Source organism: Podarcis pityusensis (genome assembly GCF_964106645.2).
Source record: "Podarcis pityusensis genome assembly, chromosome: 2".
Classification (NCBI taxonomy): domain Eukaryota; kingdom Metazoa; phylum Chordata; class Lepidosauria; order Squamata; family Lacertidae; genus Podarcis; species Podarcis pityusensis.
The window spans coordinates 83873107-83942709 of NC_138029.1; the positions used below are offsets into that span (position 1 = coordinate 83873107).

The 69603-nt window shown below is 40.4% G+C and overlaps 2 protein-coding genes and 1 long non-coding RNA gene across 8 annotated transcripts in view; 1 reads left to right on the forward strand and 2 right to left on the reverse strand.

Annotated features, from left to right (window-relative positions):
• Window positions 1-17457: 17457 nt before the first annotated feature.
• LOC308472206 lies at window positions 17458-20560 on the reverse strand. Its single transcript, XR_013983349.1, has 2 exons — window positions 19744-20560; window positions 17458-17535 (listed from the first exon to the last, which is right to left on the reverse strand). It is a non-coding gene; the product is annotated as an uncharacterized lncRNA (long non-coding RNA).
• Window positions 20561-20813: 253 nt separating this feature from the next.
• Window positions 20814-60462, forward strand: CCDC66 (coiled-coil domain containing 66). 6 transcript variants are annotated; one of them, XM_080996730.1, is made up of 19 exons: window positions 20815-20976; window positions 23786-23850; window positions 24798-24823; window positions 25296-25737; window positions 26920-27085; window positions 28545-28648; window positions 30114-30232; window positions 30643-30816; window positions 31681-31812; window positions 33227-33465; window positions 34443-34527; window positions 35438-35599; window positions 36447-36594; window positions 37853-38005; window positions 39134-39612; window positions 41081-41118; window positions 48018-48292; window positions 48671-48792; window positions 60112-60462. In XM_080996730.1, exons 1-19 carry the CDS (start codon window positions 20966-20968, stop codon window positions 60196-60198), a joined length of 3027 nt encoding a protein of 1008 aa, XP_080852856.1. In that variant the 5' UTR covers window positions 20815-20965; the 3' UTR covers window positions 60199-60462. The 6 variants fall into 6 exon arrangements, 5 of the variants coding, with proteins under 5 accessions (XP_080852859.1, XP_080852860.1, XP_080852856.1 ...); XM_080996731.1 differs by having other exon boundaries at window positions 20816-20976; window positions 28548-28648; XM_080996732.1 differs by lacking the exon at window positions 30643-30816.
• Window positions 60463-63327: 2865 nt separating this feature from the next.
• Window positions 63328-69603, reverse strand: part of TASOR (transcription activation suppressor) — a 44900-nt gene continuing 38624 nt past the window's right edge. The window contains exons 19-25 of the mRNA XM_080996981.1: window positions 69013-69597; window positions 68054-68176; window positions 67661-67820; window positions 65943-66051; window positions 65234-65412; window positions 65007-65144; window positions 63328-64413 (exon numbers count right to left, since the gene is read on the reverse strand). Of these exons, the coding sequence (XP_080853107.1) occupies window positions 63854-64413; window positions 65007-65144; window positions 65234-65412; window positions 65943-66051; window positions 67661-67820; window positions 68054-68176; window positions 69013-69597 (1854 nt within the window). The 3' untranslated portion in view covers window positions 63328-63853. The remainder of the gene's footprint in view (window positions 64414-65006; window positions 65145-65233; window positions 65413-65942; window positions 66052-67660; window positions 67821-68053; window positions 68177-69012; window positions 69598-69603) is intronic.

Consider the following 69603-nt stretch of genomic DNA (forward strand, 5'->3'; position numbering starts at 1 on the left):
GCGTTACTGCCTCCAATTGTGGATACAAAGCATAGCCATCATGGCTAGCCATCGTTGATAGCCTTGTCCCTCATGACTTTGTCCAATTCATGTTTCAAGTCACTCATATTGGTGGCCTTTATGGTGTCCTATGGGAGCAAGTCCTGCAGATACTGCGAGAAGCACTTTCTTTTGCCTGTCCTAAATCTCCCAATGTTCAGCTTCATTGGAGTGTCTATGAGTTCTAGTTTCATAAGGCAGGAAGAGCTTTCCTCTATCCACTTTCTCCAAGCCATGCATAACTTGGTAAACTTTCATTGTGTCACCTCCTACTCGCCTTTTCTCAAAACTAAAGCATCCCAAAAGCTACAACCTTTCCTCACAGGAGAGTCATTTCATCCCCTTGATCATTTTGGTTACCCTTTTCTGAACCTTTTCCAACTCTACAATATCCTTTTTGAGGTGAGGCAACCAGAACTGTACTCAGTATTCCAAATGAGGTTGCACTATAGTATGTATATTATCAGCAGATTTATTTTTGATTCATTTCCTAATGACCCTGGCATGGGGGCTGCCTTTTTCACTTTTGCCACGCACACTGGTTCAACAACTTCATCATACTATCCACAATGATCCTAAGGTTTCATTCTTGGTCAGTCACCACCAGTTCAGACCCTATTAGCTTATATGTGAAATTAAGATTATTATTATTTACCCAACAGGCATCGTTTTACACTTGTTTACACTGAATTGCATTCACCATTTTACCACCCATGCACCCCCTAGATCTCTTCTAGGGGTTCACCCAACTGTGGAAGATATTGTTTTTGTTTGTTACTACGTTGTGTATTTTGGGGGTTTTATATTGTAAACCTCCCTGTGATCCTTGGATGAAGGGCAGCATGGAAATTTTATTATTACATTAATCATAATAATTTGGGGAGGGGACAGGGCACACAGGGGGAGGAGATGGGGACGGTCCAGTTGTGTCCCATTAGCACAGGGATTTCTGCTTGCACATTACTATCCAATGTCTTTAGTAGGTACCAAAAATGAAAAAAACAGTGGAGACATTGTTTGTCTGATACGTAACAAATATGTTGTCACACTGCTTGCAGTAGATACTGTATTAAAAGTTTGCTCTTCCGTGCTACACTAATTTAAAAAACTTCCCTTTTTTTCTACATTCAATCGTACTGTTTTATGGCAGGTGATGGTCTTTGGCTAAACAAAAAAGCTTAGTGGTTTACGTTGAATCATAAAAACAGCAGAGATGTGCAGAAAAAATGTTCACTGAGAAAGACAGCTATATTGGTCCAAATTGACCTTTTATACAATATATAAAGATGTGTAGATATAGACAATGGAAGTGAAGGCTGGTTCTTGAATCATTTCCCTTTTACTGCCCATTTGGAGCAGAGATGAAATGCAGACATACCAAAGGCTCAGCACACCAGGAGGCATGTCAGCTGTAAAAACTTTGCAGTGATCCAAGGGAAATAATAGTAGCTATACAACCGTGGCATTCTCAATCCCAAAAATTTTTCGAGATTGGGTCTGCAATGCCCCACACACTTATATGTCCCATTGAACCCAATAAGACTTGTTCTGAGTAGACATGTATTGGGTTGCATGGTCAGTCACTTGCAGATTGACAACTGGAGAGCCAGTGTGTTGTAACGGTTACAATGTCATGACCTGGGAGACCAGGGTTCAAATGCTCAGCTGGCCATTAAACTTGCTGGGTGACTTTGGGCCAGTCATTGACTCCCAGCCTAACCTAAATGATATTGGTGACTGAAAAAGCATGTTGATGAGGAATTATTGCAGGGGGTGGGAGAGAGATCCTTACAGAATATTGAGTTTCTCATAGATATAAAGTTTCTTATTTATTTATTGCATTTATATCCCACGTTTTTCTCCAAAGAGCTGAAGGTGACATACATGGCTATCACCCTTCTAATTTAATCTCTAGCTATGATTACTAGAAATAAAATATATGTTTGTACTCCAATTTATGTCAAATATTCCAGGAAGATGCATTTGGTTGAATTAAAAACCTCCCATGTCTTTCAGAATACACTGCTACAGACGCTTCAGGTTACAGACGCTTCAGGTTACAGACTCCGCTAAACCAGAAATAGTACCTCGGGTTAAGAACTTTGCTTCAGGAAGAGAACAGAAATCGCGCAGTGGTGGTGCGGCAGCAGCAGGGGGAGGCCCCATTAGCTAAAGTGATACCTCAGGTTAAGAACAGTTTCAGGTTAAGAACGGACCTCCAGAACGAATTAAGTTCTTAACCCGAGGTACCACTGTATTCAAAGCTCCCCAACTGAATAAGAACTGTTTGCAACTGAAGTCCCTACTAAGGAACCCAACAGGACTTTGCTGAGGGTTACTATGGACATGCTACTGAAAACAACCGAAAGCTTTTAACTCCCATTGATTTCTGTATTTGGAAATGTGGCCTGAACAAACACCCACTTCATTCACATCACTGCTACTTTCAGTAGAGATGGGGCTCTGTCCTCCTGCAAATGGGGCTTTGGGAATTCATGCCGGCAATCAGCCAGTCCCAGCAGGTCAACCTACTCACTAAGATCTCTTATCCTAGACCTAGCCTCTGGTCAATGAAAGCAGCAGAGCAATTAATTGTTGTCCTTTGTGTTCTACTTTTCTCACTGAACACCCAAATCTCTTCAAAGGGCAGTGGAAAGAAGAACAGGGACTAATCACCTGACTTCACATTATGCTTGCTATGTGACAGCAGCCTTATTATTATTATTATTATTATTATTATTATTATTAGGCTGGGGATTGGGGAGAGGTTTCCTTGTGACATTATGGAACAAGGCTCTCTTCCTCCACCAATTGTTGGAAACGACAGGAGGGGAGAACGCTCTGGTGCTCATCCTGCTTGTGAATTTCCCACAGGCACTTGGTTAGCTATTGTGAGAACAGGATGCTGGACTAGGTGTGCCATGGGCCTGATCCAGCAGGCTTTTCCTATGTTCTTAAGGGTCAGGGATCAGCCTTATTGTCCATCTTCTTTGGCCCCTCAGCAGAGGCCCAGTGCCAACATTAATAGTGCAACCTGAATTTGATGGCATGTGACTGAATCCCACCTAAAAACAGTGACAGCCTGGAAGTGTCCTGAGTGAGCAATGAAGGGGAAGTAGCCTCTGCTTACCTCTGCTGCTGGGCCACAGTAATGATTGTTCCAGAGAAAGAGGGCAAGCACATAGACAATGGTGAGGTATGCCATATTTCAAAAAGTGAAAACCAGGACACCCTGAAAATTGTTGAGTTTTTTTATGAAGACCCCAAAAACAGATTACTTGCCAAAGATCCAGGACAAACCGCTTCTGGAAAATCCAGACGTAAGGCAGCCCTAGGTATGTCTGGACTGAACACAGTGAGGGCCCCACTGTTCTTCACCTACCCCAACATGGTGCCCTCAATATGTTTTGGACTTCAGCTTCCATCATCCCTGACCATTGTCCATGCTGACTGGGACTGGTGGGAGTTGTACCCCAAAACCTCTGGAGGCTACTGCCTGAGAGGAAACCACCCAAAATCCTATACGTGGTTTGAATCATTGGACTTGATTCTTCTTACTCATATAAGAATTTTTGCATCATAATCTTCTTGCTGTTGTGGTTCTCCTAATTCTAGTGTTCTGGAACTGGAGACAAATAATCCTTACTTTGCACACAAAAGGATGCAAGTGTCCCAAAATATAATTTAAGGCACAGCCTGTACATTCTTACTCATGCTGGGAATTTTGGGGGGCTTTACTCCCCCCAAAGTAGTCACCTGCAAATCCTTAACAGTCTTGGATATGTAAACAGGTTTTTCGGTGACTGAACAAATATGATTATACCCAGTGAATATTTATGTTTAGTTAGAGATACTTGGAATCTACAAGGGAGAAAGTAGGGTTTAAGAAATGTGTCTTAGTTCATTCCTATGTTTCTGTTTGCCTCAGCAAAACTTAGTAAATGCTAAGTGCAGAGGATTGCAAGGATACACATTTTGAAGAATATAGATTTTTATGCAATCTTCTACTACATAGTTGCTCTCTGGGAGCTTTGAGCATTGCCATTGATTTCACATGAAGGTAAGAAAGGCGTGTCTCCTTAAAAACAAAGCAAATTTTGTCATAGATATACATTCTTAACTGTGTGCAGCGCATTAGCAGAGAAAGCCATCATGAGGAAAAGCTCAGTGGCCTGGCTTGAGCCATAGCAGCACAATGTCTTGCCATGCATGTCAACACAATTTCGGTCCCATCTTGCAGTCAAACAGATAAACATATTTCCCTTTCAAGGCCAACAACATTTCTGAAAGCCATAGCTCAACATCTCTCTCTCTCTCTCTCTCTCTTCTCCCCTAACAAAGCTCCTTTGTCCATTCAAAAGGAATATCCTGAATAACTAGTGTTCCTATATATTTCTACTCAAGCTTATCTAATTCAACAGCACCAAGCTTCAGGGCTGTCAGAAGAAGCAAAAAAACACATAACTTTCATGGAAGAAGCAAAAACAAAGCTTTTTATTCAGCAGCAGAGCTATATCAAAGTGTGCCACTAATCTGAACCACAGCCTGATTATTTTCCTAATTTCACGAGGAAGAAGAAGAAGAAGAAGAAGAAGAAGAAGAAGAAGCCCTTCAATTATCACCTAATATGACTACTTCTGTACAGTTTGAAAAGGATTAAGTGAATTTTAATCTTTGGGAATTCAAAAGCAGAGATAAAAACAACCACCACCCAAAACCACCGTCACATGCTGCAAACAGCATTTGCTGGGCTTTTCTTGTTAAGATTATTTTTTAGATAAATTCAAGCCCAAATCCAAAATGGATTAAATAGCAAAGAGTTTTTTAAAAATAAAAATAAACTTGATTTGTTTATTTTTGAAGGTTTGTTGCAAGACACTAGAGGAATTATTACATGTGAATAAACCGCTAGTTTCCTATTATTATTATTATTATTATTATTATTATTATTATTACTACTACTACTACTACTACTACTACTACTACTAAGCAGTGACCTCATCTTCCACACTAACCACACATGACTTAGGGAGATGGGCAAATCTGTTAATTTTGGTTTCTTTTTTTCCCCATGTTCAGTTCCCTACACTTCCACCTCAGTTTGCAAAAAAAGAAAAGCAAAAAGCCCTCATGCAAATTGTTCAGTATTTTACTGCAAATTGCTCCTAATATACACATTTTAAGTATACAGTTTTCCCTAGTGTAAAGTTGTACCCAATGAACTTGTCTTATTAGTGCAAGCACTTCCACCAGCTCCGCAGGACTCCCTCTCACTCTCTGCTTCCTGTGTGTCTCCCAAAAATTGTTCTAGGGCATGGGTAGGCAAACTAAGGCCCGGGGGCCAGATCTGGCCCAATCGCCTTCTAAATCCGGCCTGTGGATGGTGCGGGAATCAGTGTGTTTTTACATGAGTAGAATGTGTGCTTTTATTTAAAATGCATCTCTGGGTTATTTGTGGAGCATAGCAATTTGTACATTCCCCCCCCCCCCAATATAGTCCAAACCCCCACAAGGTCTGAGGGACAGTGGACCGGCCCCCTGCTGACAAACCCCTGTTATGGGTTCCCTCAGCCCTACAGAACAGATGGGGGTGGTGCAGAGAGATGATAGGAAGTTGAAGTCCCACTGCGAAATTTTGGCACTAATGAGATGACTTCATTGAATGCAACTTGCATGCATATTTGCCAAACAATTTTCACTAATATCATATATAATACAGAATAACATGCTTTTTTTTTTTTTGCATGGACGACTTGAACTGCATCACAAGATTTAAAGAAGCACAGACGTTAACGGGTGGCTGCGTTTTGGTTCGCATGTTGTTTCAGAAAGTGTGAATTAGGTAAATTGACTTTAAATGCAAACTGAATCACAGTTCTCCCCCTCCTACTTTGGTGTCCAACCACTGCAATAGACACAAACAGAGGGTGGATAACCTTTGCTCCTCTTCCACAACCATAATCTAAGTTGCTCTCAAAGCTGCTATTAGCTATAGAAGGGGAAACATATTATGAGTTTAAGAGCTGAGGTCTATTAAGTTTCTCCCTCTCTGGTAAATAGCATTTTTGGAGGTAGGTGATTAAAGTCAGGGAATCAGCCTGAGGCAAAGGATTAGCTGCCTTTTCCTCCATGCCACCAAAGTGCATCTGTGGCTTCCTATTGTAATAGAAGATGTTGGGCGTTTCGACATTATCCATTGTTTGATCCTAGCTCTCTTTTATAAGAAAAGGAGACGAGATGGCTACACACCTCACTGCACTTCATTAAAATTCCCTTGGCTAATATTCTGGAGGTCTGTATCTGAGATGTTGAATGTATTCACTTCTCTGCTAAGAAACTGCAACAAAGTACATAAAAGAGTGATGCAAACATAATTACTGTCATTCATTAAATAAAGCTATCATTTTGGTATTATAGTCATGCAGCTGGTTAAATCTGGATGCTTCGTTAGTTTTTCCTAGCACATCATGTTCATTGTAATATCTCTCAACTTTGGTGAATGTAAGTGCTCTTTCTGCATTATGCGCATTCTTTCAGGAATAAAGAATAGAGTTGGATATTACCTCTAATCTTTGCAGCAGTCCATGGAGCAAAGAGGAGGATTTGGAAGATAATGTTTTAAATATAGGAATAGTTGCCTCTCTTTGACTTTTTTTTTTTTTAAAAACCACCACGGCCACCACCTTCGTTGAACTCTGCTCTCTGCTGGTGACATTTTGAAGTGCAGCAAATAATATTGCTGTACTACTGCACCAAGCCCTTTTAAAGCAACTGCCTTATTTAAGAGCTTGTCTGAGGGATTTTATTCAAGTGTTCAGTTTAATATCACAGTATACACATACACACCTTCATTCTCACCTCAAGGCTCATTTTTCACAACTTTGATTTCAACTTTATTATGGTTTGGGTGATCATTTGAGGCAGTGTCTGTGGGTTAAACCACAGAGCCTAGGACTTGCCGATCACAAGGTTGGTGGTTCGAATCCCCGCGACGGGGTGAGCTCCCGTTGCTCGGCCCCTGCTCCTGCCAACCTAACAGTTCAAAAGCACGTCAAAGTGCAAGTAGATAAATAGGTACTGCTCCAGCGGGAAGGTAAACGGCGTTTCCGTGCGCTGCTCTGGTTCGCCAGAAGCGGCTTAGTCATGCTGGCCACATGACCCGGAAGCTGTACGCCGGCTCCCTCGGCCAATAAAGCGAGATGAGCGTCGCAACCCCAGAGTCGTTCGCGACTGGACCTAATGGTCAGGGGTCCCTTTACCTTTACCTTTATCTTTAGCCTGTGGCTGAGGGTTCTAGAGTATAGAACCTAGATAGTGAAGAACGCAGATCCAGTTCTACCATTAAACGGGGGGGGGGGGGTAGGAAGCAGATTTGAGGGGGGCAAGGCAGGGAGCCGTGCTAATTTCCTGAGCTGTGGCCAAAGCTTTCATCATCCCTGTTCTAGAGAAGGGGGGAAGAACCTCTGATCCTCCCAACTTTGGTGAAATACATCATCATCCCTAGCCACTCGAGGGCCACAGATTCCGCATCCCTGGCACAAAGGCTTGAGCACTTACTCAGGGAAACTGTGGGGAAAGGGGGGGGAGGTGGTGTCAAGGGATAGTTTCTCAAGCGGCCGGAAGAATTGAATTTCCACCAGAAGATTTATCTCAAATCAATACCCTTTTTCCTGGGAGGTGTTTCTGCTTGACTTCAGCAATAACCTTTGTTGCTATATAGTTTGTTTGCTCAGTTCTTTAATTGTCAAGAGTGCTAGTTAGATAATGTGATCTCATACTGGGATTTGATTGCAGAAAGCTGATTGTTCCTTTCTATTATCTTTTTAGTGGGAAGCAATTAAGAGAATAAAAATGTGCCTTTATATTCCTTGACTTTTGAGGTGAGCCAGGAGCAGCACATTGAAATGAAATTGGAATTGGATTCAGTTCAATAATAGCAAACAGTACAAGGCAGTTTCCTATGTTCCTGAGTTCCTAGGCCTTTGGTGGCATGGCTGGGGGGTTCTGTAAAAAAAAAAAAAAGCCAGTTAGTCAACTTCTGGAATGGGGAAGCGGCCCATGCAATAAGCACAATTGTTCCTGGGTGCCTCTGCTGCTAGCTGTAGCCCAGCTGGACCCTTAGTTTACCCTGGAGCTAAGGGCAATGAAATGACAGGGCTTAAGCAGTAATGGCGGAAAACACATGATGAATCCAGCCGCACATAAGTAAGAGCTCATATTGGAGCCTATTCTGTGTCGCTGGTGGTTGCCTAGAAATAATGCTTCTCCTTCATTGCATCTGTGTGATGGCATCCAGCAAAGCTGCTCAGTGTCTGAGTTATTAGATAACTATTTGCCAGGGTTGGCTTGTAGGCAGTGACCGACATGTTGAGCCAAGGAAAGTCAGGGCTGAAGGTCACATAAGGAACCGGAGTCAAGGAACAGCCAAGACCAGAATCAAGGAGTAGCTGGCAACAGAGCTGTGTGATGAAGCCAGAAGTAAGGACTGAAGGGGAAACTTTGAGGCAGGACCCATGATGTCAGGGCTGAAGGATAACTAAAAGATACACAGGAAATGCACCAAAACATACAAAGGTGTTGATGCTCAGGTGACAGGAAACACTCTGATAGTCTTTCCTGTCCAGGGCCCAATGGTCAGCCTGAGTGGGGCCTGAGGGTAACTTATGGCTTGTGCAGATGCTGCAACCTCTTTTCCATGCTTCACCACTCAGGGCAGTCACAGACAGATCCAAACACGGAGCCCCAGTTCCTATAGTTACCAAACTTTTATTTCACCCATTCTGTCGCTCTTCCCCATCCCACTTCTCCATGACTGGAACCTGAATGCTGTAGTTCTTATTTCTAAGAATTACAGACCAACAAAACAATTTGATTAATTGACATTCTGGTAGGATTTTACACGATGCATTTACTGCTAAACTAGATGAGTGGGTAGAGACTGAAAGTGTTTTCTCTGAAGAGGTGCCATTAATCAGACTGAGTTACCACACAATGGGCTACTGTTTTGCTATTGGTCACTTACAGTGTAATTCTTAGCTTTAGTAAACAAATCTACAAGCATGCTGTTCAGAGTCTTTGAGGATTTAAAGATAGCCTTTGAATGCATTTATAATTAATAGAAGAAACTGCAGAAGGAATTTTCTAAGACCACAAATTGCAATTAACATTAATAATGTTTTTGTACTGAGATATTGGCTAGAGGAAAAGAACTACATGCACAGGTCTGTTTACAGATAGTATCTTACACAAGCTGTAGCTCGTTTTCTGGTGTAATTTCCTTATAAATTTCCTTACAAAACAAACAGTTCCTGTATGTAGATGCAGATATGGCCCCTTTGCCCCATATTCAAGTCACTTGTTAACTGCCCTGGGCCACTTTGTGGCAAAATTAATGACAAAATGACAAAAAATACATGTGTTCCATTTCTGTGACTTCACTAGAGGCAGAAAAGGAAATAATCTGGCTTGTACGAAGAATCAAGAAGCAGACCCTTTGGAGGGGAAGGTGGAGAGGCTCCCTTGGCTTAGTATCCTAGGGCTAATGATGACCCAATTCGCTGAGTGAGGTGTGTGAGGTGGGAGTGGTGTCTGCACTTCTCAGGTAAGTCCCACCAGTCTCCTGACCATCTCTGTTGAATTGCCCTCCTCTCTCTTGACAAAGCCTTGCCCCTTCCTGACTCTGTCCATGTTATGACCCTCCAGTCAGATCACTGCCACCATGGTGGCAAGGCAGTGGCCCATAGTGAGGTTGGTTTCCTCATTTTGTCCAGACTGGCTCCTCACAGCCCTCAACCCCCCAACTCTGAGCTAGATCCAGGGTCACTCGCAGCATACATGGTGAACTGATTTAAATAAAATTAAGCAAATGAAAAATGATCTTATCCAGGGCTGGTATTTTTCAGCATAGGCAGCTGGAAAAGCCATTTGACTGAAACCTTTTATTTTTAAAAAATGAAGCAGTCAATTTATGGTATTATTAACATTTTGGTGGGATCACAGGGGGTAGGCAGGTTGCACTGATCTTATGCCTCATATAAATAAGTTATATTCACTATGTTGTGCGTTGCTGAAATACAGGACTTTCAAAGAGTAACTAATCTACGCTTTTTTCTTATTTTAGATTTTAGAAAGTTTACAGTAGAAGACTCCTGGGGCATTCCTTCAGCTCTGTTGAGAACCACAACCGGAATGTTCCCAACAGAGATGAGAATCTATCTGTGTTTATTCCATTATTGCCTTCACATAATCTATATAGCAGAAGACAGTCTCCCAAGGTTATCCTTATGTGAGGAAATCCAGCTAAATTCTACCAAATCAATTACTTGGCATCAGAAAATGGCTCATTTGATCCAGTTACATGGCTTTGCTATGAATCATTTTATAGGTTACAAGTCATCAGCGCCCATACTGAAATTTAAACATCTCTCTCTCTCTCTGTCTCTCTGTCTCCTGATTAACTAATATTAAAATAGCATCTTGACATGCAGTGAAAAAATTCCATCATGTTTTATTAGGAAATACTAAAATATTTATTTGGTTTAATTATTTACTTGTGTTCTATCTTGTATTTTATTCTGTGAACCGCCCTGAGATCTCTTAATGAAGGGCAGTACATAAATTTTATAAATACTAATAATAATCTGTCTAAATCTGTCTCAAAGAGATCTTGAACAGCAACTTTGTTGATATTTATTTAAACATCAAGATAGGAATCTCCTGAACATCAAGATACACTGCTCAATATGGCCTCAACGCATCTTGCAATTTTCATTACTGCATTACTGCATGCAAAGGGCAGAGGAATCTGCAAGCAAGAAGGGTGAAGAACAAGAACATAGAATATAGAGGGGAAACAGGGGGACATGTGTGTGCACAGTCAGTTTTGAGAAATAGCATCAAATGAGGATGCATATGAGGAACTGCTTTGAAGTTTCGTTCTTATGATCAAGTAGTATACAAATTTTATGAATTAAGTATAGATGTTGTAGAAACCACAGCAGTTCCAGCATGCTTTTTCCCCTCCCCCCATGTGAATACCAAGATGCCAACAGAAGTATACGTCACAGTGCCCAGAACATTCATGAATCTGTGAGTTTCCCATAAACCCCATCACACAGCAGCCAACTTTCCCTCAATGATGGGAAGAATCAGCGGCCTCATTATACAGTGGTACCTTGGTTTTTGAGCACCTTGGTACTTGTACGTTTTGGCTCCTGAACACCAAAAACCCAAAGGTGTTCCAGTTTTCCAACGTTTTTGGAAGCTGAATGTCCGACTCGGCTTCCACTTGAATGCAGGATGTTTCTGCAGCCAATCAGAAGCCACGCTTTGGTTTTCGAATGGTTTCAGGAGGCGAACGGACTCCCGGAATGGATTAAGTTTGAGAACCAAGGTTCCACTGTAGTCCTTTTGCTGATTATTACACTGTTTCACTGATAAAAATCCCCCACATCGTTTCTCTAACAAAAGCAAACAATTTAACAAAAAAAAAAACCATTGGGAACTTTAAACTGGTTCCAAGTTGGTTGTAGCAGTCATGTATGGGACATGAAAAAAAGGACAACATACACAAACAATTGATTTTAGTGAATGATTAGAACAAAAATAGGTCTGCTAATATCCTTTGGTCTCCCCTACAACAACAGATTTCTACAAATCTGTAATTAAGGGTCAGAAGAGGTACAGAAATGATAAACCCTTGATTAGTTTTTCTCTGCCTAGTTCTACTAATAATGATCACTATGCACCACCCTTGGAAAGCAAAACATTTCTTTTGTATTGGTTAAACAGATGTGTGGGTCCTTCCTGTGAAGAATGAAGCACGCAATCTTGAATTGAAATCAGACTTAGTACCCTCCATTGATTCTGAATGAGGCATGTACTTGCATGTGTTCCAATTTTCTCCCCCGGAGTTTCAAAAAAGTAAAATTGGTTCCAAAACTGTCCATCTCTGGCATGGAATCTGAAGGGAATGGCTATCTGTTTGTTTCAGTTTTCTGTATAAAACTAAAATACATAGGAGGAAATGTTCTGATCAGCAAAAGTCAAGTGGCAGCATATGGAATGCACTATGGATATCATGGTGGAAGTATGAAAATATCATCTAATAATTTGCCACCCCCTGCTGAAAAACCAAATATGAAAAGCTTTTGTCATGTTTCATGAATAGGCTAGTTTAACGTGTACATGCACAGAATCAGATTGCAGACAGCTAGGGCATTTGGCCACGTTGCTGGCCTTGTATCTGGGCAGAAGGATTGGAATACAGAAACCCAGTTCAGCTATTGACATTTCTCTAGCTACTGTGATATCAAAACCGACCGGAGAAAAAGCCACACTGGCTGATTCTGCATGCAAAAACCATTTAGTATCAAGCTCTGGTTTGGGATGGAGCCAGGTTTGAGAAGCTGCGGCAGCAATATTAGCCTTCAGCTCCATAGCTCCTTCTGCAGAATCAAGTCAGGAAGACACTTTCCTGGCCATGTCTGTAGACAGAAGGGTAAAGTGCTGTCACATTATTTTCTGCTCTTTCTCCTAATCAGATTAACATGAGATCAGCCAAGAAGCAGAACAATGTGGTCCCAATCCCCAGAAAATGAGTTGCACCTGAGTCCCATTTAAACCATCAGGGGCTTAAATTGGTCACAACTAACTTAAGTTCCATTCAGGTGCAATTAACTTTCATTGGATCTGAGACAATGAGCACAGTGAGAGCAGAGTATATTTCTAAAACTGTACTTTCAGTTAGAGTCAGGAGATCTTCTGTTATATCCTTGAATTAATGTGGAAAGATGCCAGATAGCAGAAAGCAATTGCTCTGCTTTTTGCTCAATAACGTTCTCTGTATTTGATATTTGCAAATTACTGTCCTTTGAATTTATTGCTTTGTGTCCGGTGGGCTCACATGTGTAATTTTAATATGTCACCTAAAAGCTAACTCCAGCATTCCAAACCAGAATATAAACCGGTGCCAGGAAGATGGGAAACTGTTTGTTGTCGTCATCTGCAATTATAGCTGAGTTTTAACTGAATGAAGGATCTCAGAGCAAATTTGTATTGATGTCAAATGTTTGTTTACTGCATTTATATACCACCTTTCTGCCCAAGCACCCAAGGCTGTTTACAATTTTAAAGTACTAAAACCAATTATATGAAATGTAAAGTTGGCCTGTGGGTGGAGCAGTCTGGCTGGAACAGGTTGTGATGTTGTCTTTGTCTGCTTTCCTCACTCTCTTGTTCCTAGTTAGTTAGTTAGTTAGTTATTTCATAAAGCTTATACATCACTTTTTTATTTTTATTTTTTACAATCTCAAATCCATTGACAAAGAGAATAAAACAATTAAATTATTGGTAAAAACCATTAAAAACAAGTATTTAAAACATTCAAAAAAAGTAAAATCAGTATGAACCAAAAATAAAGTACACATCAACCATCCACATATCTGGGTAAACTTGTCTAAACAAAAAAGTTTATGTTGTTGTTGTTGTTTAGTTGTGTCTGACTCTTTGTGACCCCATGGGGGGGGGAGTTTCTAGCAGTTGCCAAAAAGACTGCCATGAAGACGCCTGCCTGGTGGCAATTGGCAGAAGGTTCTAAGGTTCAGGTGCTGCCACACTAAAAGTTGATTCCTTACAAACGCAGAAGATGTATTATGTGGCACCTATAACAGTGCCAGATTTATTATGTGGCAGCTGAAAAAGCCAATGCAATTCTGGGCTGCATCAATAGGAGTATAGCATCTAGATCAAGGGAAGTAATAGTGCCACTGTATTCTGCTCTGGTCAGACCTCACCTGGAGTACTGTGTCCAGTTCTGGGCACCACAGTTCAAGAAGGACACTGACAAACTGGAACGTGTCCAGAGGAGGGCAACCAAAATGGTCAAAGGCCTGGAAATGATGCCTTATGAGGAACGGCTAAGGGAGCTGGGCATGTTTAGCCTGGAAAAGAGGAGGTTAAGGGGTGATATGATAGCCATGTTCAAATATATAAAAGGATGTCACATAGAGGAGGGAGAAAGGTTGTTTTCTGCTGCTCCAGAGAAGCGGACACGGAGCAATGGATCCAAACTACAAGAAAGAAGATTCCACCTAAACATTAGGAAGAACTTCCTGACAGTAAGAGCTGTTTGACAGTGGAATTTGCTGCCAAGGAGTGTGGTGGAGTCTCCTTCTTTGGAGGTCTTTAAGCAGAGGCTTGACAACCATATGTCAGGAGTGCTCTGATGGTGTTTCCTGCTTGGCAGGGGGTTGGACTCGATGGTCCTTGTGGTCTCTTCCAACTCTATGATTCTATGATTCTATGACTGAAGTGGTTGAGTGGACATATATGGGGTAAGGCAACCTCACAGGGCAGAAAAGTATCCATTGGCCTGGGGTGGGTTGAAACAGGAGCAAACCTTGATATTGTATTTGGCTCCCCCACTCATTCTCTTCTTCCTTCCCACAAGTCTGGTACTACATGAAGTTGTCTGGTGCCAAAGTGTGGGATAACCAGCCTCATATAACCAACATGCTTAAGTCTAATTAATGCATGAAGGGGTTAAGACCATAGAGTAAGCCAGGCAGACTCGGCCCTCCTGACCACTGGTCCTGTTAGCTAGGGATGATGGTAGTTGTAGTCCCAAAACATCTGGAGGGCCGAGTTTGCCTATGCCTGGAGTAAGCTATCCTGCCAGGCTTAGCTCACCTTGGGAGAGACTAGATAATCAAGCCTTTGTTCTCCTCCCGCCTAACAAAGAAGTTTAAGCTTTTTTTAAAAAATGAAGCAGTCAATTTATGGTATTAACATTTTGGTGGGATCACAGGGGTAGGCAGGTTGCACTGCTCTTATGCCTCTTATATATGTGTGGCTGTTACAGGTCACTCTTGAGTTTCTATACCAATAATTTAGGAACTTTCACCACTGTAACTAAGTCAAGTTTTACAGCCTTTACAACTGCTTCTGAATGCTGCATAGAAAAGCACATGAATTTGAAGAGTGTGTAAGTAAACTATTTTTCACTTACCAAACGTGTGGTCTTTTTCTATGCATGGGAAGAGAGGAACCTTGGAAAGAACTTAGGCATATTTTAAAGGTCTAACAGCCTATATTTCTACACTTTACTTGCTTCTGCCATGTATTTTGTGATTTTAAATCTTTGGTGGGGTTCTCTCACCAAAGAGTACTTGCCCCCAACTTGGATATTGGGAAGCAGGAATTCTCATTTTATACCCATTTTTATCTTGAACCAACACAAATCAGACCCTCCTCCCTTCACACTCTAAGATTCCCTCTCTTTATTCCAAGTTTTCAGTGACTCCACCATTTCTCATAAGGCTTGGATTCTAGACCCTTGATCATTAATCTGTTTGGATCTGAATTTTACGTTCCAGAATATCAAGTTTTACTAGAACATTGTGAGATTACTAATACTCATCTTCAGATTAATTGAAGAAACTTTCTTTTCATTTTTTACATTTCTGTTCTGGTGGCCAACACCATTTCCTTTGTGGCCAAAACTGAGTCACAGGAATGGAAATTTCTTGGAGCTAGCCATGTCAGCACTTAATCAGCTTCTTGTGCAGAGGATGTTTCAGGAGAGATTATAAGGGCAATTTAGTTTTGACTTCTTCACTTCTCACTACTAGATTTCCATTTCCCAGTATGTAATCGGGCAGGATTGCCAAGAAAAATATCAAACAACAAAATGTGCAAGACAAGGCCTTTAATGGAATGAGGACCTACTGCGGTGTTCACAACTGTCAAAGCTGGCACTGCAACGTTTGCATTTCTTTCAGAGGCTGATAGATTTCTCCCAAAATATTCTTGCAGCTCAAAAAGTGACAACAGGAATTCATTATGGCTTCGTGAACTTGTAAGACTCTGGCACGTATATAGATAGACTCAACACTGCTGGCTCTTCCATGCAGCACCTGCTTGTTTCAAAGAGGCTTACTTGAAATATTGTGCTCATAACCTAGGCTAAAATAGATTTTTATACTGAGAGATACTCTTTTATAATATTGTTGTGAGTTTTGCATCTATATGATGCCTAAATCCCTTCTAATTTTAACAATCGTTAAAATCTAATGGAAGATTCCATTGTTGAACTAGTCAGGCAAATTTCTTTGTGAGATGATGGTCATAGTTGCTACTTAAGTACCACCTAAGTACTGTTGTAAGTGTAACAAAAGAAGTCGCTTTGTGCCAGAGGGCAAATGGGTAGATCCACACCTGGCTGGTAGTTAGAAGACAAAAGCAAAATGTGTGTTAGCTGAACTGGAAGCAGGCTGCAAGCAGAAGCCAGAGCGTGAGAGCCATGTTTGATTCCAAGGCTGTGACTATGGCAGAAGCAAAACCTTTTGAGGTGTTAACGCTATGAGACCCTCCATCTTTGGCTCAGGTTTATATATACGTAAATAAACTAAATAATAATAATAAATAATATTTTTTATTATTTATACCTTGCTCATCTGGTTGGGTTTCCCCAGGCACTCCAGGTGGCTTACAGAATATATAAAACACAATAAAGCATAAAACATTAAAAACATATATCATAAAGACACCATAGTCTCCGCTGTCCCTCATTCCAAGGGAATTGGAACCCTAGGTAAGCACCTAGAACCCCTGAAATCTCTCACCACTCGGAGATTGGGGTGGTGTGTGTAACAATATTAACTTTGTCTTGCAGTATGCTTTTGGTGTGGTGCAGAGGCCATATACAGAAGACCCTTGTTGTAAAGACTCATGCCATTCTATCCCTCCCCCCCAGGGCTCCTCCAGAGTAGAATTTTGCTGCCTTTGTGAAATGGAAATCTATTTTATCTTGCATGCTACAATTATTATTTCTGTGTGAAGCTTTATTCTCTCTTGTTTAATTTTGAGCCATTGAATTTCGTCAGTTTATATACGCTTTATAAAAAAGTTGTATATCTTTATGTGTTTTCCTGATTCTATTCTCTATTTATTTATTGACAGTATGGTTATTTGCAGTTGTTCTTGTCTTTTGAATGGTTAAATTTATTGCTGTTCGTTTGATATGTAGTGAGTTGTTAGACGCACATTCTTCTGGCATACAAGTAAAGAGATGCCAACGGTGTGTATTATTACATTTTACCCTAGTGGAATACAAACTGTGCTGTTTTATATGGAAAACAGACTAGCTTGCTAGGTGGGTGTTTCAATTCCCCCCCCAAAAAAACATTTGGATTTTGAGCCCACTCATAATAATAGATGTTTGTATGGATTTACATGAGTCTATTGCAGTGAACAATATGTAAAGTATTTCCTACAGGCTCAGAGTGGAGGTTTCACTTCCAAAAAGAATACCACATAGGAGTGTTTAAATAATATCCCTTTATGAAATTACTTTCATCTTAGTCAGTTGGAGCTATTAACTCATACTAAAAATATTTTGAAAAACATTTTAAAATGTCAGTGCTTTCATATGATTTTATTATTCTATTATTATCCTCCTTCCAATGTGCAGAATATCCTTGAATCTTCTGCCACCTGCTGATTGAAACAAAGATAGCAAGAGATTAAGCATCTGTACGTGAACCTGACCTTTTAAAAATAGCCCTTGGACTCACATTTTCGTTATAGTTTTCAGATACATAATATATTTATGTGCTCTTCTTAAAGTAATGTGCAATCTGTATACAAGCAAACTGATCGATTAAAATGTGGATTCCATTAAGTGTTCACCTTAGTAGTTACCTTCTAACTTCTAGTTCCATTATTAACTTTAACAAAAGGTTCAGTCAGTTTTAACAGATTCAGATAGATTTCATGAGGATTAAAGCCATCAATGTTTTACATTGCAGTCCGAAGAACTTTTACGCAGCACTACTTCTTAGAGTTCAATGGGACCTACTCTCTAGTTTGAGTGCTGAGAACTGCAGGCTTATTTTTGCAATGTAACACCTATGGAACTGAGCAACTGTTGGTGGATGGCCTTGCTCCAAGGTGAGAGACTTGGAGTGGCTGACAGCGGGGGTGTGGGGAGGCAAATGTGAGTCAATATGGCTTCTAAAGGACAGGGAGAGTGCTGGGGAGCTGCATTTTGGGGTGAGAGCATGAATGCAGCTCGCAAATGTATAAAGTGTGGCTTGTCTTAATCTGCTCACTGCTCTGGGGGCCTTTGGGCCATAAAGGGATATAGAAATAAACCAATGAATGAAGAAATGAAATATTTCAGAAATAAAATCTAAATAAAAGGGGGGGGGGATTTTACACTTGACAATGTACAGAGAAGCAAGCAAACAAAAAGAATGGAAGAAGATGATTCTAGGAAAGCAGGACATTACAATAATACATAGACTACTAATTGAAGTATCAGCAGGCATCTGGAAATTGTCACCTCTCTGGTGTATTTCTAACTTGTTCCCAGAATTTTATTGGGATCAGATGGCTTTGGAGAGACATCCAACTCTAAGCCTTGCAAGCACCTGTTGGAACTCACAGAGGGAGCAGCACACAAGGCTATGAAGCTGCTCTTTGGCTTGCAAACTCATCCCTCAAGGGTCTCATTAACTGTTTTTACTTCAGTCGCCAAGGGACTTGTATCTTTTGTTCTCAGTCATAGCCTTCCTCTCCTTCACTCTTTGGAGCTCATTTGCAGCTTGGATCTAAAGAAAAGTCAATCTGCCTCAAAAATCTGTTTAACCATGTTGGCTGTGAGTCCTGGAAGACCTGCTCCTTGCCTTGCAGGCCTTTTCCCACCTGGTCTGAAAGGCACTGGTGGAGGAAGAGGGGAGCGGGGAGAGCACACTGTACCTGGCAGCGTGATCCCGGTGGGTTGCCATTGTGGCTGGCCCCACCTGCACTGGGTGCTACGTCCCCACAGGCGGCGTGCCACGCCCCTAGGAAATGCTCCATGCCCCTGGGACGTGCGCCAGCCATGCCCCCGCCTGCTCTCCGCCCACCCCTGGTGACGGAGCATGAAGCTCCGCCATTGCTGAAAGGGCAGGTCCCTGACTGACTCCAGCTACAAAAGCTGAGGCTGTGACGCCAGAGACCATCTTGTTTTAATTGTGCCTTTTACAAATTGGATTGTTAGGTTTTTGTTTTTCTTTGAAGCTGGTTTTAATGTGTGTTTGTTTATATATTACAAATTGCTTTGAATTGCCTTGGTTTTAAAACAGCAACCAATAAATTTTAAAATAATAAATAAAACAAGGAGCACAGTGAAACAGGAGCTAGCACCCGTTTCCTTCGCTTCCATCCCCTGATATAGCAGCATGTAGAGCTACCAGGTGACAGTTGATGGTGGGAGAAGCCTGGCTAGAGTATGGTGGGCCTGTATCCTTCCTCTTCCTTCCTCTGATGCATCTTGATATAATGCTTGCTAATGGAAGGTAGCGCTGTGGTCTAAACCACTGAGCCTCTTGGGCTTGCCGATCAGAAGATCGACGGTTCAAATCCCCGTGACGGGGTGAGCTCCTGTTGCTCGATCCCAGCTCCTGCCTCCCTAGCAGTTCGAAAGCACGCCAAAAAGTGCAAGTAGATAAATAGGTACCGCTCCAGCAGGAAGGTAAACAGCGTTTCTGTGCGCTGTTCTGGTTTCGGTGTTCCATTGCGCCAGAAGCGGCTTAGTCATGCTGGCCACATGACCCGGAAAACTCTGTGGACAAATGCAGGCTCCCTCGGCCTGTAAAGCGAGATGAGTGCCACAACCACAGAGTTGTCTGCAACTGGACTTAACTGTCAGGGGTCCTTTACCTTCAATGGAAGGAAGCACCTGGTTTCATAGCAGAGCTGGTGGTGGCTTCAGGCCCTGGTGGTGGTTGGAAAAAAAGATATAATACTGTGATGAAAAAAGTAAGCATGGATACTGTTCAAACCTCTGAGTGTGCTACAGGTAGCAGGATTTGTTTACTTTTGCCAATTTACAGAATCAACTAACCATTTCTATGTATTCTTATTTTTAATAAATTGCTATTTTTTTCTGCATAATTTCTGCATATACCTTTGCTCAAATTTCCCATAGCCTCTTTCAGCAGTCCCAATTACTTGTTTGTGGGAACTTGGGAGTACACTTGTAGAAAAAGCATTTTGCATCTTTTCTAAACATATTTTATAATAGGTGCTACTTCCACAGTGCATTTTGAATTCCAAGTAGTGATGTAAGGTGTGTGGGGGGGAACCTTTAGGGGTGACAACAAAGATTTGATTTTGCCGATTTATTTTATCAGACAAGCTGTGCTGAACCACTTAACTGTTTAACATGCACACAAGTGCCCAAAACAGCCATGACAATAATGATAGTAGTAGTAGTAGTAATTTTTTGTGTCAGGCTAGGCTTCGTTCCTGATTCTATTATTTCTGTCCTCGGCACCACTGGCAACTAAACACTTTCAAGACGTTGCCTAGAACCAGAAGAGACGTGATTTGTCGTGATTTATTTATTTATATGCATCTGAGGGAGAGACTGGTCGCAAGCAACCCTCAGGAGCACAGCATGACTCGCCCAGAGGGGCGAAATGGTGCCAGGTCACCTTTGGGAGGAACGTTCGGCAACTCCAAGGAGGTGGGGGGGGAGACGCGCGCGCCTCCTAACGGCTTCTTGCTCTCCGCCTCCCGTTGCGCGCGCCACTCGAGAGCGGGAAGGAAAGCGGGCGGGAAGGAGGAAAAGGAGGGGAGGGGAAGCCCTCAAGATTCGGCCGGACTCCAACTCCCACAATGCCTCGCAGCCAGGCAGCGCGACCCGCTGAGTGTGAGCACAGCTCATTGGCGAGAAGTCCGCAGCGGCCCTGGCCCTATCAGCTCCCCTCTCATTGTGCGGTAGCAGCAACCGACGTACACACATTAAGCAGGGATCAGCCCAGGCTCAGTGTCCCCGAGGGGCTGCTCTGTGCGCTTCCTCCTCCTCCTCCTGCCGCCCTGCTGCTGCTGAGTCCCTCCTGGGTTTCTGTGCCTGCCGTACAGAGTGGAGGAAAGAGCCATGAATCTGGGGTAAGAAGAGCCCTCTTCTCCCTGCGCTGGGTGGGTGGGTGGGTCGGTGGCTGGCAGGCAGGCAGTCGCGTGTGTCATGTACGTTGCTCCCTCCTTGTGGTCACCACGGAGAGGCTTCCTTTTGAACCTTTCGAGGGGGGGCACGAGACACAAGCCCCGGACCCCAGAACCTGAAGCCTCCCACCCATGAAATAACCGACAGGGTTATTGCGCCGCCAGTTACTGTGTGTCACAGTCTGTGCACACCTGGACAAAGGATGGGTGCTGTGGGAGCTTCAAGACCTGCTTCGTGTCCGGGTTGCCTTACAACTCCCCCAGCACACGCGATTCTCTCTCTCTTACACACACACACACACACACACACACCAGCGCGCATCTTAGAAAGCGTTACCCTCTAAAAACCTTCCAATAAATTTTGGTGACACAGTTTACTAGTGGTACCTCGGGTTACATACGCTTCAGGTTACAGACTCCGCTAACCCAAAAAATTACCTCGGGTTAAGAAGTTTGCTTCAGGATGAGAACAGAAATCGGGCTCTGGCAGCGCGGCGACAGCGGGAGGCCCCATTAGCTAAAGTGGTGCTTCAGGTTAAGAACAGTTTCAGGTTAAGAACGGACCTACGGAACGAATTAAGTACTTAACCCGAGGTACCACTGTACTCATTTGCTATAAAAATGAGCTAGGAGGTTTCTGCACATATGTGCACTCCCACAAGATGTAGTGATGGCCATCAGGTCAGGTGGCTTTCAAAGGGGATTAGACAAATTAACGGAGGATAAAGCTGCCAATGGTTTCTAGCCATGATGGCGGTATTTTACCTCCACTGTAGGAGGCAACTCGCCTCTGAATTCCAGTTTTTGTGAATTGCAAGTGGGGATAAATCCTATATCCTTCTAAATGTGTTTGGGGGGGGAAGGTGGTTATTGTTTTGTTTTGTTTCTTTTTCTGTTTATATTTATTTTTTGTTCTTATCTTGTATTTTTATACTGTGAACTACCCTGAGTTCTTCAGGTGAATGGTGGTATACTACAACTAATAATAATAATGTGCTCAGGTTCTGCTTGCAAACTTCCCATGTTTGTCCAAGGTGAAATACATGGGACTTTGATCTGATCCAGCAGGCTTTTTTAATGTTTACACTACCCCCAATCTAACACAGCTAGATTTCCCAGAGGCCATTAAAATAAATCTATTTAGATTTGCCTAACACCCGTGTTGGATTTAGGCTGTTATGTGTAAGGTTGCCAGCTTGGGAACTGGTGAGCAGCAGTTAATGGAGGAAAACCTTCAGTCATTGATGGCCCAAGCTGTTCCCACCTGTCCCACACCTGACATCACACCTAACATCAGGTGTGGGGCAGGTAATACTACAGCAGCAGGGAACAACCAGGAGCATTAGAGTGTGCTCATAATAGTTCCTCCTTTTAAATATGGCACAAAATGCAGATCATTGAATAATCAGCTCCACTTGGCGCTCCCAACTGATGCAGGTTCCAAAGTGGAGCAAGCAGCAGTTGCAAGTGAGACTTGCAGTCATCCCTAACTTCATATTCAATGCTGACTACAAGCCTGCAGCTGACCAGAGTTACCAAGTGGAGGTCATTGCTGCTGCAAGTGGTGCTTGGATCTTCCTTTGCCAGCACAGTTTGAATCCAAGGAAGAAATAAAAGAATAGGGAGCACACTCCCATTATTTCCTTTGACGTTACATCATCTGACTTCATGGTGATGTTGGGTGATTTACCGGTTAGTGGCTCTGCCCATCTGTCAAAATGCTCCATGAGGTGGGGGTGGGGAGTTCAGGTTGCAGCCCCTTTTTTCTGTTCTAATCTGGTTTCATGCCTGGTTTAGGGATGGTCACCCTGGTGGATGAGTTATGCTGGGAAATGGATTGGAGCTACAACCAGTGGGTTTCTTTACCACTGAACATGATGTCCTTTATTTCCAGTATTTCTAAGCAGCCTTTCAAGACTAGCACTACCAAGCTGGCTTACATGTAACTTATATACTTTTTCTAATAATTAAAACATAAAAACATGTTGCAGAATTTAAATACAGTAAGCCTGCAATTTAAGTGGGATTATGTTCCATGGATTGTGCCTAAAGCCAAAATAATGTATAGTCAATACACATTGGGTTCATTGGCAGTTGGGATTCCCAAAGTTTTTTCCCCCCTGACACCCACCCCCTTTCTGCTCCCTATTTATTTATTTCCACTGCATGCATAAAGTTGAATGTGCACAACTTAAATGTGTGTAACTTGTGGTTTTACTGTATACAATTAAATGTGTGTAAATTGTGGATTTACTGTATACAATTCAGTACATGCCCAGTAAATCCTCTGGAAACAGACTTCGGAACAAAACTTTTCAATTAAAAGTGAAGGAAAACAGATGAGCTGTCCCAAAAACATGTGCCAGGAAGGGAATATCATAGAGCCCCCTCTGTAATAGCCCAATCTCTAGTTCTCACCCTCTGACCCAGTTGACTTGGCTGGGCCTAGAATGCATGATGTTACAGTGGCTACAGTAGTCTCAGAAGGTGGTGCTGTGTTGGAGAGGGTGTCCTGTTCTACTCAATGTGTCCACATTTGCTTATAAGTTGCATCAAGTTTCCATCTTCTCCTTTTTGCTCTTTAATGGCAGTGTTTCGTTTGATGGCAGTGTTTAGTTTATATCTTTACTGTTGTGACAATATTTAAATTGGAAATGGGTATCATTGGTTCATGATTACTGTTTAAAAATTATGCTCTGTCTTTCCCCATCAAAATTGCAGTTATAGACACATTTTACTTTCTTTTATATTACAGGGATGGTTTAAAGCTTGAAACTGAAATACTGGATGGAAAACCTAGACTGATAGTGGCGCCTTGTGGTATGATTACTTTTATGTATAATGGTCAATATTAAGATTTACAACAGTCTTTGTATAGACAAAATGAGTTTCATAACAGACTTTTAAATACATGCGTGAGATGTGTTCTATTCAAACCACAAACTACTGTGGTTTGATTACAGCAGCACATAGGCATTGTGAAGACACTGGCCACAATTCACAGAACACAACGGGTGTAGTTCTCAGGGAGTGACTATAGTTCAGTGATAGAGTATCTGCTTTCCCAGGTTCAATCCCTAGCATTTCCAGTTAAAAGAATTGTATAGCAGGCTTTATGCCTGAAACTGAAGAGCAGTGCCTGTCAAGAGTAGACAACTCTGGCCTAGGTGGACTAACAGCCACACTTGGTATTGTTGGCATCCATTTGTCTCAGGAGACAATGGAGGGATGCACCTTTGGGGGGTGAAGTAAAACCGTTGCAAGATTGCAATGCGTGCTGCGGCTGTAGAGACCAGTATTCACCAGTATTTGGATTTATTTATTTTTTAAAATGTAGGTCGCTTTGTGATTAAAAAAAAAATGAGAGACAGATAACTATAATAAATAATTAATTTGGGTGTACAGGAATTTTACAAAAATGTTAAGACTACAGTCCTTCATAGTTACTTGAGAATAAGCTCCTGAGTTAACCAATTCTGGCTTATTTTCTTGGTTTCTTAGCAGGCATTAAGCCAGATTTCTCTGGGTCGGACATGACTGGGACTCTGGTTTAATGTAACTTAATGCTTAAGTTAGTGCACGAAAGGAAGAGGAGGAGGGCACAAATGAGCAATGGAGGAGCACTTCATCTAGTGCTTGTTCTCTTTGCACATAAAGGGTTTAGCCACACTGCCACTGATATTTTTTCCAGCTGATACCATTTCCCCTGTTATAAGCTGATATTGCCCTAGACCTTGTTCTCATTCTTATGTATTTTTCTTTCACAGTGAGTAAATCCAAACCAAGTGTAAAGGTAAGTTTTCTTAAAAGTGTACTTTTTATTTTGCGTAAGCTGATTTTGCATTCCCTATGTGAAGTCAGTCTTCAGTGCCATATCGCAAACTGCTTTTGACAGCCCCTCCAGTTGCGTGAATTGGATGGCTTTTTGAAAACCCCTAATTTAAAGCCCTCTTGGGCATGCAGAATTACTTGTAAGTTTTGTTGGATGAATTACTTGTAAGTTTTGGAGTTCGCATGCTAGCATTTGTTTTAGTATTGAGATGAGAAAATAATCTGTTTTTCTGCTTGAAATTTCTGCTTGAACCTCTTGTGTTTCTCCAGTACAGCCTTCTTTGAAATAGGCTGTAATTCTAAAATTATTTTTTCAAGAGCGGACCTACTTCCTTGGCTGGAACAACTAAAAACCATTTCATCAGCATGGCTTAGGAAAACAGCTTCAGTTTTTGGAGGGTATTCTAATAAGCTCATTATTGTTGTCTTAACAGATGTGTAATAAAAACAAAACATTTAAACATACATTGAGAACAAAACAGAATGGGCATATTCTGAAATCATTGCACACTTCCTGTGAAAAGAATGAATGTTTTACGAAACAGAAAGTGGGATCAAGACTGTCCCTGACAAAAGATGGGAAAAATAGTGAAACGTTGATATCTACTAAGGATTCATCCAAAGAACCTTGCAATAAAGACAGCACCTTTATCATTCAAAAAGAGAACACAACTGCAAAGCCAAGTAACACCAGAATTTCAATTAAGAAACCTCCGGAATCAAACAAGAAACTCAAAAAGCATCCTGTTTCCGTTGAGGAGCTAAGGGACAATTTGGTATGTTTAACACAACAGCAGCTTGAACAGATTTTGATGGCTGTAAAAGAAGCAACTACAGGAACCTCTCAGCTTCAGGATGAAAAGAAGGAAAAAAGAAGTAAGATATTTAATTTCTACACAGTACCAAATTATTTTCTGATTACTTTAAAATAAGCCTAATGCTTGGAAAGTAATGAGATGCTTACATCAAAATAAAACGATCAAATAAACCACTGTTGGATCAAAACCTGGAAAATTATGAAGGGCTTTTCAGTGGTTCTCATAGCCTTGTTATTTATTTAGTGAAATATATGGTCCATTGTTTGGGCTTAGGAAAGAAGTCATGTTTCATTTAAATTTAGATTTTAATGCAGTTTGATTCTTGTTGTGATATCCTCCTAAAGGTCTGATATGGAATACTGTAGTATCTAATTTGTACTGTACTTATTCACAATATAGTAGACTGGTTTTCAGAAGTTATTTGCATTTATCTGAGTTCATTTTGGTGTAAACCTTTAAAAATATTGCTCTTGTTTCTGTGAATCTCTAAATGCTATAAAATAGGTCTTTCCCAACCAAGTTAAATCATGTAAGTTCTTAGTAGCAACTAATATACCTTGTGCTTCCTTACCAGATTCTGACTGACATAAAACTTGGCTAGGTTGGAGAAAGGTCTGAAAATGCATTCTTACAATACAGTCAAATTACTGTCTAATCAGCTGTATGTCCCATATGTTAAGTGGGACTTATTCCCAAGTAAGTGGCTCTAGGTTTGCAACTAGCCACTCATAGAGCTTAATGGTACTTTACACTTGTGATTAAAATAGTATCTAGTTTATATTTGTGCCTGCTTTCAACTTCAGAGCTGGTCCATATTTTGCAGGCTTTCCTGCAATAATCTACATCATTAAATGGGAAGATTTAGGTCCCTGCTTCTGTTTTTATGTGCCATTCACAGTAGATGGCAATGTAATATGCTTGAATTTTTCCATTTAAATTCAGAGTTTAAAAAGTAACTGTGAGTTGGTTCACAGGCATAAGTATGCTGAATATTCCAAAAACACATTAATGCACCAGTGTTTCATTTACAAGTAAATATGGTTAGAAGTCCTGGCATCACAGTTTCATCAGAAAAGGGATTTAGGGATATCTCCCTTAAGTAAAAACAGCAACATTGGATGTAACCCTAAATGTAATTTAGCTGACTTTGAATGGTTTCTGAAAGGGTTGAACATAGGCTAGGAAATAAGGACAAAATCTACCGCAGCATTAATTTTCAATGGTACTTTTTCTTTTCCAGTAACAAGCAGTGGAGATAGCAACATTCCTGCTGATCAGACCACAGAAGAAAACATAATGGGATTACTCCAAAAGGCTGGTGAAGTTCCATCTGTTCCAAGTGAACATAGTTTCATTTCAAACAAAAACCAAGGACTATCCAAGCAGGCTGAACAGAAAGCTATCGCGTATGTAGGTCTTTTAAACTCAAATTCAGATTATTTGAATTTTTTTAAATAATATGAATGCTTTGAAAAAGACTGCTTCATGATGTACAGTGGATAGACCCTTTTACATAGCATAATACCGTATTGGCCCAAATATAAGACACACTTTCCCCCCAAATTCTGACCATGAAAAGTTTAAGTGCGGCTTATATTCACAACTTTATGGTATGCAGCCAGGAGTGCGAGGCCAACAGCGCCAGGAGCGCGCGTTGTCCTGCATTCTCTCCCCCAAGGTCAGGAAGGGAGAGAGAGAGGAAGGGGAAAGGCCACCGGCAACGTAGCCCGGCTCCCCCCCTACCCAGTATGCAGCCAGGAGCAGCGAGGAATGGAGCGGCTTATAGTCTGGTATTTTTTCTTTTTTTCTTTCTTTTTCTTTTTCCCCCTTTTTTTCTTTCCCCCCCTTTTTTTCTTTCTTTCTTTTTTCTTTTTCTTTTTTTCTATTTTTTCTTTTTTTCCTTTCCCCCCTCCAATTTTAAAGGTGCAGCTTATATTCAGGCCAGTACGGTATATAGCGCCCAGCCCTATAGAATGATATAGGAATACTTGCATGAAAACCTATGGGGCTTTGTCATCTAACTCGTGCTAACAGAAGTCAGTGCAAGGATGCCCACTAGTGCAATCTCCTCCCCAGATCTACTGAGGAAGGTTGGGCAAACACCCTAAACAGCATGCAGGGAGAGAAGAGGGGAGAGCATTCTGTCGGGCAAGCAGAAATGCTTGCGCTGATAGAATGATCTCCTTAGCGCTACGTTGAACACAATCCTATATCTCCAACTATACATCCTGGTCACTTGAACACTACATATGATCAGATGCTCTTGGATGCAGTTATTGAGGATATTATGCAAATGAACATAGACACTAGTTTCATTTGGTCCTTTATTTTTTAGTCAAATATTTACAGTGCGATGCCAATCATTTGTACATGGACATAAGTCCTGTTGGATTCAGTAGGGCTTATTCAGAATTAGTGGGGTTAGGAATGCAGCCTTAGTCTGTTTCTTCAGTGGGGAGTTACTAGGCAAGTAGCTAGTCAAAAGATACTGTATTTGATATACCCTGTACCAAGTTGGAAGTGCTGTAAGGATTATATCAACATGAGCCTGTCTGGAGTCTCCCATCTCTGATTCTATCATTCTCAAATGGTTGGATTCAGACTTCACCTTCCAGAAGGGCTTTTCATGCAGTGGAGAGATTATACAGGGGTAATTAACTTTAACCATTTCCCTTCTCCTCAACATCCTGGGACAGCGTGGGAGATGGTGCTAAGTACTGCTAAGCAGGCTGAGGCTGGTGGGAAGAATCAGTTAAAGTAGCCTCATCCCCACTTCCAGCTGGAGAGCAAAATCTAGAGTCAACCCAATATGATTAGCAGTTACTTTAATAACTGAGCTTTAAAACCTCTTTTGATTTTCTTCAGCAGGAATTCGTGGAGACCAGCTGATATATTTAGTGCTTTGGGAGAAAGAGAAAGGGACAAAACCTTATTAGATGCGAAGAAGTCTCAGTGGAAGAAGGAACTAGGTACAGTGTAATTAACTGCATTTCTATAGTGTGCAATTAATTGTTAAACAGCCACCTCATTTTACAAATAGATATTGTTGCTGTAGTTAGCTGTATACAAGGGGGTGGAATATGATCAATCTGCAAGCCAAGCTTTATAGGATAGTGGTGTTTTTTGTGGTGCTATTAATACGATATTTAAAGTAAAGGAGCTTGACGTTTAAACATTTTCATTTCTCCCCACTTAGTTGTATGTGTCAAGCAAATAAAAATAACTGTTACCTAAAATATATGCAATTTTTATAAGCCTTCATACTAATGTAACTACAAGACTGAACCACAGTGACTGTTTAAATTTCCACTTAGGGCCATATTGGATGTGATGCCATTCAGTCAGTTAGTGTGAATGGTTTATTTAGAAGTAAATTGCAAGTTCCAAAGGCAATTTTAGTAAAGGTAAAGGTACCCCTGACCACTAGGTCCAGTCGCGGATGACCCTGGGATTGCGGCGCCCATCTTGCTCTATAGGCCGAGGTAGCCGGTGTTTGTCCGCAGACAGCTTCCGGGTCATGTGGCCAGCATGACTAAGCTGCTTCTGGCAAACCAGAGCAGCGCATGAAAACGCTGTTTACCTTCCCACCGGAGTGGTACCTATTTATCTACTTGCACTTTGACATGCTTTCGAACTGCTAGGTGGGCAGGAGCTGAGACCGAGCAATGGGAGCTCACCCCACCGCGGGGATTCGAATCGCCAACCTTCCAATCAGCAAGCCCTAGGCTCTGTGGTTTAGACCACACCGCCACCTGCATCCCCATAAGGCAATTTTACACAGTGCAAATGGAAGGTGTGGAAGGACCAAACTGGAATGGGGCTTCAGTAGGCTTCCAATGGTTAAAGCCTGTATAAATATGGATTGGGGCCCCAGCATGCAGTTCACTTGTCAAACTGAGTAAATGGTTGCTTCTCTGGTTATGGGTAGATTCTTCATTGTTCTCCATATGTAAGATGAAGATAAAAAATATTGACCTCTGCAGAGTGGTTCTAAGTATTAACAAGGGGGGGAAATGAAATACATATTGGTGCATTTTCCAGGCAGTAATTCTTATTGATTTCTTCTAAGATATGTGTTCTTTGAATCACAGCCTAAAAGTGCTATATAAATTGTACTGCTCTGAAATTTAGAAGACAGGGCATTTTTATCTCCTTCTAAACAAAGCAATCTTGGGAGGGGGTGGCATTAAAACATTAAAATATAAATCAGTGATTTTTAGAACTTACTTAATTCTAAGCTTTTTGGGGGGGGGCAAACATTTTTTACTTCAGTTTTTACTTACTGCATTCTCTGCCATCATTTCCCACTGGTGAGAGTTTCTGAACTTAGGACTGATCCTGGTCCAGGCTTATTCCTGGCAGATCCACTGTGGATATTGTGACATCCAGAATGAGCCAATGAGACACTACACTGATGATTTCTCTCATTTAAAGATGAACAGATAGCTTTCAAGAAGAAACTGAAAGAAACTTTGGAAACAGAGTCCAAATATCACCTGAGGCAGAAAATGGATACAGTAAGCTGTTGCTTCGACAAGGGGCAAATGACTCAGGTAGAAATAAACAAACCATTTTGTTCAATGCAATAAATGTTGCTTATATTTTTGCCAATATTGTAATTCCATCCTGTGCTGTTATCTAAAATATATGCCTGCCTTTTTGTGTTTAGTTGTACACACTGATACATCTTTAGAGAATAGGCAAATAATTTGGAGGTTCCATGTCCTACTGCAAATATCTTTGCAGGCCCATCTTAAATAAATGTCTTTCCCTTTATGAAGTTCTCTCGCAAAGGCATTTAGAATTAATTGTAATTCCTAATGCATAGTGGTGGTGATGGGTGTGTGCGTATTTTTTAACTGGACAAAATTGGACAATATATAATTGCATGAAACATGTTTACATTTTAACACCAATGGAAAAAAGCAGTTCATTTGAAGTCACCAAGATACTTTGTTTGTAGATGGCATTTTCAGATGACTTCAGTGCTGCAACGGAAGATACCCACATTTGTAGAACTTTGACCACTGAGGCTAGTGAAACTTCACCCAGTGTTTCAAGTGGCCAAACTGGACAGTTTTCTAGTTTCAGTTCTCCTGATTTACCAGCCGCTATTCGAACAGCATTTGTGTTAGGGGTAAGAATTTTTTTGCATGCAGTGTTTCACATTTTTAAACCTTAAATTTTGGACAGTGCATTTCTCTGCTTTTGGAATGTGGCTTTCATGAGCTTGGCTGAGTAGACATCATTCAGAGGACACTGGTAGAATTATTTAACCTTCTTAGGATTGGAAGTAGAATCCAACATGTCAGATCAGACTTGAGGGGTTGCCTGCCGTCCTTTTGTCATAGGCTATTCTCAGTTGGGAAATGTTATCTCTCTAGTGTGGTAGAATGTTAGATGTGTGGAGGCTGAAATTGACTTCATTTTAATAACTATCAAGACAGTACTAATATTATTTTACTCAAAAGTATATTTAAGAAAGATGTCATTTATTCTAGTTACATAAAAGGACATGAAATGCTATGCTGGGATCCAGTCTATAAAACCAGCTTGCCTAAACTTTTATAAGGAAATTGTCATGGGACAACTGTGTTCCCTTTACTTTGTCTGCATTTCCAAAAAAGAAGATAACACACTCACCAAATACTACTTTTAAAATTTATTGTGAGCCAGGAAATTGCTCATGGATTTTAGCTGTTAAGAAGACAGAATCACATGTGATGTGCAACCAGTAACTACAGCCCATAGAAATCTGGTCTCCCTCTAGTGTTGAGGTCCCCATATGCACTATAAATAGCACCAATAGCAGAACTTATACAGCTGTTAAAAACTGCATGGCAATGATGTGATCAAGACCCAGTTTTAAAATAGTTGCTCTGATTATTCAAACACATGCATGTACAGAGTGTCCCACTTTTATAGTGTAAAGCCCAAATACTAATCAAATGGATTAATCTGAGAGTAAATGGAAGCAAAAGATGTTGCCTTTTTCTTTTAGGAAGCGACACCAGTAGAGCATCCTTTTAGTGCTGTAAAACGTGAGCAGCAGAAGAAGTGGCTTGAAGAACTTGATAAACAAAAAGAAGCTGACAGACTACGAAAACTTGAAGAAAAGTGTAATTTATCCAAGGTAGCTGTGGTCTATGAAGGGTAATAATTTGAAATGAGAAATGGTTTATGTTGTCCATGTCTTTCACTCTGGCCTAGTTAATAAAATTACCCAGAGAACGGAGAATTCCATAAGATGTGTAAAGCCCTTGTGCTACATGATATCAGAGCTGGGAGAGCAAGGGAAGGAGTAGCATGTACCCATTTCTTTAATATCTCTGCTATTTATTTATTTAGTTAGTTATTTGTATCTAGCACCCTCAGCAAGGAGCTGGAGAAATATGCTGTTGGATGATTGTGTATGCCAGGCATAGGCAAACTCCGGCCCTCCAGATGTTTGGGACTACAATTCCCATCATCCCTGACCACTGGTACTGTTAGCTAGGGATGATGGGAATTGTAGTCCCAAACATCTGCCCATGCCTGGTGTATGCTGTGAGTGCAAAACTATGCACATTTAAAAGTCCTACAGAAAGGGACCTAGTGCCAAGTAACTTGCAGCCCAATGCTCAGCAAGTTTTTAGAAATGTTTTTAGAAATTACAATGGGAGAGCACAAGGGCAATGCTAAATAGTGTTGAGTATTCATAACCCTATTAGTCTCTGTGGGATTTGCTTCTAAGCATTCAGTAGTTTACTGTTGAGGGCATAAACCTAATCCTAGCTCTGCTGGGAGGAGTGAGTTAGGATATGACAGATTAGTGGTTTAGCCGGCTGGTTCCTGCTCACCTGAGCTACGCTGCTGTAAGTTCCCTGTCCTAGCTCAGAAGGGACCCAACCAGCTAATCTGAGCCTGGTGGAATTTAAGATGGTGTAAGACCTGAAAAATGGGCATTTTGGGGGAGGAGCAGGAAGGAGGACTCACACTGGAGTTGAGCACCAGCTCGGTCAGGTGACCTGGCAACCTGGAAGAACATATACAGTGGTACCTCAGGTCACATATGCTTCAGGTTACATACGCTTCAGGTTACAGACTCCGCTAACCCAGAAATAGTGCTTCAGGCTAAGAACTTTGCTTCAGGATGAAAACAGAAATCGTGCTCTGGCGGCGCGGCGGCAGCAGGAGGCCCCATTAGCCAAAATGGTTCTTCAGGTTAAGAACAGTTTCAGGTTAAGTACGGACCTCCAGAACGAATTAAGTACTTAACCTGAGGTACCACTGTACTGGCAAAACGAGTGATGTAAGTCAAACTCTGTTTTAAAAGGTTTGTTTTCCCTCTGAGATGTGGTCAGTTCAGATGTGAGTACTTCACACTGTCTTAACTTAAGCAGGTTTCCCAAATTTTAGATAGTTCCTTTAAAATAGTAACAATAATAATTCAACATGCATACTTTTACAGAATGTAATTCATACTGTTTGCTGCTTTGAGGGCCTTCTGGCAGAAAACTTGAGATGTGCATAAAAATGATATATATATTTCCTTCAATTTTCTTTAGGGTGAAGAGCATGACAAGTGGACAATGCATTTTGATTCTTTCAGGAATCATGCTAATTCATTTTCACAATACCCTTTAAATACAACGTATAAAAAGCAGCCTGAAATTTTTCAACTTTTACCTGAACCCCAGCACCAGACTGCTTTTACACCTACAACTTCATGCCATCTCACGCCTTCAGAAGTGGAGATTTCAGGAAAGGCAATTGGAAACATTTCAGAGCCAAATCAGAAAGCCAGGTGAATGCCCCCCTTGGGTTTCCCAAATTGATGCCAACATTTAATTAGTATAATAAATTATAATGCTGTTTGCTCTTTGGAAATCGTTCAGTACATTTGTTTTGGTTTTAGTTAGCATTCTCTATTTATGTGCTAAACTCTAGAATAATTTTCTTCAGAGGAGTTTTATTTCATTAAAAGTCAGTAAATAAAAATTTACATTAAATATTGTCACTGTAATAACAGGTGTGCAGAAATGTTCTGGGTGGGTTTTTACACTGTACAATGTGTTGATATTGTTATAGGCCAGAGTTTGTGGGTGTAAGTTACCTACAATTCTTGGATTTATTATAAATTAGAATTAATCTAGGTTTGACTAAACTTTGCCAGACACGGAGACCCCTAGATTCAGCTTATGCTAATGATCCAGGCCATCTTGGCAGAGCTAGCTGAGTGTGGGTCATTGGAGGCACAAGGACCAATGACGGCCAGTCTTTAGCCCATTAACTCTCTGGGCAGGACAGAAAATGGAAAAAGCCCTCCCTGAGGTGAAAAATAGTAAGCAGAGACAAAAGACAAGTGTTTCAGGATACAGGGGCAGAATTGCAGTGGGCGATGAAGTAAGCAAAGAGGGAAAAGGGTTAGTTTTGCAAGCTGAAGAGGGAGCACATAGCATGAGGTGAGCAATCTGTTTTATGCTGCAGAGAGGGGCAAACACAATGTGTGTGGTCCCTTGGAATCAGAGACTGCAGTAATAGAAGGAACAGGGCCCTCTTGGGCTGTGAATGCTCTGCACTCTCTTCATCCAGGCTCACGTATATATGTCCAAATGAACCAAATATCATAAAGACACCACAGTCTCTACTGTGCCTCATTGTCCAAAAGGAAGCACAGACTCTGGGTAAGAGCCTGCACTGCTGTGAAGACTGGGGTGTTGTGTAGCAATGTATTTACTTAAATTACAATGTTTGTGTCTCTAAATGCTTTTCTGTGGACAGTTTCCTTCGCTCAATGACTGCCCTCCTGGATCCTGCTCAAATTGAGGAGAGAGGAAGGAGACGGCAAAAACAATTAGAACATCAGGTAGATCACTAACTTCTAATATAGGGTTTTGTGTGTGTTTAATTTCCTGTTTTTTCTATTAAGTGGAAGAAAACATTAAAACTTGACCAAAAACATAAACTGAACAAGCAGTGGGAGGAAGTGTAATGATGTAGTTGGGCTTGATTGTAGTTAGAACCATGACAGACAGCTTCTTTTCTTTTATCTGATTAAACAAATCTGGTGGTGATTTTAGTATTATTGCTGTTGAGTTTATTTTTAGAAAGAAAAGCTTGAGGTGTCTATCATTAAAAAAACTTCTTAAACAATCAACTGACAAAACATTAAAAATAATTAAAAGCACTTTAACATATTAAAGAAAAGAACAGCAAAGGAAATTAAACTAGTTGAATGGAATTTTCATTTTTCTTAGAGGAAATCATTTTCAATATTTGAAACATTGTTTTATTTATTTCTTTATAGCATTTCTATCTTACCATTCATCCCAAGGTGCAGAACAAGTTACAACATAGTGTAAAATATACAATAATATTGAAATATATAACTTACTAAGTTTGAAAATTCATCCATTTCAAAATGCCTCTCATATATGAAAATAAGACAAGGATATATTTTTCCTGTGTTACCCTTAAGCCTTCTATTTAGCCACATGTCAAAACACTACAATATAGGTTCAAAAATGTTTCTCTGATTTTTGAAGCTGAAAAAGTTTTAAAAGCCCCTAGTCCTAGATAAACATAGTACTTTTAGTCATAATCCAGATGTAGGAATTTAAAAAAAAAACTTATGGGAATGATACAATAAGAAAACAAATAGCAAAATATATATTAGGAAATAATTCCAAAAAGTATAACATTTAGAGGATTTTTTTCTAAATGACATTTGATCCCTAATTCCTAAGAGCGTTTTATCATCAATTTGATTTTTCTAGAAAGCCATAATGGCTCAAGTGGAGGAAAAGCGGAAGAAAAAACAACTTGAAGAGGAACAAAGGAAACAAGAAGAACAAGAAGAAGAGCGCCGACTTGCAAAAGAGCAGGAGCTAATGAAGAAGCAGTTTGAAGATGATCTGCTCAAACAAAAGCAAAAAGAGGTAGGTTTAGTATCTTCAGGTCCTTGGCAGACCCTGCTCATCCAGGCTGGCTATTAAATTCTCCTGGCCAGGAAGGAGAATAAGAGGGCTTTTCCCATTGCACCTTGCTTGAGCAACAAGCTCTGGTTTGTTCCTATAACCTTTAATCAGTCTTAACTTCTGGCTTGCTCTGTAATCCAGCCTCTTGGCTTTTCCTTTGGTGCTGACTTAATCTTCATTTCCAACTACAGGCTTGTCCTGTGGATTCTGGTTCTCAGCTCACCTCAGACTGCTGCCCACAGCTCAGCCCTCACATGCTGAGAAACCAAGCCACCTTAGTTGTTGCTAGGTATGGTTACAAGTAAAATCTACTTCCCCCATTTCTCAGTATACAGTGGTGCCTCGCAAGACGAAAAGAATCCATTCTGTGATTCTCTTCGTCTAGCGATTTTTTCATCTTGCGAAGCAAGCCCATTGAAGGATTAGCGCTATTAGTGCTATTTGTGGCTTTTAGCGGCTTTTAGCGGCTTATCTGCTGATCGGATCAGCTGATAAGCGGCTTAGCGGCTTAGAAAAAGGTGGGGAAAAGGGAAAAAAACAGCAGGAACTCGCAAGGCATTGTCGTCTTGCGAAGCAAGCCTATAGGAAATTCGTTTTGCGAAGCACCTCCAAAACGGAAAACCCTTTCGTCTAGCGGGTTTTCCGTCTTGCGAGGCATTCGTCTTGCGGGGCACCACTGTATAGAGATGTTCACATTCCTATTTTTGAAAAGCTCACATAATGTGCAAGTCGTAGAGGTATGTAGTTCAAGATTCTGTCTTGGTTCCTTCCTAAATGTTCTTATATGTATATTTCCTTTATCATTTAGGAGATAATGACCGTTAAAACAAACGAGCTATACCAGACAATGCAAAGAGCTCAAGAGTTGGCGCAGAGGTTAAAACAGGAACAGCGCATTAAAGATTTGGCTCAGAAGGGGCATGATATTTCCAAACTGCAGAAGAATATTGGTGGTGGTAAGTATCAGGTTTAAATGGTGTGGGTTTGACAGAGTTGATTTGTTGCTCCTTGAGAACGCCTCCCAAATAAGAATTGTTCCTTTCAGGAATCTTGATGATAGAATATTTTCGAAAATCCACCTTTCCATAAAGCTTTTGGCACAACCCCCTAGTTGCAATGCAGGTGGGGAACTTTTTTTGGCCTATAAAATGCCATGCACATTGATGGCGTAGTAGTTCTTTCATTCTTGAAGTGTAGTTATTTATAATCCTTAGTTCACTGAATGAAATTGGAAGTTTTTTTCAGGCCCTTAGAAATTCTGAAGTACATGTTTCCCTGACACAGAGATATTTAACATAACCTCAGTCAGACTGGTTCAGTGAGAGCCAAAACAGAAGGCTGAATTTCACAAACACTTTCACACCTCCTAAAATGTCTGCCTCCACTCTTTAGCAGTTTTCTCAGGAGGGACATGAAAACAACAGGGAAGATGTTGGGAACTTTTTTCTGCCCACAAGGGTACATTCACTTTCCTCCCATCTCCACCCTGTCACAGTGAGAGTGATTAGAGCCCTGTTTCTCCTCGATTCTGGCTATATGGTGCCATTATGTCACTGTCTGGCTGCTTAGGCTCTTACTGTAAAGACCCAGATGTTCTGGGGTTTGTTCGTTTTGCAGGAGCATCGAAAGAACCATATAAAAGGGAAACATACTGTTCCAAAAAGCCATGAAAAAACACAGGAAAAATTGATCCATGGTTAATTTTTGGATGGGGGGGGAATTTGCATCTCTTGGTGGCCTCCTTTACAGTGGTACCTCAGGTTAAGTACTTAATTCGTTCCAGAGGTCCGTACTTAACCTGAAAATGTTCTTAACCTGAAGCACCACTTTAGCTAATAGGGCCTCCTGCTGCCGCTGCCCCGCTGGAGCACGATTTCTGTTCTCATCCTGAAGCAAAGTTCTTAACCTGAAGCACTATTTCTGGGTTAGCGGAGTCTGTAACCTGAAGCGTATGTAACCTGAGGTACCACTGTATTTCCCAAACTTCCATGATGAAATTTCAGACTGACTCTATAGGATGGGCAGAGATCCTATAATCTATAGTTCCTTATTAACTATTTTGATTATAATTCACAACCCCTGTATTTAGCAGTCCCTGTTAGTAATGTACAATTCAGACAAAGCTGTGATTTATGAACTGATCAGTTTATTTGAAACATTAACTTTTGAGTGATTAGCAGTATTTGAATACATATTTTATTTCTTCCCCTTTAGGTGATGTACCATGTGAGAGTTACTGTACTGACCTGAATGGCTTTTTTGATACTCGTGATAATAATGATCACTGTTCTGGAGAGAACAGCAATCTAATGAATCAGGATGTCAAAACTATTCTCTCTCCTCGGAAAGACACTGCTGTGCAGACAGGTGTACAAGTTAATTACATCTTCCATTATCTTATCTATTGCCGGTCTTACCATTTATACTAGTAAAACAGTAAATTTAGATGGGGGGGAATCCTATATTCTTCCTCATTAATGAGGGACTACTTCTTCAGACATTCTTGATCAAATGAGATTAGCATTAAGTCTATAGTGTGCTGTTAAGTGTAAGAGAAAATCAGATGCGAATAAGTTTTTTTCTCTGCAAGTTTAAGAACAACAACTGAGGAGGAGCCAAGTTCACTTTGATACAGTTGATGATATTTATTGGAAGATTTACATATTTAAGAAATTAGTGCATTCATAGTTATCACCCATTATTGAAATTAGTACAGCTTGGGGATATATGGAGCAAGATTACGAAGGAGTTATAAGTAGCTTTTGAGAGTAGGACTACAGCATGTAGGGAAAGAATATTGATAATATAGTTTAATAACAGAGTTTAATATAGCCCTGATTACAGAGCATGCCTCTGAATACCAGTTGTTGGGGGAGCTTATTGTTCTACACCCACAACATGTCTCTCCCCTCTCAATAACTGGCAGCAGCGCACAGCATAGGGAAACTAGGACAGCAACACAATTTATAATCACCAACACAATGGACTTCACATAGCACAATCCTATGGATATATACTTGGAAGTACAACTGAGTTCAACGGGATTTAAGTTTGTTTAGGTTTGCACCTTTAGTGTTTCATTTCCTCCCCCTCATTTTTGTATTGAAAAGGAAATAGAAGTACAGATATTATACATATACACTTGTGTTTTTCTCATTAATGCTAGATATTAATTTATATAAATAGTTCGTTAAAATGCTCCGTTAGTTGATTCCAATAATCACACACACACACACATATATATATGTAAATTTATTTTATATTCCTTATCATAGCAGACAATCAACAGAATTGTTTGTACATTTTAAGTTTTGCAATGAATTACCTATTCAGTTTTACATGTATACCTACTAATTCTGAATGTATTTTCCTTGTTATGTTGCTTGGCTATGCAAAGAAAAAGGGATACTCCCATTTCAGTGATGTTTAAATAAACTTAATAGGGATACAGTGAAATGAATAATTGAAATGCAAATATCTATCATTATTTTTTAGATATTTTTAACATTGACGTGCACCCTAATTCTGAGATTTGCACTAAGCAAACTGGGAAAGGAAGAGCAGACTGTGAATCTCCAGGTATTGCTGCAGAATATAAAGCAGACTTCAAAAGCAAAAAGTGCAAGAAAGAGACAGAGTATCTAGATAAAAAGAAGATTTCAGAAAAAGAGAATATTGTCAGCTACAGCAATCTATATGAACAATTTGCGCAAAAACAGAAGCAAGGCAAGGCAATTGAAAGGAATTGGAAAAAACCAGACTGGAACATAAACAAACCTTGCAAAAGGTATATCCCAGCATCGGAAAAATATCCAAGATGTATGCAAAGGCAAAGGGAAGAAAAGAAAGCTAGACGACAGATGGAACTGCTTCAGTTGGTTGAAAGAAATAGTCCTGGAAATCTCACTCAAAAGAAAGGCATTTCTCCAGATGAATCCCCCTCACTTCAGCATGAATGTGATGCTAAGAATAAGGTGAGTACATTGAGAAACATGATAATATTGTACTCAAAAGGCCAATACTGTACTCCACCATTTGTTTCTTCTATGGATTTTAATAATTTCTTACTGCAAACACTCTGGACAGATGTTGATAGGACAGTGCCCAACATGGTGCCAGACTGCTGCCCATCTGAGCAGCATCTTGATCATGATCATATATAGTAAATTAGCAGAATATTTCTTCCTTTTCTTCTTATAATATTGTAAGGGCATGTCAACCCCCCCAAACATTAAAATAAGACCGCTATGAGAAAAATTCACAAGACCTTGAGTTTTCTCATATAAAATAATCCATGTCCTAAGTGTATCCTAACAGAGGCCTGTGGCAGTCTTGCATCTCATATACTATAGCAACCACTAGCAATGAATATGCTATGTTGGGAAAGAATCCTAGTTGTGTCCTTGGAAGATTTAGTGTCCCTGCAACAGAGATGCAAACCAGAAGGGAAGAGCTGCTGACTATATACAACAAGTGAGAAACAAACTGCATTTATTACATAGTAAATTGATTATCCAGAAAGGCCCTTAGGCCTTAGGTCCCAAGACTATTTACTGAGGACTGTTATGTTGTGCAAGCATGTTCTTTATGCAATATGTGCACCCAGATTTCATATTTTGGTAACTTCCATTCCACATAGAATTTAAGTATGATGAGTTAAGACTTCCAATGTGGTGCAAGAATTTATAATATTCTAAGATATTGTTTGGTCCAAATATCCGTAAAATGTTGTTATACCAATCACACACTAGTGTTTAATCTTCCTTGCAGGATTGTTCTGTGGATATGAGGAGATAACCTTTATATCTGCCATCCTGGGGTACAATATAATTACAAACTAAAGTGGGGAGGGGCCTGGTCTTGGCCCTCCAGATGTTGCTGGACTATAGCTCCCCTCTGGCAGAAGCTGGAGTCTAGCAACATCTGGTGGGCCATAGGTTAGCCACCCCTAACTCAAATTTGACAGGTAGGGTGAGGAGCTGAAGAGCTCCAGTCCTTTTCAGAGTTCTATCCCCACCTGCACTTAGTGCAGTTCTCAGCCTTACCCTAAATTCTGTGCCATTTTAGTCCCATAGGCCTTGGGGAGAAGCCAGCCCTTGTTTGTATAGCCCCATCCCTTCATCCTGGCTTCTCTTTATATCATACCAGTGAGAGGATGCTTAGAGAGTGACACATTACCAGCAATAAGGTTTCATAAGTATGTGTGTGTGTGTGTGTGTGTGTGTGTGTGAGAGAGAGAGAGAGAGAGAGAGAGAGAGAGAGAGAGAGTATGTGTATGTACAGCCTTTGGTATGTACCATAGGAATTCCAAAGAAATTTTAAATGGTGCTTTAAAAAACTATTCAAAGGGGAGACAAAGCAAGCTATCTGAATTATTAACTGCAAAATACAGAGGGTGAGAAGCTACATCTTATTTCTTTATTTATTTTGGTCTTATTTTAGGAAGAACAATCACCAGAAAACCACTTAGGTGAACAAAGGTAGGTATCTCCTTCTCTAGTAAAGTATTTAATTATTTCTTTATTTATTTGGAGTACAATGGGTTAACCACCATCGCGGTTAGCCCCTCATACCGGTCCTGGGCAATATACCAATACAGTATATCACCCAGGCCTACTCCATAGCTTCCTCATTATGCTGTTTGGCAGAGCTTTTCTGTGTAGTATGAGGCCTTTTACAGTCTGGCCCAAAGGAAGTAACACAACTGATGGTAGCTTTCGGTAACTGGTGTGCAAAGCACTTTGAGGGTAAAATTGCTTGCATCTGTCAGGACCTTGACTCCACTGTTGCAGCAGAAGAATCTCTTGGGGTGTCCAGAGCACTGTCTAGTCCTGTTGTGGTGGATGAATTTCAGCTGGTAAGACGCCAAGATGCGGACAAGGTGCTTGGGTCTGTCAGGCCAGCCACTTGTGCTCCGGGCCCTTGCCCCTCTTGACTGATAAAAAGTAGCAGGGAGGGGAGGTGATAAATGTGTCCTAAAGAGAGGGGGTGCTCTGCTTGCTTGGAGGAGGCAGTGATAAGACTACTTGTTAAGAAATCCTTCCTGGGTTTGAAAACTCTAAGTAACTACTGACTAGTAGCCAGTCTCTCTTTGAGCAGGTGGTTGTGGACCAGATCCAGGTGTTCTTGGAGGAAACTGATTTTCTAGATCCATTTCAGTCGGGGTTTAGGCCTAGTTTTGGCATAGAAAATGGTTTAGTCATCCTGCATGATGACTTTTGATGGGAGACAGGAGAAATGTGTTCCTGTTAATTCTCTTTAACCTCTCAGTGGCCTTTGATGTCATTGACCATGGCATCCTCCTGGAGCGGCTGACCAAGTTGGGACTGGGTGGTACTGCTTTGCAGTGGTTATGGTCCTACTTGGATGGTCATTTTCAGAGGGTGATGCTTAGGGAGTGCTCTTCAGTCTAGTGGAACCTTCATTGGAATGCTCTCCCCAGGGAGGTTTGCCTGGTGCCTTCATTATACAAAAACATTCCTTTTTAAGCAGGCCTTTAGTTGATTAGACATCCTATGTCCTTTTAAAATGTGGGGGTTTGGGGGGGCAGTTATTGGGTGCTTTTATCCAAATATAAAATCACAAAATACATAATCAGAATAAAGATTATGTATTTTGTGATTTTATATTTGGATTTTATTCTGTGAACTGCCCTAAGATCTGCAGGTATAGGGCAGTATATAAATTCAATAAATAATAATAATAATTGTGGGGATCCTCAGGGTTCAGTTCTTTCCCCTATGATGTTCAACATCTACATGAAACTGCTGAGTGGGTTATCCAGAGTTTTTGAGTACATTGTCAGCAATATGCTGACAAGTCTACTTCAGCTTCTGCTGGTGTGGCAGTGGATATGCTGGACCGTTGTCTTGCCACCGTAATGGGCTGGATGAGAGCCAACAAGCTGAAACTCAATCTAGATAAGACTGAGGCACTGTTAGTGGGCATCTCCCTAGACCGGATGGACAGAAAGTGTCCTGCTCTTGATGGGGTTAACACTCTCTGACGGAGCAGATACATAGCTTGGGAGGACTTCTGAATCCTTTGCTATCGCTTGAGGCTCAGGTGGCCTCGGTGACATGTGCCGTCCATCAGCTTCAGCTGGTGGCCCAGCTGCACCCCATCTGTACAGGGATAGCCGATGCTCTGCTAAGTTCTAGGTTAGATTACTGCCATGCATTGTATGTGGGACTGACTTTGAAGATGATTCGGAAACTTCAGCTGGAAGTTGGAACAGAATTTGGTGGCCATTTCTTTTCGTATTTCTTCCAATACGAAACAATCATCATACGGCACTGAAATATCAAACCTGAGGAGCGCCACTGTTTTCTGTGTAATAAGAATACAATTGGAGACAATCTAATTTACAAACATGAAGTTACAGCTGATGTTCCCTGGTTGGCACGCAGGATGCGTCTGGAGTACAATGAGTTACAATGAGCACACCACCGTCTAGGATTGGCAAGGACACATGATCAAACTTTGACTACTCAACCAGTTCCTGAGGCTGCTCCAATTCCTTTCCTGCCTTGCCTTGGGACAGAGCCCTTTTCTTGGAATTTTGCTAGTGTAATCTTTCATGGTTCCCAGGAGCTCCCTTCTGCAGAACTACCTTGTTCTCTTTCACATCCTTGCCGGGTCCATAACTTTCTTTTAAAAAATGGGTAGGAAACCCCTCCTCAGCTTTCCTTCCTTGTCTTTGTTTTGGCTATGGCTACACATTCTCACTTGCACGTTGAACACCCCTGAGATGTGTGGCTGTTTTTAAGGGAGTGTTTGCTCCATGTAGGCCTTAAGCGAGACCAGCCCTGCCTCCCTTGTGACCAAAATTATGAATATTTTGGATATTTTGAATTATAATGAGTTTGTATCGAAATATTGCTTGCTGAATTTATTTTTGCCTTATATCATGTGTTTGTATCAAATTACATTTATATAAACATTCACCAATTTCCAATGTTGTTATTCTGAGCCTTGAGCTCTATACTTGGTGGAAAAGCAGAATCCAAATATTAAAAGTAAAACAAAAAGCAAATAAAATGCTGGTATCTGGAAAACAATGTACAGATCTGCAAAGGGTGGGGGTCTGGTAGCTGCTGAAGTAGATCCAGATACACATGCATTCTTGTTTTATTCAGATCAAGACAATGTGTCACCACACAAACTTGCCTATGCCTGATGCTGCTGGCCTGTTTTGGTGCAGAAATATATACAGCTGTTCATTTCTCAGAGGCAGTAGGGAAAATAGATGGAGACTCTGGTTCTCACATTTTTTCTTCTGCACTCCAGTCTCCAGCAGCACCATCTTGGACCAGGTTGCTCACTGCAGCAACAAGTCAGCAGAGAGTCTGTACATTCCAACTGAGGCATGTAATGGCTACCAAGACTGCTCCTTGTTCCACCTGAGAACATAATGGCAGTTCCAACCACAGATTCACTTACTGGAGAGCGATGATCTTCCCATGTTGGCAGAATAGGCTTCTGTTCCCCGCTCAGTGGAGGTGGGATTGCCAAGCCCAGCTCTACAGAATGGGGTACAAGCTTCTATTCCCTCCTTGGAAGAGAAGACTAGATCATCAAGCCGAACTTTACCAAACTCGGCACAATGCGCTTCCATTCCCTTCTTGGTAGCGGTGGGACTGTCAGGTCTAGCTTCACAGAATGTGGCATTAGCAATGTCCTCCACTTTGGTCCAAGAGATTACGGCAGTAGTTTTCAGTGATCCAATTGTTTGGGTCCCAGACAGCCTCCCAAAAGAAAGGTCAATCCTGCTGCACTGCCTCTTCTCTCTACCTCAGTGGCCTAGAAGGAGGAAAAGGCAGTAAACGATGTAAGGTAGTTTTGCTCTAACACACCAAGAACTTCAAAGCCTTTAGCAACCCCTCACCCTATTCCTTTGCATGATAAGTGTAGGGTTCTTTTTATCCTCGCTGGCCACCTCCTGGCTATGCCACAGGTGCACCTGCTCAACTTACAGGGTCTGGATCAGCTAGGTTCCTTAGGGTCTCTGCCCATCCTGTATGGCAATAACTCATGGGCTTTCTCAGACAGGGAAAAGGGAGAATGGTCTGACACCAGCCAAGTGAAAAACACAGTCTTGTATGTTGTTTAATTCTGATTATTTTCTCCCATTACTTTCTAAGGTTTGTCCTCTCAGGGCCTTCAGGCATCAGTGGCCATCTAGCCAACACCGAAAACAGGGTAGCCATTTTGTACAGCATCAATTCAGTCTCTATACTGAAGTGTGAAGTGGCAAGTGGAGCCAAGTGGGGTTAACTAGGAAGAAACCGCTTTGATTTTTTAAAAACAAGCGGTCTATAAATTTTATGAAATAAACAAATCAATCTCTTCCCCAGACCTCTGGTTTCCTTTTTTCCCCCTTGCACCTACATCTTTTGAGGCTGGATAAAATGGGTGCCATACTGGGATTTTGGAAATAGTAGTTATAATTCACCACCCACCACAGGAGTTCATGAATCTCCTTCCTCGTCATTCAGCCCAGAAGTACCAAGGGTTAAGGTCAGGGAGTAGGGTTATTAAAAGTTTTGCACTGAGCAATATCTAAACACTGCAGAATGGACAGTAATCTCTGATAGGCAAGCTGCAAGGAGATTCACTCCAGCCTTTTTGAGCCACATGTTTATATTCTGCCCTTCTTACCAAAGGAGTCCAGGGCAGCAAACACATCAATAAAACATTATTAAATAATATCATTAAAAACATCCTAAAAACAGTTAAAAACAGTCGTTCTCTCAGCCAATGATTTCAGGGTTGCCAGAAACAGTATCTTACAACCATAAAATACATGAGTAAACAGTAATATTTTTAAATTCCTTCTGAAAGACAATAATGAGGGGAACAGATGCACCTCACCAGGGGGCGCGTTCCACAAGCACAGAACCACCACTGAGAAAGCCCTGTCATATATCACTGCCAACTGAGCAACTCTTAAGTGGCAGCACCACCAGCAAGGCCTCACCTGTCAATTGTGGGTCAGGAATACTGGGAAGGTACTTTGGTACCAAGCCATATGCTTTGTATGCTCACTGGCAGCTAGTGTAGCAGTTTCAGAACTGGTGTCATGTGGCCCCATTGGGCTGCTGCAATTCAAGAGGAGCAGCTGCAATCTATACTAGCTGCAGCCTTCAAACTGCCTTCAAGGGCAGGCCCACAACCAATGCATAACAATAGTCCTGACAGTAGGTCATCAGAGCATGGGCAATTGAGGCCAGGCTATCCCGGTCCAGGCACAGCTGTAGCTGGCGAATCAGCCTAAGATGGGCATAAACACTCCTTACCACAGAAGCCACTTGAGACTTCAGTGACACGTTGAAATTCAGGAGCATGCCCAGACCTACAAACCTGTTCTTTCAGGGGTAGTGCAAACCCTCTCAGAACAGGTCTTCCCTAGACACAGAAACCACCCAACAAGAGGAAAAGAAGCCTTCAAGCTACCCGTTAGTCATTTTTGTCCCCTTAAACAGCAGCTTAAACAGAAATTATTAGGAACACGCAGGTTCTAAAAGGATTCCAGAGAAAAGGTCAATTGGGAACTTTCAACTGGCTGGTTTCAAAACGTTGAGGAAGGATATTGTCTAAAATTCACAGGTGTCCATTAGGTATGGTCTTCCTCCACAGTGCAGATGCAGAGCAAAACAAAACAGATTTGGGTTCTCAAAAAACCGACCCCCCCAACCCACCCACCCAGTATCTTATTGGATCTCAGCATTCTGTGTGGGTATCTCTTCCAACACAGCATTCAGGTTATAGACTAAGTACTTAGTCAAAATACGTTCTCGGGTAGAGGCAGCCTTTGCAAAGTGTCCTGCAGCAAGTGCTGCCAACCAACCACCTGAGTAGGTCCAGCCTGTAGTAGAACTGTCGGCCTGAGCATCCAGGATGCCTCCTGCAAGGCAACCAGTTCATGGAACATTAGTTACCTAAGGTTCTGTCTTGTGGACATACAGGAGGAATCCAACCCCACGTATGCTATTCAGATGGCTGCAATGCAGCTTGTACAGTGGGAAAGCGTCTCAGAAGCTGGCTAGTTAGTCAAATGTTTGACCATCTGTCCCTGCCTGTCATATGTAGTGAGTGACTGGTGGTAGTGAGTTAACCCACTGTAGTGTAGATGCTTCATGCACACCCACCAGAAGGAATTTTCATGTCACCAATCTTTCTGCCACAACCATCTTGATTATGACTGTGATTCTATGCATGTCCAGAATCGATGTATATGAAAACATTATATGGCCATCTTCACTTTTTAGTTCTATAACAAATTCATCGCAAATGTATTTCGTGTTAAACTCTTCAGAATTCCCCTGAACAAGTTTGTTAAAATGTGTGTTTTTTCTTCCTATTTATCCAAGTGGGAAGTTTGCAATCCAAACCTGCCGTTGCTATGGCTGTGTGAATTGTCAAAGCTATTTGCAGCCCAACCAGTTAGGAGGGTGGTTTGGCGAACTGAGCCTAATACCTGTGCCAGCTTCGTGCTGGTGCAGCAATTGGGCCTGGATGGGGCTCAGTGCTGGCTGACAATGGCTGTGAGCCCAGGCTGGCTCAGCCCTGCCCTCAGAATGCTCCGTTTTGGGGTTCTCTGCTGGTGGGGATACTACACTTTTGGTGGGAGGAAGGGGGAGGTCTGTGCTGGTTGGAGGGAGGCTGAGTTATCAGAAACAAGCAGAGGATTGCCTCCACACAATCCAACATCCTCTCCCCCAAGTACAAGGGGATTTGGACTGCAGTCCAAGGTACCTTGTCCTATAAAAACAATGTCCCAAAGGAAACTTTTGCTTGTTAATAGTACGCCGCATGATCTGTTACCATCTCACTGGTGTCTCCCATATTTCATACAGTTGTACAGCAGCTCTCGCTTCATGGCTACTGATTCACCTTCCTATATGCAGCAACTATAAACATGTTTCTCCACCTTATTTTGCTGAATGTCTAGAAGCAACTGATGGAACTCTTTAATGGATTGATGTTCTAGCAAATCTGGCTGAATTTCACCCATTCTACCTCACAGGGTTGTGAGGATAAAAAGGGGATTATATATATGCCACCATATTAACTCCTTGGAGAAAAAGCAGGATATATTTGTATTAAGTAAAAATACTGGGTTTAGGCATTATTGCCCATGTGGTGGGCTGCTCAGGTAAGTTAAGGATTTAAGGGAGGAAATAAAGCTTTAAAAGGACTTGGCTCAGGTATACAACTAGCATCTCAGTTGTTTTGCTGAAGACAATTCAACAAACAAGAAAAAAAATAAGAATTCAGAACCTCCCATATGCACAACTTAATATTAACACTTTTTTAAAAATAAAAAAAGCTTTTTGCTTGCGAAACAGGTCTGAAGGTTATTGTTGTTTTAAAACAGATCTGAATCGCCACCCGTTCCAGCAGTTAAAAACCGATTGCCGCAGCAAATAAAGACTCCTGATTTCGAAGCTCATAATAGCAATGATGGAAGAGAGAAAAGTACCTATACAGATAAGCATCAGAGTGAAACACCACCTCAAAGTGCTGAAACTGAAAGGCCACCTTCTTCTCACTTTGTTCCTTATGTGCGAACAAATGAAGTGTATTACCTTGATCCAGATGCACCCATGACCAGGCCTTCAACACATGATCCACAATATCAGCAGCCAAACGGTACTACAATACAAAGTTAAAGAAATGCCTTTGATTAATGAATAGTATACCATTGCACAGAACTTAAATGTTTTTTTCAAAGAAGCCTTTGTTCTAATGAACAGCTTCTGGTACAAAACTGCAAAATAAAGTATTAATCCAATATAACATCTAAAATATTTGTGTAATAATAAAGATATCACGATGTACCAATGTATTTTAATTTCAAAATGTTGATGGAAAATGTCTTCTTTTAGAACCTTATATACATACTGCCTTCTTTCCAGATCCATTTGAAGTTAGAACCATCTTTAAACACTGAAAATATTAATCTTGCGCTAAAAAAAAGTAAGACTGGTTATTTTCAGTCCAGTTAATCTCATTTATATTTACTTTTAGATGCTTGCCATACACCACGACAGATTTTTAGCTCCGATCACATAAGGGACCCACTTTTTAATCCCAATGTGGTGAGAGACAGACAGCAGGCCATACTCAAAGGACTTTCAGAACTGCGACAGGTACTGTATTAGCTGGATTGATAATTTAGTTTGATAGGTATTCCATCTTTCATAAAGAAACAGTTCTTTTCTGAACCTCAACCTCTTAGTATCTGGTTGTCTTCACATTCTATTTGTATCCTCTTGGGAGGGAATTCTCATGTAATGGGGCCTATTCTATGGGTTAATTGGTATATTATTTCCTTTAGTTTTTATTATGTTTATTTTAAATAGCACTACCATTATTTATTAATTGGAACCTATCTAAAATCTAATTAATGGGCAATAAAATATAATGTCAGGTGTTGATCAGCTATCATGGGCATGCACGTTATTTTCTCATTCTATAGTAACTTTATGCGTACACACAAGAGCCTTTCTACATATTGCACAGAATTAGATGTAGAATTGTGGATTGTGCAGTTTTTTTCCCCACAGGTGGATAGATGATGAAATATTTTTGACATTGAAGAGGGTTTATAAAAAATTAGCTTCCCCAGAAACTGCAATTGAAAGTGGGTACAGTCCAGATATTTCCAGCACCTCATTCTGTGTAATATGTAGATTTGGCTTTGAGAACTTTCCACAATTCTTGTATCCAATTTATTTTTCAGTTGAACGTTTGACATGGTTATGAAATATACTGTTTCAGACACCCTAAATTTTACTTGGAAGAAAACATACTTTTGTTGCTTAAGTAGTAAATGAACAGTTTATTTTTAATGCATTTTTAACCTTCTGTTGGAAACCGCCCAGAGTGGCTGGGAAACCCAGCCAGATGGGCCGGGTAGGAATAAATTATTATTATTATTATTATTATTATTATTATTATTATTATTATTATTTTATTTATTAAATAAATGACAATGAAACTTACTTTGGTATTAGTTTGCTTGCAGCATCAGTAAATCAGTGGATGACTAATAACTGGCAATTTGCATGCTGGCTGCTGTAAGAGAGGGAATGGAAAATTATGCTGTGTATAAGTTGCTATTTTAAAAGATTTATATAGGTACATCTTTTCCACCAACATTTTGATTAATGCACAGCTGACAACTGAGTTGAACTGTTTCTTCCTCTCAGTCACATTATTTTTCTAAAATCATTTACTTACTTGATTTAGACCAGGGGTTGTGAACCTGGTCCCTACTGCCCACTAGTGGGCGTTTCAGGATTCTAGGTGGGCGGTAGGGGGTTCTACAGCACAAGCTGAATCCTCCTTCCATCGAGCACCGGTGGGCGATAAGGAAATTTTACCATGAAGAAAGATGCATTAGTGGGCAGTAGGTATAAAAAGGTTGACCACCCCTGATTTAGACCCTACCTTTCAGTCCAAGGTCCCCAAGTCATTTTTGAGGATTGTTCTGTCAAAGGTCCATACATTTAAAAGGACATGTGAAAAGTTTTTAATTTCCTTGTGAATTCACCATTTAGTATTCTAATGTTGACTACTGCCGTCAGGGAAGAAGCATTTGTGTGGTGATCTGAAGAGGACAACGATCAGTCCTGACAACTGCATAGCCCTTCTCTGTATATTTTAGACTTATATCCTGCCTTTTGACCAGAATGCCCAAAGTAGCTTGTAACATCCATAAAATGCAATTGTTACAAAAGCTTCTGATATAAAATACTATAAAACAGATGGAATGGGGGTGAACTCCTTAGAAATACTGAATTCATTACATCAATGGGTTGGATCCAGAGATTCCCCATCTTGAAATGGGGGAACTTAAATCCAGTGGAGGGGCTTTTGGTGATGCCCCCTTTCCTGAAAATCTGCTCCAGTGGGTTGGGGGATCCTCCAGGACAGCATGGCAGATGGCATGAGGACTGCTGGGGGAAGGAGGAACCAATGAATATCACCTCCCACTTTTGCCTACCAGAGCATTCAGTTAGTGGAGTTCCGCCAAGGACATGCCTGGATCCAACTTTATGATTCTGTATTACATTTATACTTTGATATATGCATCTTAGGCGGGAGCAATTTGTCCAGTTCTGATGCAATTCTGAATCCCATATAACATAATTACTAGTAAAAGGTAAAGGGACCTCTGACCATTAGGTCCAGTCGTGGCCGACTCTGGGGTTGCGGTGCTCATCTTGCTTTATTAGCCAAGGGAGCCGGCGTACACGTGGCCAGCATGACTAAGCTGCTTCTGGCGAACCAGAGCAGCGCACGGAAACGCCATTTTCCTTCCCGCTGGAGCGATACCTATTTATCTACTTGCACTTTGATGTGCTTTCGAACTGCTAGGTTGGCAGGAGCAGGGACCGAGCAACGGGAGCTCACCCCATCACGGGGATTCGAACCGCCGACCTTCTGTTCGGCAAGCCCTAGGCTCTGTGGTTTAACCCACAGTGCCACCCGCGTCCCAGCATAATTACTAGAGGTGACCATAAAAAGGTCATTGGATCCACTGTTGTAATTTTATTTAATTATTATTTGGATTTATATCCCACACATCACCCCATGGTCATAGGGATGGTTACATCGGTAGAGGTAAAAACAAATGAAAAACAATACATAAACATTAAATATTGAGAACCAACACACACATACATATATAGTCACATATTTTGTAAAACCTTTTTCTCTAAGACAAAGGAGTTGTGGAAGATTTAGAATTAAAATCTCAGTTTGTTCAAAGAATGAATATAGTGGTTCCATAATTTTGCATCAATTTTCCGTCCATCAGTAGATAGTAGCTGCATATGCCTGTTTTGTTACTGTTCTTGAGTAGTGAAATGAAATGTATATAGGAAGAAATATTATCCATCTTCTTTAACAATCATAAATCTTGCTTCAGATTGCATGAGCCACACTTCCTTAGTTTCATGGTTTACATACAGTAGTATTCAAGTTTTAGGAAACAATTCCTTTCTCTCCTGGTGGTGCAAAAATTGCAGGGCACCTTTTCCTCAGTGGAGTCTTTGAGCCAGTTTTTTTCTCTGAGAATCAAATAGTCCAACCTCATGTGACGGTTCTGATTGCTCTAACACAGGGGTTTCCACACTGTGGTCCACAGACTGGGTGTCCTGGAAGAGAAATGCAGGCAGGGTACACCTAGGAAGGAGGAAGATCACTCAATGTATCACTGAAGCTACAAAATTGCTTCTGTGCCCTCATCTAGGACACATATTCTTGGCCAGAGGAGCAAGTATAGTAGTTGCAGATCTCAGAACACACCAAGTTGACAGTGGAAGGGACAGGGTACAGAATGATTCCTGCAGCTCCCCAGAGAATGAAGAGATTGGTGGTGACATGTGACTCCTTACGAAGGGGTACAGAGGCAGCAGTGTTTGGAGGAATGACTGTTTCAGTTGTCTCTACACAAATACATGGAGTATGAGAAACAAGCGAGAAGAACTTGATCTCTGAATACAAGATGACAAATATGACCTAATAGGCATTACTAACACTTGGTGGAATGAAACTCATGACTGGAATGTAGGAATTGAGTGCAACTTGGGGAAAAAGTGATCAAACAGGAAGGGAGGAATAGCATTATATATAAAGGATGTGTACACTTGTGAAGAAATCTGTGACTTGAAGTATGGAAGGCAGATTGAGAGTATATGGATAACAATTGTAGGAGAGAAACGATAGTAACCTTACTATAGACCTCCAAACCACACTGAGGACCTGGATGATGCCTTCCTAGAGCAGATTAACAAACATTCAAAAAAGGAGAGATATAGTAGTCATGGGAGACTACAACTACCCCAATAAATCTGACAAGAATAAAAGGCACAACAAATTCCTCAGTTGTCTTGTTGTCAGTTTCCTTTCCCAGAAGGTGAAAGAAGCAACAAGGGGGTTCTCTTGGACCTAGTCCTCACCAACAGGGAGAAACTGATTTATTATACACAGACAAGGGAATTATTGGAGAACAAGTAAGGTCTCTGTGGACTGGCGGTGGGAAAATGTTGTCCCTGTCTTCAAACAGAGGAGAAGACCCAGGTAACTGTTGACCAGTCGGATTGACATTGATACCAGGAAAGGTCCTAGAACAGATAATTAAATATTCAATCTGTGAGCACTTAGGAAAAGATTGGAGAACTGGACCCAACTAACAAACTGAATTTCAATAGGGACAAATGTAAAGTTCTGTACTTAGACAGGAAGAACCTGCTGCACAAATAAAAGATGAAGGGACACCTGGCTTGCCTGTAGTACATGTGAAAAGGATCTAGGGATCTTAGTAGGCCACAAGCTTAGCATGAGTCAACAGTGTGATGCAGCAGGGGTGGGGAAGCTAATGCTATATTCTAGGCTGCATCAACAGAAATAGAGTGTCCAGATCAAGGGAAGTAATAGCCCTGCTCTATTCTACCTTGATCAGACCGCACTGGGAGAGTAATGTGTCACAGTTCTGGGCAGCACAATTTAAGGAAGATATTAACAAACTGGAACATGTGCAGAGGAGGGCAACCAAGATGTTCAAGGGTCTGGAAACCAAGCTTTATGAGGAATGGTTGAGGTGGTTGGGTATGTTTAGCCTGGAAAAGAGGAGATATGATAGCCATCTTCAAATATCCAAAGGAGAATGGAGCAATCTTGTTTTCTTCTGCTCTGGAGGAAAGGATCCAAACCAACGGATTCACGTTACAACAAAGGGGATTCTGACTAAACAGGAAGAGCTTTCTGATGGTAAACTCTATTGTCCTCCCTAACAGTAATAGAATCATTGAATCTTAAGAAGGGACCCAAGAGTCATCTAGTCCAACCACCTGCAATGCAGTCTTCCTTGTGCATTTTTTGTTTTGTTATTTTTTGTGCTATCAAGTACAAAGGCTATTTACCTCTGTTTCCTGTTTTGTACCCCTGACCTCATTCGCTCATCTCCTTTCCTAATGCCATTTAGCAGCATAGAAATATGCCTGTCTTCTTCTATCTCAAGTATGGATACCTAAGCCAGACAAATGTCCACCTCTACACAAAAAGACCACAGCAGAGAAAGAGTGCCACATGGGTAAAATGTTTCTAGAATAAAATGCGCTTCTTTCACTGATTTGGTACTTTTATATGAGGAGAGCAGTATAGACAAGATTATCTTTCCACTGCTTCAAAGCACTTGGGTTCAGAAGTTACTCTAGAGGCAATACAGTGGTACCTCGGGTTACATACACTTCAGGTTACAGACTCCGCTAACACAGAAATAGTAACTCGGGTTAAGAACTTTGCTTCAGGATGAGAACAGAAATTGTGCTCCAGTGGTGCGGCAGCAGCAGGAGGCTCCATTAGCTAAAGTGGTGCTTCAGGTTAAGAATGGACCTCCGGAACGAATTACCGTAAGTACTTAACCCGAGGTACCACTGTAGTTACACATTTGCTCACTTTGTCTAGTTCTTCATCTTGTGGTGGAAAGAGCCTCGCTATTATGGCAACCCTCACTTCTATACTGTAATAGAGCTGCAGGAGATGCTTGAATATAGTAGAAATAAATAACTAGAATGAGTTGGGAATTCAAGACATTTTGCTTCCTCTGAGAATGAATATGATGTGTCTGTCAGTTCCATATACAGAAGCTGCCTGGCCTGACAGTTAAGATTTTACACCAGCACTTGCGAAGGCTAGCTTAGGGGGCACACAGCAGACCACAGTGTGCACATAGCTCTGTTCTCCAGCACCACCCTCCATAAGAAGAGCCTGCTGGATCTGTCCAGGGGCCCATCTAGTCCAGTAGCCTGTTCTCACTGTGTCCAACCAGATGCCTGTGGGGAACCAGCTAGCTGAAGATGAGCACTTTGCTCTTCCAAGGCTTCCAGCAGAAGCATTGCTGCCATCATGGCTAGTACTGACTGATAGCCTTCTCCATGAATTTGTCAAATCCTCTTTAAAAGCCATCTAAGCTGGTGGCTATCAGTTCGCCCTGCGGGAGCAAGTTCTGAAGAAGTACTTTATCTACCCTGAATTTTCCAACATTTCGCTTTGAGGCGCACGAGTTCTTTAGTTATGAGGGAGAAAAACTTTTCTCTATGCACCTTTTCCACGCCATGCATAATTTTATAAACTTACACCAATACGTTACTCACCTTTTCTCTAAACTAAAAAGTAAAAAATGCTGCAAGCTTTCTTCATAGGGGAATCGTTTCAAACTCTATCATTTTGGTTGCCCTTTTCTGAATCTTTACCAACTCTACAATATCCTTTTTCAGATGTGACAACCAGAACTGTAAACAGTATTCCAAATACAGTCACACCATAGAGGTGTACAATGGCATGATGATGTCTGCAGTCTTATTTTCCGATTCCTTTCCTAACGATCCCTGGCATGGAATGTGCCTTTTTACACTCACCGCAAACTGGAACAGTATCTTCATTGAGCTATTATGAGCATTTATATGAAATTAAGATTTTTTTTGCTCTGACATGCATCACTTTTCACTTGTTTATATTGAACTGCATTTTCTATTTCACCACATTCAGTTGGGAGAGGGCTTTTTGAAGCTCTTTATAGTCTCTCTTAACAAATCTGAATAATTTAGTGTCATTAGCAAACTTTGCCACCTCACTGCTCTCCCCTAACTCTAAATTGTTTATGAACAAGTTAAAAAGCGTAGGTCCCATTACTGAACCTTGTCCACTGATTCCTATTCATTGCTTCCCAAAACTTAACTTCTTATCCTCAAGAGGACCTCTCCTCTTATTCCTTGATTTAGAAGCTTACTTGGGAGTCTTGCTTAAAGTACTTTGTTGAAAGCTTTTTGAAAGTGCAGGTACAGTTGTCAACTGGACCACCTTTATCTACATGCTTGTTGACACTCTGAAAGAACTCTAAGAAGTTCATAAGACAGAACTTGCCTTTGCAGAAACCAATGCTTCAATGCGGCTTGTTCTTCTATATGGTTGTTTATTTTATCTTTAACAATACTTTCCACCAGTTTTCCAGAACAGACATTAGGTTAACTGGCCTTCCATTCCCAGGATCACCGCTCCCCAAGATCCATTTTTTAAAACTGGTGTTACACTTGCTACTTTCCAGTCCACAGATACAGAGGCTGAACCAAGGGACAATTTACATATTTTTGTTAGAAGACCAGCAATTTCATATTTGGTCTTGGGGTGGATACCATGCGAGCCCAGCAATTTTGTTAGTTTTTATTTTGTCTATTAGGCCTAGTACTAGCAGCCTTAGTTCCCCAGATGCACCTCCTGCAAGGTTAGTTTGGGCACTGGGATCTGCCCTATATTTTCTGTCAGGAAGAAAGATGCAAAGAATTCATTCAGCAATCTCCTTATCCTCCTTTAGCATTCATTTGACTCCTTTGCCATTCAAAGGGAGTCGAATGACTGTTTTCCTCCACTGTTTCCTGTTATTTAAAGAACTTACTGTTGTTGGTTTTAATGGTCTTAGCAATATGTTCCTCAAATTCTTTCTCTCTTTTTAGCACCCCTTCCTGTGTGCTTGCACCTTTGTGTGCCAAAGTTTGTGTTCCTTTTTGTTCTCTTCAGTTATAGAAGACTTCAGGGTTTTTTTTTACAGAAGTCTTCTTGCTTCTTAGAGCCCACCATGTAGGTACAAGTCAATTGTTATAAAATCTCTTATTCCTTGATTCTGTGTTTTGCTTTACTGCTTTTTGGGGGGGAAATCTAGTTCATGTGCTTTCAAGTCTCGCTCTATTAGCTACCTTGTGGTTATGCTACTCACAATATGTTAACAATTGTTTTCACATCAGTGCAACTTAAATTGTGATTGCATAAATCTCTATGAACAGCAATATATACTTCTGTAAGGATTCTTCCAAAGAGTATTTTCTCTGCTCTCCACATGTTTTTAGGGTAGAAATTATAGTTTTTCCTTTTGGTCCTCTTTCCTACAGTGCCTGCGGCACTATAAGAAAACAGGGCAGGAGGTAGGATAGCACTTTGCTTACATTTTAACAGTAGGTAAAGTAGGTTGTAGTCAACATAGCAGTAGCGCTAATGTTCCATCAGTGCAACTTTCATCATGGAATGTTCTCTCCCTCTCCAGACGCACTACCTAAATCTACCATGGGTGTTCCCTCAAACCTCAAGCAGATTTGGAGATGGTATGGGGCACATATTGGGGGAAGACAGAGGGAAATCATAAGAATTGAAAGAATAAAAAACTGAAGCAACTTATTTCATATTAGGAGCTAATGTGCCCTTGAATTTATTCCCTAGTGAATTTAATATTTCAGTAATGTAATCAAGAGCATCAGAAATAATGTTCTGACAATAAGAGCTGCTCGATAGTGGAACAGTATCCTTTGGGAGGTGGTGGACTCTCCTTGGAAGTTTTAAAGAACAGTCTGGATGGCCATCTTTCATGTATGAGTTTGTTGCGATTCCTGCATTGCAAGGCGTTGGAGTAGATAACCCTCAGGGTTTCTTCCAACTCTGTAAGCCTATGATCATCAAAATTCTTAGGTTGACATGACAGACCAAATGGAAATATGTGTGCCTAATACAGGTTTGGCAAGCAGTATACAGCTGGCATGTGGGTTCTCTTCAAAATTTCCACGGTGGTGCATTTCAAGATAAAATTGATTGCAGCTTTTCTTAAACAAGTTTGTGTGTGAATTAGCTAAAACTTAGATTTTGTTGGATTTTTTCCTTAGTTGGTAGATCTTTCCAAATGTTTTAGGAGTCCTTTTGGTGGGTTACCAGCCAAATAGAACTACGTATAATGCAGCAAAGAGTTTGAGGGGCTAATTTCTAAGTAGGAAGAATGCCAATAGTTAGGTCTGAAATGAAGATTAAAGGTTATGCATTGTATTCTTGAACAGAGCTACGGATCTTATCAGTCCTTCAGAAGGTACAAGTTTTCATACTCTGCTGTGACCTTTAGTTCTTTAAAGAGTAATTACAGTGGTACCCCGGGTTACAGACTCCGCTAACCCAGAAATAGTACCTCGGGTTAAGAACTTCGCTTCAGGATGTGAACAGAAATTGTGCAGCGGCAGCAGGAGGCCCCATTAGCTAAAGTGGTACCTCAGGTTAAGAATAGTTTCAAGTTAAGAACGGACCTCCGGAACAAATTAAGTTCTTAACCCAAGGTACCGCTGTACAACAATATTCACTATCTAGTTCCTTCTGTACTTAGACAGAACAAATATTTCTAGATTGTTTAATCATGTTGTAGAATATCTTAACTGTAATTTTATCTTCTGTTGTGAAATATTTCCATGTTTTTATAGTGTAATTATCACTTTTGTACTTACAGCAAATCCTACTTAATTCTTTCCTCCTAGCTGTATTTATAATATAGTTGAAAAATGTAATGTGCTAATTATGGAAGTATGTAGTTAGAATATCTTAATCCAATTTACAAATTGGATTGTCAGAATTGTAAAGGCATTTGGACTGAGACATTTCAAGAAAACAAGGAGGAGCCTTATCACACTAAAACTAGTTGTGTGGATTTTATTGTTTTATATTTTTGTACACCACTTCGAGGCTTCTTTTATAGTCAAGCTGTATATAATTTTTATGAAATAAGTAAGATTTACGCTTGTACAAGACTTCCTTTCCATCTCCTCCCCTTCATCAAATATGCTTTGGAGGGTTCAAGTAGGTAACAAAATAAAACGGAAATGTGTTTAATATTGGATATCACTCAGAGAGATTAACCAGGGATTCTTATATGGAATTTATAGATGTGCTTGAGGGCAAATGTGGTTCAGTGGGTCAGGAACAATTTGCACAACTATCCTTGATCTAGCCCAGCCACTATGCTGTTTTAATCCTACCTTCTAGTTTTGCTTCTTGTTTTGGGCAGGGAAATTATATTTTGTTTTTGTGATGCTGTTCCGTTTGTATTTCCATTCCCCACATGCATTTTTGTTGAGTGGTAGTGGATAAGAGTAAGGCATGGTTTAGGAAATGGATGGACACAGACCAAAAGCACAATGGGTTAGATTCAGAGGGGCAAATAAAACCTATTTGACCCAGAGGTCTACATTACCCTTTGTATAAAGCTTTGTTGTGACAAGTAAAATGAAATCTAAAAGATGTCCATCCATTTGAACAACCTCTTGCACAAACAGAAGTATGTGAACTGTTTACTGTTATGAACAGAATATTGTTATTGCACTTATGTCCTGGTAGTAGGCTTTCCATTGGCATGTGGCAAGTATAATGGTAGACTAGATCAGATCCACAAGTGTCTTATTACATTAACTCTTGTACACATACCCTCTTCTTTCTCATGACAGTTCTTTGATCGAACTCAACTTGTTCCTTATCTGTAAAAATGAACATCAAGCTGGGTCTATTTTAGCTGTATCAGAAGCAGCTGAAGTATAGCATAGTAAAGGTAAAGGGACCGCTGAAAGTCCACTCGTACTTTTATTCAAATTCATAGAACAAGGAAAATATGTTCAATGATCTCCCATCCACTATCACACTGTAGCTCTTTTAGCTGTAATGGTGTGGTAGATCATACTGAATATAAAACTTAATATTTCAACTATTATACAACCAGCTTCCTTGGCTTGCGATAAGTGATTTCCCCCTTTTTATTTGAATCATAAAAGGAGTATTTCTATTGCATCCTGTTTGTTAGCTACCCATCTTAAACAAGGACACAACAAAAATGACTATAACTGTGCATGAACACTTTCTGTTGAACATATATATCTGCTCAAGGTGGGATTATACAGTGGTGCCTCGCAAGACGAAAAGAATCTGTTCCGCGAGTCTCTTCGTCTTGCAGTTTTTTTCATCTTGCAAAGCAAGCCCCTTAGCGGATTAGTGCTATTAGCAGCTTAGCGGATCAGCTGAAAAGCGGTTTAGCGGATCAGCTGATTAGCGGTTTAGCGGATCAGCTGTTAAGCGGCTTAGAATCAGCTGATAAGCGGCTTAGCGGCTTGGGAAAGGGGGGGGAGGAGGAAAAAAACCCCGCAGGAACTCGCAAGACATTTTCGTCTTGCGAAGCAAGCCCATAGAAAATTTGTTTTGCGAAGCACCTCCAAAACGGAAAACCCTTTCGTCTAGCTGGTTTTCTGTCTTGCGAGGCATTCGTCTTGTGGGGCACCACTGTATTACCAAGTCTCCCCCTCGAACAAATAGAGTTGTTTTACTACACTAAATTTTTATGTAGAAATTTGATTTCCATCTATGGAGTCTCAACATTTCAGAGGTTTCAGCAGTAGATAGTGCTTTCCCCTTCACTTTGAATAATTTTTAAAACCTGAAGCAGGAAACACAGTGAAGTGGTAAGTAAACAGGCAATAGCACAATTAGCTCAATACAGGCATGATTACAACTTCCATTAGACCTTGCTGTTTCTTTATCTACTGCTCTGTGTAGGTCAGTTGCTGCTCTATAGAACTAATTACAATGTCTATAAAAAGCTCACTTTGTCATTTCAGGGCCTCCTCCAGAAGCAGAAAGAATTGGAGACATGTTTTATTCCAAACATCATAAGCCAAGAGGATAATTTTATTTCACCATTTTAAAGAATTTGAAGTTCGATAAATGAATTTCTATTGTGTTGGCACTTTATACTTACTACTGTAATTATGAACATATTGGTAAAATGTGAACTTTTGTTCATTTGAAGATGCTTGAATAAGTGATTATACATTTTGGAAGAAAGATGTATGTAGCAGGAAACAATACTGTAGCACGTGCTTTTGTTTACATGGAATATTTGTGTAGCTAATTTAAATTTTGTGTGTCCACTTAGTAAGAGGAATAAATTATTAGGCATTTGAATGCCATGGCTGTGTATGTTGCATTTTGTTTTCTCTTTTGTGTTTAAGTAACGGTTTTGTAATACTGCTGGGTGATAAGTGAAATCAAATTTTAAAATAATTTTGGGTGAAAACAGATCCCTGTTAGCCAAAGTACCTCAAATATTAAAACACACAGCCGCTTACTACAGGCGTTGTGTCTAGAAGAGATCACAGTTAACTAAAGCAGACTATTATACCACAAATAAAAACAGCTATTATAAAGGTGTACATTATAGAAAAACTAAATGATGTTCTACTTTCGCACATTAACAGTGACTATAAGGAATGCTCATTGTGATTCTGAAGTTCCCGAATTAATTTGAGCCATGGTTCATTTCAATTTTTGTATTGAAGTAGACCATGCAAAATGATCTCATACCAATAAATAAATAAATCTGCACCTGCACCCAAAAATGTGTATTTGCAACTCACACACATTTAACTTGTGCATTCAGCTTTACACACTTACCAAAATTTAAAAAAATAAAAATAAAAGAGCACAAGAGGGGGATGGGAAGGGGTAGCTCTGGCAATCCCACCTGCCACTGCACCCAATTTGACTTTACACAATTTTGGCTTTCTGTGCTATTCCCAGAATGTAACCCTTGGGTAAGTTGTGTCACCTGTAGTGTACAGATATGTATGTCAATCTGAGCTAAACAACTGAATGTATATAAAAAGTTGCTTTTAAATGACTTGTTTTAATTTAGTGAATAAATAGCAGGGATGGTGTTGGGAGTGAGCAAGTTACTGGAGATCAGTAAAATGGCGTGTGGTTATGTAGCATACAGGATCCAAGATGTTCTGAAATTTGCCCAAATGAGACTAGATCAGTTTCAAAGTCTGCCAACAAAGCAGGCTTTTGGGAATTTCACTTAATAATTACTAAGAGGTGGTAGCCATCAAGGTTTGATTTTCAGAAAAGCTACTTTCACTACATTTGCTTGCCAATGTTCCTATAACACGTAGGACCAAGTTGTGCTCATAGCTAAATACATAGACAATATCAACTTTCTACTGAATACACTAAAGGCATATACTACTCATTACCAGATACAACCAAACCAAATGAAAGAGCAAGAAAAGCTGACAAGAAGTCCCTTCAATATTGAGCTACTGCAAAACAAGAGTTGCTACCATCAAGGGGACTTGTAAGCCTCATTTTCTCTGCACTGGGGGTAGCCAAAATGGTCCCCTCCAGAGGCTGTTTGATTATAACTCCCATCATTCTCAGCCAGCCTAGCTAATGGTTAGTGATACTGGGAGTTGTAGTCCAGCAACATCTGGAGATCGCTGCATTAGCTACCTCTGCTCTCCATCATTGCCATTGGAATTTCAAGTATTTTTTTCTGCAAAATCGCAAACACATTCCAAAGTTGTTAACATAAAACAATTTTTCCAACCTGCCTGCCTTTGCATACCTATCACAGTCATTTGGGGCCCACTAGAGAAACATTTATATCCCTCTTTTCTCCAAAGAATGCAAGGTAGCATACATAATTATTCCTCACCTCACTCAGGCCAGTAAATATATTAAATAATAAAACGCGCCAATGTACAAAATATCACAGCGACTCTACGAGGCAAGCTAGGCTGAGACAGCAATGAGTTCACCTGTGAGAGCTTCATAGATGTATGGATTTAAAGTGTTTCCATCAGCTCCTTAACCATTAGTACACAGTAGTTTTCTAATGCTTATAAAGCTTTCCTTCCAAACCGATGCAAAATATTCTTATTTCTACAAGTGATTATTCATATGCCTGTTTAGTGATCCCATAAAATGTAAAAACCAATACCTAAATAGACACACTCATTTATTTCATCTCAGAGTTCTGCTCTACTATGAAGATTTTTCCAAAACATATCCAAATTCTTTATGCTCTGCTCATCTCTTCTTCCCTTTCGCTCCTACACCCCTCTAGTCACTCTGCCATAACTTCTACAGCAAAATTCAGCTGCTACCCGCTATCTCTCTTAACATACTATGGATCCTCAGCTATAAACATCTTCCTAAATACCAGTTTAAACATAAGATGTCAAATGTTTCACCTTTCCCACTATCTTTCAGGCCATTCCACTTGAATCTTCCACCCTTGTGTCCAAATCTAAGATTTAGCCAGTAATGTTTGCTTTGCTCCACCCAACATATAAATATGTCTCCAAGGTTTTTTATCTTAACTACTAATTTAAAATTATAAAATCTGCTACTATTCCAGCATTCCATTCAAGTAAATATATAGCTTACTTTACTTTCAGTTGTTTAGATTCTTTTTGTTTTTATTGAACACCACTTCAGGTGACATTTTACGGTAGCTAACGTGGCATATAATTCAAAACATGGTCTGCTAAAAAATGCACACTGACGGTACAATATTGCATTATAAGCATCACAATATGTTGCAGATGTCACACGTCTGAGGGGGAAGAGTCAATTTCATATACCACATAGAGTGCGAAGTTCTTATATACAGCATCTTATGATGCCTGTAACTACATCTCACAGCCTTGGAACCTTAAGACAAAATCTCGTTGCAAATTCAGGGGCACAGGATCACATATCGAGGCAAACTACACAAAAAGATTACACCATAAAGGCTGCAACTCCATGCAGAATATATTCTTAAAACCATTTATTCCAGTGCACTCCTAAACCTACACTCACTACAGTACTTTTCTGCAACTGAGATTACTTTAAATACTGGTAAGGGGGGAAATGAGCTTTGGGCTTCAAATAGCAAATCTAACATATGTCATACCTTTCAGATTACTATAGACTTGATAGAGGAAGATCGCCCAAATGCTGTTTCCTGGAAACAGATGGTAAGACAAAATGCAACTTGATACTAGGTCTCTCATGGATGATTATTTTATTTTCAAAATGAACTGCATCCATTGGTTGTTCAGAGGTCTGTAACCAACAACCGAGGATATTTGTAAAGTAACTAGAACTGCCTTAATAGCTGTATAAAGAATTTGTACAAAACTGTCAAAATATGTACACAACAGCTTTGATAAAGAAAAAGAGGTTTGAATACACTTTGCTTTAAAAATGAAGCCTTCACATATGCTTCAGGCAAACATTAAGTTTACATTAAAACAGACTTCAAGCTGGAAGTCTCAATTACACATAAAATACAAAAAGTACAAACTTAAAGTGTCAACAAACAAGTTAATTCACGTACAGTAAATGTTAAAAAATATATATTTATTTCAAACTTCAGGTGCTTCACCTGGTACAGGTCATCATGATTTAAATAAGACAGGAAAACAACTGAGATCAGAGACAGGAAATGTTTAGTTCAGAGAATAGAAACTGTTAATTCACTTTTTAAAACAGAAAAGTCCACAACAACGTATAAAAACATTTCAGCTTTGCTCAATTCTGTTTGGAATACAGCCGGGAAGAATCATAACTGACGTCCCAATTATTGGGAGATGAAGTCTGGTCCATATCCATGTTTTGGCTGTAGGCAGTCAGAAAGTAGTCCCCACCTTCTTGGATCTGGCTCGTAGGCATGGGATATGCTGCTCCCAGAAATGTCTGATGAGTGAGAACGTTAAAATGACTGAACTGATGGGGCACACTTAACTGTCTGTTATAACTCTGAAAGTAACTGAAAGGAACTTGTTGGACTGAACTGCTTCTCTCTCCTTCAATAGAGCATGTTGTAGAAACTGGAGTAACTGGTTGTATGTCTTGCATGTCAATTTTAGAAGTCTTTTCTGTCAGAAGACCTTGTCCTTCAGCAGGCAGCAACATAACAGTTTGAGAGTTTTGCTTAGAATCTGTTCCATGAGATCCTTTGGTCTCTATCTGACAAGCTTCCAAGTGGGAATCATACTTTGAGGCATCATTGCAAACTTCTATTTGTGATGCTTCATCCCCTGAATCCAAAGACATGTCCTCCTCATCCTTTTCATCGTTTTCTACAAGAACTACATTAAGAAGAGAAAAATCCTACTCTATTGAAATAAAAAACGTGTTTTAAAATACTACGCACTACTCACACAGTGTTAGGCTTCAGGTCTGAAAGTCGCATATCACTTAGGGGATGGGTCTTCTGGCATTTTTGTCACATACTCAACACACATTTAACCCTCTGGGTGAACGTCCGGATAGTCCGATGCTAAAAGCTTCCACGAAATGTGTTCATGCTTACTGTTGGGAAACCCCAACTTCCAGCTCCAAAGGATTTAATGTCAAAACAGCATCTAAAGTTATACAGTAGGTCAGTATGTGATACGAGAATTGCCCAACACAATTACTGACACCCTTACTGACTGCTACTTTTCCAAACCTCAACTCCACTAGTTTATCATAACCCTTCTACATTTCATGGGAACTTCTTGGATACCCCATCAGAAAAATTCTAAGCTTTAAGATGCCACACAGCACATTTTTCTTTCTAATGTTTAAACTGTGATTTGAACTTTGCTTCTTCCCATACTTTTTGGACCTTCAGTAAAAACATACTAAAATTCCCTCTATTTCTAGCTATCAATATTTGAGCAAAATTAATGATTATTACCTGATTGTCTTTCATGATCAATGGGGGAATGAGAGTTATGGTGTCCAACGAGACTTTTAAAGTTGTTCATGAAGCGATCTACTGTAGTAACCACTATTCCATTTTCAGCGTACGTTGCAAATGTTAACACATTCTTTTCTAAAAATAAAAAAGCAAACGTGTTTCAACATATACTAATTTATGTATTTTTTTTTTTTAAAAGGACATGCTCAATAGTGGTTTTCTACCTGTCAGGAAGACAATGTGCCTCTGCCGTGCATTTTGAGCTTGAAGTCTTATAAGACAATCCAGGTCTGGAGGATTTCGAGTTTGAGAATCACAACTATGGTATGACAGAATCTCAACCAAGTGTTTCTCTTGATAGGTATTCAAGAGTGTCAGCAAGCTTGTGGCATTTCTATTCGTTCTGGAGAAAAAAGAGCGATGAAACTTCTTTATTCAAAAACATGAAAGCATAGACTTGGACTGGCAGGTAAGGGAAGGAGACAGTGAATCTATACTAGTGCAAGAAAAGCTTTTTTGAACATAAACCTTCTGATGATTTAAAAATGGAGACGGAATCAGCTTAATATACAGTAGGTATGAGAAACCTCTGGCTCACCAGATGTTACTCAACTCCAACTCCCATCATCCTTGGCTACTGGCAGTGCTGGTTGGAGTACTGTAATTCAGCAATATATGGAGGGCCAAAGTTCCCCCACCCTGATATTTCAAGAAGAGTTGAAATATGAAAAACTGTACAAAACCAAAGTGGAAATGGGCGGGTGGGGGGTAGTTTCTAAAACATGCACGGAAAACAGATGCACTACAAAGGTGACTGACAGAAAAAGACCATGGCAGTATTTCAGTAGAGATATTTTGAAAAGTAGTTAAATGCAAGTATTTTGTTATTCTAAAATATTTTAAATATCTGAAGACATAAGAAATAATACTTACCTGCCAAATTCCTTCAATTTTTTCTGTATTTTACAGTGAACTTTCCATTGCCACTTCCCATGTGGAGTACTCAATGCTTCAAGGAACTTTAAAAAACTGTTAAGTTTATCTAGTTTTAAAAACAGAAAATAAAACGTGGTGATGACAGCAAACTTAGCTTCAAAAGGGGATTAGACAGATGCAAACAGGATAAGTCTCATCAACGGCTACTAATCATCATGGCCAAATATTTGTTGCTGGGGAACAACAGTGGAAGAAGGTTATGGTCTTCATGCACAACTTGTAGGCTTCCAAGAAGACCTGGGTGGCCACTATGGTAAATAGTATTCTGGGCTAAACAGATTTTGGGTCTCATTCAGGACGGTTCCTCTAGTATTCTTACATTCTGTAATTAAATTTAAACTTAGTTTTCTTTCTATTTAATCTTTCTACTTTTAAGCTATGTCAGAGTTGAACTTTTTGGCAAGTTTGTTTCACCAAACGATTTCAGGAGCATGCTGAATATCATCAGAAACAAAATTTTATTGCTGCATCTGCAGTTACTTGGCTTTGTTCACTTAGTCATATCTGTATTTTGATTACTAAAATTTTGATTATTAAGAGAATTTTTATATTTCCATGCAGTAATTACTTTTAAAAACCCCAATATTTTAATAAAACAATGCATTGTTTAAAAAAACTTACAGACACTCTACAACTGCAGTACAAATGTTTCTCATTTTAGAAATTAAAAATTGAGCTTAATAGGGTACCATTTGATCCTTGGGAGAGTACTGTGGATTCACTAACGGCCCTCTTATTTATTTTACAGAATTTATAAACTGCTTTGCAGAGATAAGCTATCAAAGCAGTGTACCATAAGATAAAATACAAAAGATTAAAACTCAAAAACTCCAGCACACCCACCCACACCACAGTGCTTTGCTTTAGCCATAGTGTAGTCTTATATTGGCTTCGGTGGTAACCACAATTAAAACTAACCAAGATGTGAGAATTCAGCAATGGTAATAACAGCACAAATATAGATATCACACTACATTGCTTGTTAAACCAAGCAATAATAGAAGGGAGCGGGAACGCAAGTCTGCAGCGTACCACCTAATCATGATTAGGAAACCAGGAACATTTCATCTATGCTAGATCTTACTGTAAGGTGTTTTTGTTTGTTTTAAAGCAACAAAATTATGTTTATTTGTATACCTATAAACTGTATGCCCGTGAGTAAGGGACTGTTTTGATTTTACTTCTGTACAGCACTTAGGATTTGAGGCAGTTATCACAGCTTCTAAGTGACATCCAATGATGTCCACCTGATTGCACAATGGATTTCCATTTGGGAAGTGAGGAAAGGCTTCCCTTTACCTCATCATAATCCAACAGAGGAAACAACACCCCTCTAGAGCAGATTTTGGGGCCTCACAGGGGAGGAAGAGAAGAAGTCTAATTATGAGAGCAGGTGACTTTGAATGTCACGCTATATATGTAGCTGAGCAAGGCTTTCACCACTAACATTCTTTTAGCAACATAAGAAATCCTACCCTAAACACAATTCCACAGCAATATTTTGTAATAATAAAAGCTAATGAAGGTTTAAATTTTTAAAGGGAATCTCAAACTGGTGCTTTGCTACTTAGGCACCTAGAAATCATATTGGTAAATTAGGAATATGAAAATATTATTCAAACCCTGCCACTGACAACATTAAAAAAAAATCTTACCAATTGTGACAGACTCTGGATTGAGAACAGATTCATCAGAGACAAGGATGCCACCAGAAACAAATAAATCATTGAAAGTATGATTTTTCAAATCATCCAAACTGTCAACACCAGCAAAATTGACACACGGAAGCCTCTTCAAAGCTACTAAACACGGTATCTATTCAAAGAAGGTATGTGGTTAGAATAATATAACAGTATAATGCGATTAAATTAAGACACAATATATGTTGGCTACTGCTCTTCCCTGCTTTTGTGACTATAATGTATCATTGTAGCATATGCATGCCAATAAATGAATTAATTTTTACTAATTAAGGCATTTGGATGTGCCCAGAGCAACAATGAATTATCGAACACCACCTAAATGTACTGATTATGAATTTTACATACCTTATGAATTATACTGTGAATATCTTCATTTTGAATGACTATAAGCAATTTATCCACATCGGTTCTCCCTCTCAAGAATTGCTCAGGATGGCACTCTGTATTACCTAATTTAGTAAGATATGCCTAAAACCAGCAAGCACAGGTGTTAAACCAAGACATTTCATTTAAAACCTCCAGTGAACAATATAATAAGTTACTAAGAAACTTAAAGTGCTAAACAGGCAGGTACAAGACTTTACTAAAATGGCATGCTTGTTATATACAGAATGTAATTGTTATATTAATCATTATATAATCAACAAGCATTTTCCAGACTTGCACCATTCTTTGCAATAGGAAGAGTCAAGAAAAATGTACCATGCCTTAAATCTGTATAAAAAGGAAACCATTTATCAGCTGTTTTAACTACAAATGTTCATTACTTTGGTTTTGCTGCCCCCAACCCCCCGCCGTTCTGGCATGGTCCTAGAGCCCTCCCACCTCCATCCACAAGCTGGGAAATTGCTAACCAGACTTTGGGGAAGGAGGTGGGAGGACTCTAGGACCTTGTCAGAAGCCTCCTTTCCAAAGCCCAGGTCCTCGCTTACCCGGCTTTGGGAAGGCAGCACAAGAGTTGCCAAGGGCTGCCAAAAAAGGCCTTAAGGGTCATGTATTAGACGGCCCTGATCCAGACTAAGTCACACTTAGAGTATACCTGTTGAAATTAATGGGAACTTAAGACAGTCTAGCATTTATTTCAACAGGTCTCCTATGAGAATGACAGCCTGGACCCAACCCTATTATCTATGCTGCTACTATGCTCATATGAAATAATATTGGCTTGAGTATTTTAAAAAATCACTATAGTTTTAGATGGCCCCTTGATTATAATCCCAATGTGGTTTACAAGAAGAAGAAGAAAGCATAAATGTTATCTCCTGAAATATTATGATAAAGAAACATATGGGAAATATACATACTTTTATTTCTTTACAAAGTGCACTCTCTTGTTTTTCATGAATGTAGAATTTCACAACATTCTTTTGGACATCTTTAATAATTTTGACGATGCGTTTGAAAAAACCGTGCTCAAATGATATCTGGTTTATCATAGCACTGATGTCAGGCGGGGTTGCAAGGTTATCTGTAGACGCTGGAATCTTATCCGGATGGTGCACAGGGTCAGCAGTAGACACATTTGGATTAGCTGACGACTTCACTTCTATGTTGGTGCTCACGGAACTCTGTTTTTTTCCTGTGTCCAAGATCGCTAAATGATTCTGCTCATTAATGCTTGAATCTTCCTCCAATTTGTTATATGGTGGTTCTGGAAAATGCTCCATGTCAAAACCACTTGGAAGAGCTACTGGCTCTTCTGGTGGCAAATGTAATCCAGTGTCCGTAACTGAATTGCTTACTGGTCCGGGACTTCTAGTAAACGGGGCACTGTGGATAGCATACGAAGATGACGATGCAACAACATTGCTGAGCTGTTCACTCAGGTTCTCTATGTATTCCTGGACAGCAATATCTGATGCCTGTAAGCATATATATTCAGAAAGTCTTATTAC

Excerpts from the sequence above, each read along its gene's own strand:
- CCDC66 (XM_080996730.1), top strand. Across the intron at positions 35,600-36,446 it reads TCAAACAAAAGCAAAAAGAG|GAGATAATGACCGTTAAAAC; the intron begins GTAGGTTTAGTA and ends TTTATCATTTAG. Across the intron at positions 38,006-39,133 it reads AGACACTGCTGTGCAGACAG|ATATTTTTAACATTGACGTG; the intron begins GTGTACAAGTTA and ends ATTATTTTTTAG.